This window comes from Alosa pseudoharengus, unplaced genomic scaffold (assembly GCF_046254945.1).
Source record: "Alosa pseudoharengus isolate Yale_2024_CS ecotype anadromous, Long Island Sound unplaced genomic scaffold, YU_APseudo_1.1 YU_APseudo_1.1_scf_5, whole genome shotgun sequence".
Lineage (NCBI taxonomy): Eukaryota > Metazoa > Chordata > Actinopteri > Clupeiformes > Clupeidae > Alosa > Alosa pseudoharengus.
The window spans coordinates 35,013,102-35,085,190 of record NW_027468837.1 but is presented as its reverse complement, the minus strand read 5'-3'; the positions used below and the strand labels follow the sequence as shown (position 1 = coordinate 35,085,190).

At 42.1% G+C, this 72,089-nt stretch overlaps 3 protein-coding genes across 4 annotated transcripts in view; all 3 read right to left on the bottom strand.

Moving 5' to 3' along the window:
• The window catches only part of tex264b (testis expressed 264, ER-phagy receptor b), a 55,675-nt gene extending 30,222 nt beyond the window's left edge, over positions 1–25,453 (bottom strand). Inside the window, exons 1-2 of the mRNA XM_076268414.1 lie at positions 24,819–25,453; positions 14,879–15,100 (exon numbers count right to left, since the gene is read on the bottom strand). Coding sequence (XP_076124529.1) covers positions 14,879–15,100; positions 24,819–25,076 — 480 coding nt within the window. The 5' untranslated portion in view covers positions 25,077–25,453. The remainder of the gene's footprint in view (positions 1–14,878; positions 15,101–24,818) is intronic.
• Positions 25,454–27,553: 2,100 nt separating this feature from the next.
• On the bottom strand, positions 27,554–37,502 carry bin2b (bridging integrator 2b). 2 transcript variants are annotated; one of them, XM_076267849.1, is made up of 13 exons: positions 37,426–37,502; positions 37,065–37,250; positions 36,034–36,114; positions 34,095–34,149; positions 32,699–32,793; positions 32,230–32,325; positions 31,316–31,423; positions 30,975–31,060; positions 30,313–30,388; positions 30,112–30,194; positions 29,006–29,672; positions 28,812–28,907; positions 27,554–28,560 (listed from the first exon to the last, which is right to left on the bottom strand). In XM_076267849.1, the coding sequence occupies exons 1-13, from the start codon at positions 37,426–37,428 to the stop codon at positions 28,447–28,449; spliced, it is 1,746 nt and encodes a 581-aa protein (XP_076123964.1). In that variant the 5' UTR covers positions 37,429–37,502; the 3' UTR covers positions 27,554–28,446. The 2 variants fall into 2 exon arrangements, with proteins under 2 accessions (XP_076123964.1, XP_076123965.1); XM_076267850.1 differs by lacking the exon at positions 37,426–37,502 and having other exon boundaries at positions 37,065–37,349.
• An 8,889-nt stretch (positions 37,503–46,391) lies between these two features.
• LOC143103959 (serine/threonine-protein kinase PDIK1L-like) lies at positions 46,392–59,181 on the bottom strand. The gene is made up of 3 exons (XM_076267847.1): positions 58,511–59,181; positions 55,837–56,658; positions 46,392–50,195 (listed from the first exon to the last, which is right to left on the bottom strand). Exons 1-2 carry the CDS (start codon positions 59,178–59,180, stop codon positions 55,886–55,888), a joined length of 1,443 nt encoding a protein of 480 aa, XP_076123962.1. The 5' UTR covers position 59,181; the 3' UTR covers positions 46,392–50,195; positions 55,837–55,885.
• Between the last annotated feature and the right edge of the window lie 12,908 nt (positions 59,182–72,089).

The following is a 72,089-nucleotide window of genomic DNA, read 5'->3' as shown; positions in this document are numbered from 1 at the left end:
ACCAGATCAATCAACCTTGACAACTGCTGTGGTCATATTAGACGTCCTGTGGAGTTTGTGGACTTCTTTGCCTCCACCGTGTCTAGTATTTTAACGTTGGGACATCTCTCCAGTATTACATTCATAAGCAGCTGTCATAATGTGTTATACCATTTCAACACAGAAAGTGTCATATGAAACAAGATGTTTTATATAAGCAATAAGCATTACTGAGATTTGGTCTTAACTTCTCACTGACATTTTTTGGAAATATTGTTTGTGGCATGCTAACATGTTTATGACATAAAATGTTCAGGGGTTGTTTAGAGCTGATCGATAGCACTACAGTACTTTTGACATACCATGGATGGCTAGTAGGAACAACAGGTGTGTTTAATTGTTCTTAATGTTACCAAATTCTATCTAAATGAATTTGAAGTCTCATATTTTTCTCAAAGTGTATCTACATAGTGTTTATATCCCAAAACTAAGACCTTTAAAATATGTTTCTAACATTCCAATGTTACTTTTTCACCCTTGATTTTCATATTTTTTACACCCTCAAAAATGGCCCATCTTAGAGGCCATGTTTAGACACAACACAGAAAGTATTCCTACAGAGATGGACCTGTCTCTACAGCCATTGGTTTGCTTTTCTCTTCTTCTGTTAAAACCACTGAGAGTAAAAGGAGTAATGTTCTAACTTGAGATCAGAGTTGATGGAGTGGCCCCTTGTGGGGTCACTAGTCCCTAACCAGTTGAGTTGAGCCTTTTTACATTAAAGGCTAATTGTTTATCACCGTTTTTGCAAATAAGGATGACAAGGTAGAATATGTTGCATGAGTTTATGAAAGTGTGATGTATTGCGACATCAAATGCAAGTAAAATTTGTAGTTTCTTATGTATCATTCCATCGAACTACAGATCCACTACCCGATCTGGCAAACTTACTTAGTGCGGTTATAGCCGATAGAGGGCCGCAAAGCGAATGCAGAAGTGCCGTTCTGCCTGTTACGAGTTGATGAACCACTGAAACGATTTTGGACACATTATTTTAAGGTACAAAAAAACTCTTTGGTGTTGTTTTAAACGTTTGTGAATTCAACTGTGGACAATAAAGCAGCAGGTACCTAATAGTAAAGCTCACAGTGAGTGGCTGGTCAACAAAGCCCTGTGCCATCTTTTCACAGGAGCCATTTCATGGCCACCTACCTCCCCTTCTGGCAGATTGCTCATCCAGTGAATGCTCTGGTCAGGGGGCCTGCTTGGAAGCTAAAAAGCCAAGATGGACAGGGAGGGCCCGGGAGGGCTTTATATCTACTCCGATTTGTTTCTTTTACGCTAAAAGGGTGCCAGGGAGGGGTTGCCGGGAGCTTCTCAAATCCCCCAGCGAGCGTTTGTACTTCTCCACTTCACACTTGGCTAGCTGTTAATAACGCAGGAGAATGGCTTTGTCAGACTCCCTATGAGCCATTCATGCTCCTGCATGCTTTTTGGTTGTTGATTGTTAAATTGGGTTTTATCATAGGGAAATGGTATTGCTATTCCGTCAGCCAGTGGAGCGCTGCGATTGGTCCGGTTGAGCTTTGGATGATGGGTCGGCGACAGGTATGAGAGGGGTGTCAAGGACAAAGGCCATGCTGTTGCTACTTTTGGCAGAGCCCGGAGGAGAAGACCTCGTTCGTCAGGTTAATGAATGACATCTCCATTTTTCATGTGGAAATAAACTGATGGACTTAAGCTCTCCCTTGGGAGTTAGCATCAAATCTCCAGCTAGGAGACTCAAAGCAGAACAGTGGCTGCCAGTGTCCCTTGAGACTGTGAATGCAGCTAGAGTATACTTAAGAGTAAAGTATATCAGTGTCCAAGTGAAGGACATCCAAAATGTGTGTGTGTGTGTGTGTGTGGGGGGTTGTCTTTCATGAAACACAAAAAAGCGAGTCATCCCATCACACCATTGTTCTTCTTCAGAGTAACATTTTATAAAAAATGATCGAAGCATCAGGCTTCTCCCAATTGCCCACTTTCACACTGGCACCCGCTCAAGGCGCTGCGCGACTCCTGTGTTAATGCCATACGGACAAGCTGGCTGCTACTTTTCATGTATTAGTTACTATAGGAGCGTCATCAAGGGAGCCGGGCATGATGTAGGAGCACGCTGACTTGCTCGCTCCGGCTTCACTCGAGACTTAACAAGCCCCCGACTAACAGCTTGGTTTCATCAAAGCCCAACAAAGGGGGGGATTCCCGATCCATCCTGCCCCGATCACGCCCCCACATTCCTTGAAGCGCACGACCAGGCAGTGAAGAGATCAGCCCTGAGAGGATTCCAACCACCACACCAGCAGTAAGGCACAGAGGAAAAACACACCTGCTGTGCAATATACTGTACTCCCTACTCAAAAAGGTTGAAAAAACGTACTTTTGGAAGGCTTATTCATCACTGAATGTGACTGCCATTTATGCAGGCAAATTCACACGCTTTCATAGACTCATAGGCTCATACATGGTACAAGGACTTGACCACATTGGCCTTGGGGATTGGCCACTTTTAAACATGCAAAACTATGCTAGTGTAATTACATCACCGATTCAGGAGGTTTCTGCCTGTTGCCTAGGTAACACGGTCTGGGTGGGTTTGCATGGAGATAAGATCCTTTGATATTCTGGAGATTAGGACACAGTTCACAGAAGACTGGAAGAGTGCCGTCACCGTAAGCTTTGACAGCAAAGGCTTGTTTGAAGAGTATGGCTCACACAGACAATGAGTGCATCAAGGCAACCACTCATGCCCCATGTTACCAATCTCTATAGATGTACAATGCACATAATACTGTATTCAGTTGTGTTCTGAGACAGACATCACATAACATACAGATATAAAACATATTTTTTTATATATATATATATATATATATATATATATATATATATATATATATATATATATAATGTAAATAATTTATTAACGTTTTTTTTAAAGATTTATAAGGATTGTGGAAATGTATGCAAGAAAGCTGTATGTAAAACCATAGCTCACTGGAGCCAACAACATCTATTAATTATGAAAAAGTATAAGCATGAAATCAAGTACACACAAGCTTCACTTGGTAGTTAACAGCAGCCAATTTGTTTGCCCTATTGGTGACCAATATTGGAGAGTGCAGTGACATGGGTGGATTGGGTGAAATCCATAGCTGTGCAGACTTCAAAAGGTGTTCATCAGCATTACCACCATAGCATTACTACTGATGAAATAGCTGTCCCATGTGCAATCTCCCAAGGACAGAGATCACTGGGTACTCTCAAACAGGGCTAAATGAAATTGGACACATTGCATCTCTCCCTCTATCTCTCTCACTCTCGCACTTTATAATGACTCCCCCCTGAGCAGAGAGAGAGGAATAATATTTTTAGAATAATTTATGTATGCATGCATAGTATGTGTATGTGAATGCTGTGTTTGCATGGCTGCTCTGAACACTGTATCCCTTTGGGGATAAATAAAGTACAGTACATGTACCGTATCCATATACCCGGTGTGTGATAATGAGGTCATTTAATAACTAACTTTTCTAAAACTAACATCAACTTACTGGCATCTGTCTCTCTAATAATCTAACATTTGGCATTTTCTGTGTATGTGGTGAAGACAACAAAGAGAAATTCTTCTGAGACCTACAGGGCACAAAGCGGGGTGCACTATGTCAGGGCCCGGGGCAAGATGGCCCAGTGGGAGGAGAAAGATGGTAAGCACCATATGAGGAACACTTGGAGTTCATTTTCACATATGAGGTCTAGACCTTGTTAATTTACACCTTCATGACCACACCTGCCAGACTTCTATCATCTACCGCCAGATCTCACACACACACACACACACACACACACGCTTTTACAAGGTGCCAACATATGCCAAATCTACAGACTGATAGATACACGCTACATGGTTATTGTATATTGTAAGTTGGGATGTTTATGAAAAATGCAAATAAAAACATAATGTTATAATCTGCAAATCATGTAAACTCATAGCTGCAAAAAGGACACAGACAGCATAAAAAAATATATGTTAATTTCTAATTTGATAACAACACGTTAAAGGGACACCAGGCAAGCCTGATGCTTTTTTCTCTACGAAACTCCCCATCGCTCGGTCTGAAGCTTTTCCTTTTCTTTGCATCTTCCGTCAAGGGTTTTCGCTGCTTCTTCGCCGGCTCTGCAATTATACACACGTTTGCAACAATCGCTAGCGTTTTGTTAGCCTGCCTGTGCTGTGAATGCAGGATGTAAACTGATCCTGCTTCGGTCGGTGGGTACGATACACTGAACTTGCAAGCGAGATATTCTTTCTACAGGCAGTAGGGGCGGATGAGAGAGTCTTCATTCGCCCTGTAATAAGTCATTTAACCATACACCTACTTACGAAGATGAGTAATTAACACGAAAACGTTGCCTGGTGTCCCTTTAATGAAGTTAGTGTAATGAAAAAGAAAACAAAAGGAGGAATATTTTACAACTATTTTTAGGGAAACTGGCAACATGATTGGGTATGAAACAGAACATCCCAAAGAGGCAGGGTCTCTTAGAAGTAAAGATGTAGGGGTATTCATCACTCTGTGTATACCTGTGTGGACAAATGATGAAACAATATAATTGTAATTCTTCTTAACATGAAATTGCGAAGTATTTGGGGAGTTCATCATCTACTACAGTACATAATATTATTAAAATATCCAGAGAAATCTTTGCAAACAAAGGACAAAGATGGAAAACAAAATGGTGAGATCAATCAACATTTGCCATTCTTGGACTCCTCTGGGTTAAAGAGGAGAGGGCCTGTCCAACTATCCAACTAGTTATAGTGCTCAGTTCAAACCCAGAGCCTATGACGGTGTGGAGGTGCATTAGTGCCTACAGCAACTGGCCAGGCACAATCAATTCTTAATGATACAGGTTTTGAGCAACATAGTAGTTGTAGTCCAAACTCCAGACCTGTCAAATTAGGTGCATCATGGAATGAAAAACATGATTAAGAATACCCCATACTGTTGATCAACATTTCCTATATCAGGCAGGAATAGGACAACGTTCTATATATACATACAAAAGCTGGGTGTAGCTGCACCTCGACATTGCTTGGCAACCATTCTGATAGAGGAAATACATTTCTTGGTGGAAGAATGATTATCTATGAATAAATGTTACATTGCTATGCCTTTATACTATGTAATCTTGCCAGATATACAGTATGTAGTAACTGTTTTAGAAAAAAAAAATAAGCTTCTCGAGTCCGTAGGTTACACTGATTTTAAAACAGCTAACACGTCGTGCCTAACGCCCCTAAAATCAGTGTAACATTCTAAAATCAGTGTAACCTACGGCCTCTCAGGGCTTACACATCTCACTGTCATCACTCACATACATCATACATACAGTACTCTGCTTGCAATAGTAAGTCCCTTCACCATACTTGCAGTACACTGCCCCTCCCCCTCTCCCCTACCTACACAGCACATTATTTCATCAGGAAGCTTCTCCAACACACTCCAAAAAAAATGTGCATCTTGTGAATAACCAATGTTTTAATGCAAGTGTTATATTGCAAATATCAAGTATTTCACGTCATAATTTTTTTAAGCGGCAACACTTACTTTGACGTTTCGTGTCCCTACTGTATCTCTCTCCACTTACCTTCTTTCCCCCCTCTCAGTAACAATGTGAAAAAAAAATGTTGTGTGCGAATAACCAATAATGTTTTAATACAGATATTATTTGAAGGGATTGGACTGGTATGATTTAGCCTAGCCTACTGCATCGTACTGGTATGATTTCAAACATCACAACGTGAAAGTGAGAATTCATGAATTGTTTTAGAGTACATTTCAAAATATCGAGTATATATCGTATATCGTGAAATAGACTAAAAATATTGAGATATAATTTTTTTCACATAATGCCCAGCCCTAACTTCAACTACAGAGAAATGGGCTTGTTACTTGACATTTTGTGTAGGTAACATTTCCCCGGTGCTGTGAATAGAGCTGCAATCTTACACCTAAATGGTCTTGGATTAGTTTGACCACAGGACTGCAGTGGGCCGTTGGGGATGTAGAGCTGGATCATGGAAATAAAATTGCAGGGATCAGATCTAGTCAGTGTCCTATAGGCCAGAGTGAGGGATTTGAATTTAATTCTGGCTGCTAGGACACCAATGCAGAGTAACTAAGAGAGGAGTTACATGTGTCCTCTTTGGCTGATTGAAGACCAGGCATGCAGCAGCATTCTGAATTCTAACTCTAATGGTCTCACTACATAAGCAGGCAGGCCAGCTAACAATGAATTGCAATAGTCCATAGTCAAGAAATTGTGTGGCATCTTGTGTCAGATAAGGTCTGATTTTCCTAATGTTGTAAGAATATGATTTTTATAATTGAGGCTACATGCTCGGAGAAGTTTAGTCGGTCATCAATTATGATGCCTAAGTTACATGCCGATTTAGTTGGGATCAGTGAAGATGACCATAAGGCCATGAATGTGCAATTGACAGTTGTTATGTTGCTATAAAGCCATGACTGCTTGTTCCCTGTATTGAAGAATGCATTTTGATCAGCCATATAAACTTGACCTCTTAATGTTTCTTTTTTTCTTTTTTGTGATTTGCCTACAGTACAGAGTATGGGTGTCAAATGTGAGAAAACAGCTATTCTTGTTATGACATGTTTATAGCATGTCTATAAGTCTACCTTTGTTATGATGCACCCTTCAAGTAAAGTGTTAGACTTCTACTTCTACCAATCGCACTGTGTTGCAGTCTATCAAGTAGCCCATCATCCCTGTAATCACTGTCCAGTGCCAGTTCCATATCAACCATATCATACCATATATCAACATGCTATGTAACAGTTCCAGAGCCTGCAAAGATCCTTCTCAACACTCAACGTTTAATAAAACTGTATCTATTATATGGGAACACAAACTACACCAAACAGTGCTGTGCTGTTTGTTTTTTGGTGATCAATTGGTCACAAAGTTGATTATAACACAATAACACACTGTAATTGGCAATATTTGATGTAGTCTATATCTGTGATTCTGAACTTTTGATTGGGTAGGTTATTTTTAACTTTTTGAGCCGTGGCACACCTCCCCTCCCCTGTCTGTCATCTCTCACTTTCGGTGTGACATTAACACCAGGAATTTGATCAATGGTATTGAAATGTGACATTTACCCCTTGCAAATGTCCCAGGATCCCATGAGTTTCCTGTGGCAGCAAGAAGGAAAGTCAAGTTTGAATACGGAAGTGCAGAGCGATGCCAGCCAAAGCCCCAAGGCCTGAATGCACACAGCAACCATCTGAGCATATAAATGCACATATAAGCACACACACAAACACACAGATACACACATAGACATAGACACACACACACACACACACAGCCCTCTTGTCCGCCATGATCTGTTCTGCTCCAACACACCCTAGCAGCTTGAAGCGCAGCACTAGCCCCACTGCCTTGCTCTAAGTCACGCGCACGGTTGGGAAGCCAAATGGCTCAGAAGAGCTGATGACATCCACCTGAGGGAGCATGGCTCTGGGGCCGAGCTTCAAGCGAGAGACCCACACACATGATGAAATAAGAGCGACAGTGAGAGGGCAACGAAAAAGGCTGTTCAGTGTGGGTCTCGCAGCCCCCCCACACATTCATTTCCTTCCTAAAGTGATTCAAATTTAAATGGACCACGAGTTAAGTGGTTCAAGCGACTCCTATACAAATCAAATAAATCTTCATTTGGTTCATTGATTCTATGGCAATTTAATATGCATGTGTCTGCCGACGCTGCATCTGGTGTGCGCTATTAAAGTCCCAGGTGTTCACACGTAGTATCTCTGGAGCAAACAGGTATTAGTGGACAAATCGCATACATCAGGACTACACTTAGCACAACAGAAGCAATAGGAACAGGACAAATAGTCCATTAACAGCATCGCTGCTGACCACGGTCATGCTATTCATCTTAGTTTAAGAAATACCTAGTCGGTGATACTTCCTTAATTCCAAATTATCTAAGATCAGAAAAGACCCAAATTGCTCAACAAACTTATAAGAAGCAGCAAAGAAATCCCCACCATCAAAGCAGGGTTCATTTTCTGAGTGGTGTTATTGTTTCCTACACTGCAACAGTTGTATTTCGATCCATGCGTGTAGTTACTCAGCGTAGTTTCATCTCCACTCCAATGGGACACATGGAAGCTTGTTCCATCTCTCTAAGGGGGTTTTATTGAATTAAAATCCAATCTTTTCCACAGGGATGATGTGCATGGGCTCATGTTTTGTGGATATGCATTTGTGAATTTATTGTGTGTGTGTGTGTGTGTGTCATAGTACTACTGCTATCCCTCTAGTCCAGATCCGAAAAACCTTTTGCGCCCCCTCCGCATGACCTTTAGATGACCTTTCAGCCTCCTCGGCCCGCCCCAGGAGTGACACACAAGGGCCGCCAGCTGTGCCACCCTCCGTGCGGACGCTGACTTGGCACAGCTGGCATGGCTGCTACACTAGTAGCCCCTCCAGTGGGGCTGATGGTCCTGGTGGCAGCCTGGCTTGTTTAGCAGGATGACATCTCGCAATCTCTCGCTAAACAATTTAGAAATGAATCCTCACACTTTACCTCACACATATGCCACTGACTTTCACACTTCCCTACTCACACTGACTCAATGACAGTGTTACAGAACTGAGTGAATCACTAACTGAATAACCTTTAATCCTGAATATTAAGGTTCACCAAGTAGACTGTAAGTCTCACTTCTAGATGGCGATTTGTGATTAGGGTGACCACCTGCTAATAAGCCCAAGGGGGGACAAGGGGTATGTTTCTGAGGGACAATGTGGGACACTGCCTGGCGCGGCGGTGCCCCCACCTCACGGTCAGACTCACTGATATTGGTTTACCCATTTCTAGCACATACCACCTTACATGGTATATTAATAATGCCCTATTCCCCTAAACATGTGTAATTGCTGATGCATCATGAATAGGCCAACCAATGTGTATTTTGTTTTTCTAAATAAAGATTCATAATACTTTGAACATTCAATGAATTGACAGATGCACTTCCACTTCCACTTCCGATTTACTTTAGCTATTTCATTTTATTTATTTTTCATTATTTATTCACTTTAAATAAATTATAATGTAAAACTGTAGGATTAACAGGAATTGTAGTTGCTCAACACCACAGGAACAGTTAAAAAAAAAAGTCTTAACTCACAACGCCAGAGGTTCACGGAACGAGAAGGGGGAGGAAGGATGGTGGACTTGCATGTTAGTAAAGGCAGGCGCAGGGGGAAAAAAACTGTTCAGTGTTCTGGGTAGCCTAACGTTCACTAATGTTGTATGATAAAGTCACATCTAGGTTTGACTTCCTCCGCAATTACTTTGTTGTATGGAATAAAATAACACTGTATTTGTAAATAACAGACTTTATTTTATTGTAGGCTATATGTGCTTTGGGAATATTTCAGCCACCACTTGGCCTAACGTAGGCTACCGCAGTGGATAACGTTAACGTTAGTGAAGGTAACGGTAACGTTAACACTCTTTCAAGTAGGCCTATGGCTAATGAAATCTCTGATAACAGATCAATCCACAGCAATGAAATGTGCTTTGTGTGGTAATAATAGGTAGATGTTTGGTAGCCTATTTGTAGGCTACTGCTAGGTCCATATGATTTCCAGTGTATACAAACGACTTTCAAGCACTGCTCAAGTAGCCTAGCTAAATTAAATGTGTGTAATCGGTCGCGTATGTAACTCTTCTCGACTTATACTTTGTTAAATTTAACATCCCCACAATTTAAATGAGAAACCCATGTTAACAATTCACCTACGACGGACCTTACACCTAGGGAGAGGGGGGTGTAATTTAAGTCATAACTTGTGTTACCAGAGCCCGTCTACCGATTCTCTGGTGTTACGTTGAAACCAGGGGCGCCTGCAGGAATTAATGCTATGGTACGCACACCCATCACCCCCCCCCCCCCCCAAAAAAAAAAAAATCATGCGTGGACAATATTTGTCCGTTTCCAGGTTTTAGCCCCGTGCATTGTAAAAGTAGCCTACATAGCATAACAACATACATATGCAATAATACAACAACAACGTCTACAATGACCTATTCATTTGGACAACTTGATACAGCCCTATACAGGCGAAAGTTACCTTGTTTTGTTCTAGCGTACCGTGACGTCTGGCTTTAAACAGCTGTAATGCAGTCTAACGTTCTGACAAGCACACCAATTGCCTACCTTGTTCTTAACCCCTCTAGCTTTGCTGCCTCCATACTTTCTGTTTTCGTTGTTTAAACTTGTGATATCCATGATAAGTATTGAGTTAGTGAATTAGCTCAACATTGTGTGCTGATAACCATATAGATAGCCGAGTAAAAGAAAACAAGTAGCCTAGTTGCGTGCCTGCGTGCATATTCTGTCTCCTGCTCAAACAAAATGTGCGCGCGTTAATTTTCATAACGTGTTCACTAAGTCACGTAATAGAAGATTGTAAATAGCCCGATGGCATGCAGCTAATGGGATACTGTGCATAGTTGGGAAGGTATGGTGGGCCAATTTGGTGTGAATACACATTACACACACACACAAGGGAAATTTTATGTCGTTGAGTAGCCTGATGGTACGCACAGTGCGTACGGACGTACACCTGCAGGCGCGCCTGGTTGAAACTATTCAGTTTGGTGCAAACCGATACATTTTAGTAGCTCGTAAACTTCAACGTAGTTTACGTTAGAACTAAGCTAAGATGGAACTTACGTTCAACTGGTGCAACCGGCTGCAGGATATAGAGCACCAACTTTTTTTTGAGCAAGCATTGATTATGCGTGACACAGTCTCAATTTGCGGGACGCATGAATTGGGCTTCAAACGCTGTGCGCGCACGCGCTACGCGGGACGGGTGGTCACCCTATTTGTGATACCTAACCTACTCAATCTAAGAAGAACATTTATTGCTATGCCTGGACCTCTGGAGTTATCAGCTGGAACGATATTGTAGTATAAGAATGTGTAGAAGTGGAGTACAAGTGTGAAGTACAAGTGTGACGAGAGGAATAAATTAAGACTTAGTGCACAGCAAGGCATGTATGCTATCAGAGCCTTAAAATAACCAGGGAGTTTAGCTTGTTCAGAAATTGGATTTTTTTTAGATTATTATCCTGGTACACTATTACACAAGATCTCTGGCAAACTGTGGACAAGCCAACTGACCAACAGCATGGCAGCTTGATAGCTGATCGTGGTGAGTACTTGCCCCTCAGCGCTCGGCGGGGGAGGTCACCACCTGCATCAGTGGCTTTATGCAGGGGGCACACTGGCCTGATGAAACGGTACAGTATGTGCCAAGTGGCAGAGTCACACTGTTCAACTGTCAAACAATGCTAAATAAAAACTCAGATTCACTTACAACAAAGTTAGGTTTGTTGTAAGTGAATCTGTGAATTTGTTGAAAGTGTTACAAATGTTTGTTTGGCCTTTTCTTGTGAGAAAGACACAGCATATTCCAACAACACTATTATTCTAATCTAAAGATATACATCTGATGTTTATTTGTGTGTGGTGTATGCAAGCCAGTTATGGTAGCAAACTAAACTTCCCACAACTGCCCACAAAGTACTGTCTGCTAGCGAAGTACGCATTTTAAAAGGGTACTGAAAATAGATAGTGTACGATCGGATAACCTTGTCATTGTAACCAAAATTATTTCTATGGTGATATGCAAATCTTCTGCCACTGAACTAGGATGTTGTTGCTACCCACAGTTGGCTGTTGAATTACATAGCGATCAACGCATGGGGTGAGTTGACCAATCGCAATCCCGGCAATCTGTGTCACTTCAACACAAAGTTAGGTGCATGTCAGACAATGACGCGGGGCACACGACAATGCAGAGGCTCTTGTGTCGCTCCGACGGAGAACCATAAATTAGGCTTTAGCTCCCTGAGGAAATCTTCAGTGCTCATCAGGCAGTCAGTGACATTGCAATTCCTCAGGAAAGGCTCCATGTGTGTCCTGCCGAGATTGGAGAGAAATCCTAGGCGTTTCGCTCCACAGACGCCAATGCTGGCTGTGCCAACAAGAAGAATCTAATTGTTCCACAGCAGCAGTCCATGAGAGCAGAAAACAACACTGCATATGAAACATTAATTACAGAAAAATACTTCCAGACAACATTAAATATCAAAACAGAAGCACAGGCGATCAGTCTTGCATCAACTAGCCTCCACAAACTTGACATGTCTGCAGGGGTTGCCTGTTATTCTCACTGTTTGTTTGTTCATTTGTTGCTTGGTCTGCATCAATTCCACAGAGCTAAATGTCTCGGTAAAGGTCAGACTACAGACCACAGAGTTTTCTGATCAATAGTGACACCTCAAATATCTGCCACGCTGCCATACATATTCAAAGGCAGCTGATACTTTGGAATCATGGTTTTACACAGAAAGAGAGAAGGAGAGAGAAAGATTGACGGAGAAAGAGCAAGACAGAGAGGGAGAGTTAGAGAGAGAGAGATAAAGAGACAGACAGGGAGAGAGAGAGAAGAGAGAAATGAGAGAAAGAAGGGCGAAAAAAAGGACAGAGAAGAGAGAAAAAAGGACAAAGTAGAGAATGTGTGAAAGAGAGAGAGACAGAGAGGGAGAGAGAGAGAGGGAGAGAGAGAGAGAGTTTGTATTGTGAGGAATTTAAGAAGGATGGTAAGAAGCGTAAGAAACTGATGGACAGATGGAGGCTGGACAGACCCAGGGAGAGGACAGGTGTTTCCAATCCAAGAGTGTCAGGTCAGTGGAGCCACAACAAGGCAGATGGCAGAGCAAGCCCCAGGGGACAGCACATAAACAAACACAAATACACACACACACACACACATGCATGCCTACAGAAACACACACACACACACACACACACACACACACATACACATTATACACACACCTACACTCTTCTGAGGACAGGACAGAAACACACACAAACACACACTTGCACACATACAAGGACATGCCAAGACACATTCAACAGGCACACCTGTTCCCACACCCACCGACACACACACACACACACACACACACAAACAAACAACACCCCCCCCCCCCCCCCCCCCCGCCCCCAGTGATGTGGCACCCAATGGGCCACAAAATTAATCCTGGAACCTGGTCAGCAGCTTACCCCTACGCAACCTCTCAAGGGACATGATATGCCAGAGGCAGTCGGACGGTGAGTTGGCCACGCTCACCTCAACCAACCACCTTTTACATGCCTTGCTCATTTTCTCTCCCAGAAGCCCCTGTCAGGCTACTCTTCCCAGTAAGGCAAGTTTGTTTATATTACATTACATTACATTACATTACATTACATTTAGCAGACACTTCTTGACCAAAGTGACTGACATATGTCAGCTATATTACAAGGGATCACATTGTCCCCGGAGCAACTTGGGGTTAAGTGCCTTGCTCAAGGGCACAACGGTGAAAGCTGGGAATTGAACCGACAACTTTCAGGCTACTGCATGCTAGACCTTAACCACTACACTACCACCACCCATAAGTTATATACCACATTTCATAGACATAAACAAAAGGGAAAAATAATAGTAAATAAAAGCATAAAAGGGCAATAGCTAAAAACAAAAGTTAAAAACAATAGTTAAAAACAACAGTTAAAAACTAAAGTACACCAAATAGAATATTGAAAAACCATAAAAAACAGAAGGTAGAGAAAGTAAAAGACAGATTAAAATTGTGTAACTCCTTAGTCAGACACCCAGTGAACAGCAGCGCTCTTTAAAAATGGAAATTCCTTAAAGTAGCCCCAATTATGTGCGCACACATATATTCCTTTAGGGCCCAAAATGCCCAAATAGAGCCGAATAGTCCAGAGTAAGAGCTTAAAAAAGCCTGAATGGATCTTCCAGGCCCATGGAGTACTGCCCTATATATTTTAGCACTTTCCACATCTTTGTGTGTTTATGTGTACTGGGAACCATTTTTGAGTTGCAGAGGTCTACATGGGTGCATTTATAAGTAAGTATATATACTCTTTTGATCCCGTGAGGGAAATTTGGTCTCTGCATTTTTCCCAATCCGTGAATTAGTGAAACACACTCAGCACACAGTGAACACACACAGTGAGGTGAAGCAAACACACTAATCCCGGTGCTGTGAGCTACCTGCAACAACAGCGGCGCTCTGGGAGCAGTGAGGGGTTAGGTGCCTTGCTCAAGGGCACTTCAGCCGTTCCCATTGGTTGGGGCTCGAACCGGCAACCCTCCAGTTACCGGTCCAGAGCGCCAACCAGTGGGCCACGGCTGCCACATGTGTGTTTGCACGAGTGTGTGCATGGAACTACAAGGAACCACGCGAGTAAGAAACACAAACTTCCCTCTAAGAGACCAATAGTCAAGCCGGGCTTATAATGGGAAGCTATATAGACCCTTTCAACAATAAAAACAATGCTTGAACGTTCTATTTGGGTCCCTTAAGATAACATATGGAATGTTAAAAAGGAAGTCTTGTGGGGCCAACTATGATGCTGATAATGGAACTCTCTTGAAAGGGTCTATAAGACCCTTTCATGGAATTTTCATTATCAGCATCATAGTTGGCCCCACAAGACTTCCTTTTTAACATTCCATATGTTATGTTAATGCAGAGGAAGTAGATTGGGGCCCAAATAGAATGTTCAAGCATTGTTTTTGTTTACCTTGTTGAAAGGGTCCATAGAACATACTGTGGGTAGGTATGCATGGGTCTATCTACAGTAGGGTGCACACCTCTAGGAATCCATAACAATAACTAAGAATGGAAAGCCTCCTGTAATGCGAAGACACATACCTTAATGTAGGCGTCCAGTTGCGGGTAGACGCGCTGGACCCCGAGGAAGATGGAGAGGGAGGTGCGGTGGGGGAAGCTGGCACACACGGCGTGTGTGACCTCGGGGAAGGAGAAGAGACGGAAGCCGGCCACCTCGTAGCGAAGCTGTGTCTCCGCACAGGGGGCACCGACCGCCTCGCTCAAGACACTGCCCACCGCACATCGACACAAGGGCCCAGGCACCTACAACACACACACACACACACACACACACACACACACACACACACACACACACACACACACACACACACACACACACACACACACACACACACACACACACACACACACACACACACACACACACACACACACACACATTATATAAATCATGAGGGATAACAAGCACCGGTTTCAGTTCCATATGTACTTACGGATGTATGCACTGCTGAGGCAATGTAAATGTACGGGGTAAATCAGCATGTTTGTGCCGATTTAACACCTTCAAAATGTTGGCTGCCTTCACCAACTCTTGTTAAACTTTAAAGTTTCTCTGTACAAATGCAAATGAGACAAGGGACCACCATCTTCTTGTGTAGGCACTAATAGTAAACAAAATGTAAGGGACAAAAACAGCTGAGTCATGAGAAAAGGCATTAAGGCCCCTCCCCAACCAACTCAGACTTTTATAGTAGAGACTGGTTATCAGTCTATATTATTAAAATACATATATGTCTTTCATATAAATGAGCAACATTTTTACTGGATTGAGGCAAACATTTATTTAGTATTCACTATTTATTCTGACTCAGCAGATCTACACTTTCTATGGCTTTTTGTGGAGAGTCTACAGCGGCCATCATACTCCAAACGTACCAAATGAACCCTCGCTGTCAGCATTCAGCACTGTGTGTGTGTGTGTGTGTGAGTCCCTCATGGGAGGAGTGCAGATCTGATCAGTCAGCCACAGGAGGCATCATGATGAATGAGGAACAGAGTGGTGGGAAGACTAGACCATGGTGGAATGTAACGAAGTACAAATACTTCTTACTGTACTTAAGTAAATTTTCCACGTATTTGTACTTTACTTAAGTAAAATTTATAGTGCATACTTTTGACTTTTACTTCGTTACATTTTACAGCAATTATCTGTACTTTTACTCCGCTACATTTCTACAACACCATCGTTCCTTTTTACGATACATTTTATGATCAGATTTTTTTGCTCTCTGACAAACACGCTTGTTTTACCAGGGGGGGGGGGGGGTTGCTATAAGATTCTGGAACGCTACGTGCCCAGCTTCTAAATCTTTGAAACATAAGCTTAGTCTTATCTAGACCAGGCAAAGCGTGAGCTTGTAGCCATCTGCATTCGGTAGGCTATATTCACCAGACCATGGCTACACTGGACAATGCAGCTGTGTTCTGTGCCTTTCTCTCTGTTATCTGCAGCGTTAGGGCCTCCTCTCCGATGAGATTGCTATCCGCGGATCAGCGAAGTTACAGGCTATGTCCATGCTTCTGTCACACATCTGATCATTTGCGGCACAAATGAATGGTAGACTATTATAGAACCGCTGGCCGAAAAAAACGTAGCATTTTCCAGATTAGGAAATATTTCTTAATTGTGTGTGATCAAATAAAGAGGCATAGCCTACAATTGGGGGGTAGAAATGTGAGCGCTCATTCAATGTCTATGTGCGTCTGCGCAAGTGAAACTGAACCTAATCATAAAGACACCTTTCTCAGCAACTTTTCTGTTCAATCAGCAGAATTGGCATTATCCACCCGACGTTTCCCTTGTCTACCCCGTTAAACTTCAGGCTCTCGTGTTTTGCTGAATGATATTTTACTCAGCAGATCACCCTAGTAGATAGCCAGAATTACAGTCTCTAGAATTGTAGGTCAGAATGTACAGATGGTAAGCACAATTGCATTAGCTTAAAACTATCTAGTCGAGTATAACCTAAAACTAGCTTAATTAAAATGCCACAGCCCATACTAATTTTTCTTTTAGAATATAGATATTAAGAGAATAAATCATTATGCAAATACATTTACTTTTAATACTTAAAGGACATTTAAAAGCAGGTACTTTTTACTTTTACTTAAGTAGGGTTGTCCTTGTGGTACTTTTCCTTTTACTAAAGTAAATATTTCTCTGTGTATTTGTACTTTTACTTAAGTATGAGATTCAGTACTTCCTCCACCACTGGACTAGACTAAACCAGACTCACCCTCGCCATGTCTATCTGTTCACACAGACATGAGGAAGGGCCAGTCAGATGGATTCTTTTTATCTCTACGCGCTCTCTCTCTTTCTCTCTCTCTCATATTGTGTGGTTGTGTGTGTGTGTGTGTGTGTGTGTGTGTGTGTGTGTGTGTATCATGTGCCTCAGGGAATTATCTATTGTCTTCCCCATCACAGCCGTTAAAGAACATTCTGGCCTTTTCATGGACATGGGATTCACTCACATGAGAAACTTAGCATTCATGCAGCAGAGCTCAATTCTTTTAAAACTCAAAAAAGTTTGAGGTGGTGAATCACGACAATGTGACCTCCATTACTTCCACCTTGCCGAGCAGCAAACTCAATCTCGATCTGTCTCTTTCTACCTTTACATTCCCTCTCAACATGTCTGTCATGTTTCTAATCATTACAGTGTAAACCTGAAGTTGCACTACATCCATCTAAAGGCCTCACAAAGACTCCCTATGCTAGATTCAAGACATCCCTAAGAGTAGGCCTTCAATCAACCAACATCCTCCACGCACGGTTTTTGAGGACACGATTTAAAGATGAATATCCATCGCTAACAATAAAACTATTCTAACACCAACTAACACCAGAGACTCTTTCCAACTTGGCGATACAACACTCACTGCTGGGTCATTCCACGCCAACTCAGTCACCCATGTACATGACACCTCTCAGATTTTGCTGAAAAGCGGTGAATATATGCCTTATGTTACCAAACAAAGGAATCTGAAGTTTCAGGTCAACATCTCAAACGGTTTGCCTGTGGCGTCCATTTGAATTTCGGGTGTGACGGCCCTAATTGACACATTGGAATTTCACATTTCATCTTTTGTCATTTTTGGAAGCAACATCTGTTCTAATAGTGGTAGAGGGCTGGAAACTGGTAGTGGTAGTTGATGATACCCCGATATTGGCTGTTTTCAAATGGAATGACCCTGCTGCTGGTGCTAGCGCTGAAGAGCGCTAGCATCAAATGTCACGTGTATCCCTGGCAAGGCAGACGAGCGAGATACCACGCACTGTTGATGTGTCATCACCAGTGTCAACACGCATCAGTGTCTGACACTGCCTAATCATTATTATCTAAATTAAACTGCGCCAGGCTATCAGAAAAAAAAGAACTGAAAAAAACCCTGATGCACTTAATGCGCAATAACCACCCTCACGCTCACTCATCCTTTCTCTTGCTCACACACGCACAAACAAACACACAAACACACACAAAAGAGTACACACAAGCGCACACATTCATACACACACACACGTGCACACAGACAAACACACACAGTGTTGTTCAAAGAGAGCCTCCTGAAGTGTTCCATCCTTGCCTCACTGTGAGATATCAGGAGCTGCTGAAGGCTGCTCGACGCACTGGCGGAAAACGGAAAAGGGGGGAAAAAACAGAAACAGGGGCGGATCTGCATGCACCCTGCCGCTCAAGTCATTTCCAGCTGGTCTCCTGCTGCACGCTTCTGCTGAGGCCCTCCCTCTCCAGAGGAGACCGTACAGGACTGAGCCCCTCTCTGGAGGTCACGGCCCACCAAATAGTCATGACGGCGCAGCGCACAAAGGGGCCATCTGGGAACAGCTCCAGGGTAGCTCTGGGCACAAAGCCGGCCCAGCTCTTTCGATGAGAAGCCCGCTCCCCTGCACTCTGCTTCTTTTCTTAGCTGTGTCTCTGTGACCCGCTCAGAGACCTTACTATCTAGAGCTGTGCCGGAGTAGGCTAATGAATTAGACCCCCATTAGGAGGCCTCCCTGGATTTCCCACCTGGGCTTGTGATTAGATGTGGGAGGTGGACTGTCCTCCCCGGGGCGAGTCGCTGCTCATCTAGGCTATTTTCCTCAAGGTAGAGATTTCATCACCTCTGATGAAATGAAATGGCCCACTTCAGTGACAGCGTGCATCGCACTCCTCCAACCACACTGTGTGCTCTCCTCCCCAACACTGAGATTGCAAATCAGTACAAATGATAATAACAATATTTTCCTTTCAAATGGATACACAATTTTTCTTTTTCTGACGTGGGAACAGATATCAAGAGTATCCAGACTTTCCATCTAGTCCACACAACAGAAGGTTTAAATATCAGACCTCCATAAAACATATCACAGTCTATACTAAACCAGGTGTTACCACCTTACGAAGAGAAACGCTCATGTATCTAATTTGCCATTTCATAGATACAAAAAGGGCCACTGATTTCAATACAGTCAAACTAACAGCCACTCACACGTTCAATCAGTCCTTCTCCTATACAACCCTGTTGGAAAAGGCCAGTGTACAATACCGCAGATCAGACCAGACCCTATACCCCTGTCACACAATACTAACCAAAGTGAAACCAAATTCCAGCATCTGGAGTCTGGACTACGAGCAAGACCTGGATAATCATGTTAGAGAACCAAGATATGGTGACCCTCTGTTTTGTATAGAAAAGTGAAGCCTACATCGGACCAAAACTCTTACAGTCAGGTGAGTGGACACACAGAAGGATGGATGGACAAACAGATGGAAGCAATTTCAAAATGGGTTTATCCCACGTAGTAGGGAAAAGGCTAAAACAATATGGTCTCCTGTCTATTTCACACTGTAGCTGACTGTTTGGTGAGTGAAGGCCATAACACATCAGAAACCATCCCAACACACGAGCACTGAGGCCTGAGAGGCTGCTGAGGGGAAATCTTCTCATGCCGGGGGGTGCTTGTTGTTTTCAAACCCCACTGAGTCGATGAGAAAAAGCAGTCTCCATGAAAGCTTCTGACCTTGGGACTGCAAGTGACACTGTGGGCTCCTAATGAACTGAGATCATTATGCCAGTTAGCCGTGTTGGATCGCTGAACTTGGCCAGGCTTGTATGCTAAGTGAGTGGGGGCCTGAGCCAGCTACTAATTGGAGGCCTGGGAATAAGAGGAAGGGAGAGACCGGGGGGCAGTTACAAAGATGGCTTTGGACAACTCATACGGGGCATGTCTATCTAGTCACAAACCATCCCAGTACGCCTAACTCACACACGACACTCCAGCTACTTCATACAGGTATGTCTATGGAGTCGCATCATCCTAGCTAAAATACAGGGCACATCTATCAAGTCATACATCATTCCAGCTAACATAAGAAACATCTATAGTCATAGGATACATCATCCCAGATAGCCTAACTACAGTGCATACCGAAAGTATTCACAGCGCTTCACTCTAGACTATTTTTTTCTGTTGGATTACATTAAAAAAATCAATTTAAAAATGTACAAAAATTACGTTTTGAAAATGGATGATAGTTCCAAAATAACTGAGTAATCGTGAGCTCAATATTGAACAAAATAATCGTGGTGATGATTTTTGCCATAATCGAGCAGCCCTACTACAGAATAGAAACAAAAACTATGGACATGGCTGTTTAAGTACACAACTGTGTGATGCTCTGTGTCTTACCATGGCAACAACTGTGTGATGCTCTGTGTCCTATCATGGCACAATGACGACAATAAGAGATTATAGCATGGATTTGTGTGAGATGCAAGGTCCCCAAATTAACCATTAGAATAGGTGGTTGCTTAACCAGCCTTTAAGATGTTCAACTGCTCTTTGTGGACCCTGTGGGTTTTTCAGGCATGTCTCTAGAAGACTACTGCTTCCTGTAAAACAAGGTATACCCAATTTGTCTCAAGGGTTCATAGTCCCTCCACCTTACTGTAGTTTTCGCCTAAAAAGTGAGATTGGATTGGTGAGATTGAAAAAGTTGGATTAGGTAACTCTAATCCAACACACTTTTCGTAAATACTTAATTGCTCCTCGTGGTGGGCCACTGCCTTTTCATTAGCATATAGACCCTTTCAACAATAAAAACAAAAACAATGCTTGAACATTCTATTTGGTTCCCAGTCTACTTCCTCTGCATTAAGATAACATATGGAATGTTAAAACGAAAGCCTTGTGGGGCCAATTATGATGCTGATAATGGAACTATCTTGAAAGGGTCTATAGACCCTTTCAACAATAAAAACAAAAACAATGCTTGAACATTCTATTTGGTTCCCAATCTACTTCCTATGTTAAAAAAGGAAGTCTTGTGGGGCCAACTATGATGCTGATAATGGAACTCTCTTGAAAGGGTCTATACAGGTAGCCTATGCTAAACTTCATCTGCATCGCTAACTTCAGCTAAATATGTTACGTTGGTTAGAGAGGTATTTTTTGTTTTCACTGTTTCCGTAATGTGTAGCTGGGTCATGGTTGGAGAAACATTAAAGCAGCTGCAGGTCAACTAACGTTAGCTAAGTCTTCATTACATCTGGCAACCCAGAAGAGGCTCGCGTCTGGTAGTCTTGAAAACGTTCACCAGTGTTTTGATTTTGGCCTACAGAACGTTCGTTAACAATCCTACAAATCGCACCTTTAACAGGAGCATGAAAGGGAGGGGTGTCATTTTTTTTTTGCTTTTTTTGCAAGATTGCTTTTAACGGCTTTCACTGGAAAGCGTGTGAATGTCTCCTCCAGTCAATGATGGTATATCCTAGGGGTGGGTGTTGACAGATTTCCTGTGTGCATCCTGGTCTGGAGTGATAATTTCCTGTGACCTGATCCATATCACAGACTTGATGATAGCCAAGGCTACAATCAAAGATGTTTTTGTGAAAACAGATGACCCCAGAGGTCATCACATTCAATCACAAACATTATTCCCGCCTTGCAGCATAAATGAGAGGCTAAATACTGCCATTAGAGCAGACAAACACCACACAACTCAGAATAGACAATTCTTTAAAAAAAACGTTTTCACACTGATGCCTCCTTCTTGCCAGGTCAACAGCTTCAGCTTTACTCTCATTTGCTTTCGAAGGATGAGAAACTTTGCACAAACAGTACGGTTGAGTATCCTTTCTTGTCAGATTGAATTCTTGCTTCGCCACATGGCACAGGAGGATTCCTGTGACTCAGAGAAGATCAAGTGTCTGCATAATGGATGAAACCGGCAGGGAGGGAAGTCCTGCTGGTCACATCACAAGGCCTAGGGTCTGAGATCACAACCGAAGAGCGAAGTGCACTGAGGAACAGACAACCACCATCTATTTCATGTGCTATTGGGCTGAGAGGAGGCACCAATCAGACCCAATCACATCAAACATCAGAGCCTCGTGGTCTAGTCAGTCATGATCTCTTGACAACACACAGCCACGCATTACTCCCGTCAATTTCTCTTTTTTCTGTGATGGAAAAGAAGGGGAATCTGAGTGTTGCACTGAACTTAGTGAAACTGTTACTTAGGGTAATAAAAATGAAAGCATTTGACTTCTTCAACAAATACAAACAGAATATGAACTCAACCTTGGACAAAATTATTTATCAAAGATGCAACCAGTGAACATTTAGATGGTGAGGTAACAGTAAAAGTATATTTTAGTTCCATGAGAGCTGAGAATGTGTTTTCAATCAAGTGTTGGTCTTTGGGAACATCCAAATATTAGGGCTAGATGTAGGAAAAATATATGCAATTTTTCTTACAGATATTGGGATCTGATTAGCGATATAATTTCTGAAAGTCAATAACTCAACAATAGGTTTTGCATAGTGCATTTGCTTGATTGTTTGTAAATTAACTCAAAATCCTCAAAAATAATCAATAGTCATGAGCTGAATAATTAATTGCAGCAATGGCAATTTGTTAACTGCATTTGTTGAAATTGTGATTTCAATTAAAAATCGATGAATCAGTCAGCCCTACCAAATATGTTATTTAACACAATTAGTGTTGTGTCGACCAATATACACTCACAATAACATTATCCCGATCTGATATGCCCACATTAACTTGATGTTACAAAAACAAGAACATTCATCATGTCAGGTATAGTTCATTCAATGATGTGAATGTCAATAAATACCCTCATCAATCCCTGTGTACTGAAAAACAGCCTCTTAAACACAACACAACATTTCAGGCTATGACTGACTCAGTAGTTCATCAATACTGGAACTGTCAGAGAGAGAGGGGGGAAAGAGAGAGAGAGAGAGAGAGAGTGAGAGAGAAAAAGAGAGAGAGAGAAAGAGGGAGAGAGAAGTAGCTACATTCATTCAATGGACCAGGACTGGCTTCCAAAGCAGCAAAATGTTTATTATGGGTGACTTTGACCTCAAGGGTCAAACACAGTCCTGTGCCTTATGCCTGTAGTACAGCTGTGCTAACACTCAAGGCCTAACTAGAAAGACCCCCAACAGAGTGCAACCAGATACAGAGAGACAAGCCAAGACAGAAGCACGCCATTAGGCTGAACGAGGGGAAAACACCTTAAAGCCATGTTATCCTACAAACAAGGTAGCCTAATCTCCGATTTCACACAAACCATAGCATTGAAATGTTTCTGGCTAGCATTGTCTCTGTGCTTTGGGGGGGATGGGGGGGGGGGGGGTGGTTTCTGGTACAACTGTACCATTTGATAGACTATAGGCTACAGCAATTCCAAGTTAATATGCAATATTTCACAATATTCTTGTGTGCAAATATTGAGCATATTTGAGGCCAAGGGTGTACACTCAATCATTCAAAACATTGTTTGGATCCTAGAGAAATTGCCAGGGAACACGAAAACCAAGAAATAAAGCTCCAATTGAAGCCACAGCAGTGATGACATCTGTCATGATAACAAGAAACTCATTGTGAAAACACAGGATATCAAGCCTGTGTAAAATTAAATTCTATTTTTCACATCTGATAATGGAGAAAAATGTACAACGTATTCCACCCCCTCACACAAAACCCATCACGCACACTATGGTACACAAAGCAACACTGCTCCCTAGTGGTGGAAAACAGATCTGATTAATCAAGCTTTATCATTGTACCTGGAAAAAACAAAGCATTGCATAGTAGCAGGTAAGGTCAATAATAATGATCTGTCAATGCAGACTTGACAAATGATGGCTTCAGATAAAAGGAACGGTAGCACAACCGACATAGTTATGTTAACCGACTATAACAGCTATATGGGAGGCCTAAACCTCCTGTTTCAGCAAGTCTTTACTTGTACATATCCCACTACCAAAACAAAAAAGTGTCCACATTACATTAAATAACATAGTTGCTTTCTAATATGTCATTCTACTATCGGTGGAAAGTGCATTAAGATATTATGAATGAAACAAACTTTGAACTCTATCTGGCTATACAATCATGATTAGGCCTACTAGTGTGTCTTGGGATACATGGTAACTGGATTTGAATGTTTTTTTTTATCACATTGAAATGGCATAATTTACTGACTAGCTTACAACTATTCTTCTATTTTTCTCTAATGGTCATAATACACCGTACGTTTTCTTAATGGCTTGTGTTTCTGTGTTCTTTTATCGGCTCATTTGGATAACACCAAATGTCACACATGACATTACATTCAAATGAGGACAATTGTATGGTCTGTGGTGCTGGATAGCCTACTACTGGATAGACACAGGTCAAGCTAACTGTTGGTGTCCAATCCCTCCCCACTCTGGCAATATGACTTACATCAGACCTGAAATACATTTCTGATCACCTCCATTGGCTAAGAACCTCAGCAAACACAGAACAGAATAATCTAATGAGTTAATTTTATGATTGACTGTACAATTCTATTTTTTAAGTTATCAGATGTGTATAGGCACTTATTATTATAATTCACCCACCAAGAACACCCTGTAGTCATCCTAACTGACCCTCACCTTTTTTGGATCATCGTAGAAAACCCCAATGGTGGAGAGCTTCGGACCAAGTTTACTACACTCTGTAAAGAGCGCTCCACAGTCTTTGTAAGGTCCTTGCTTAAACTTGTAGGCAATTGTGATATTTCTCATTGGAGGTGACCCGGTCCGGATAATAATTTCGGAAAAAAGGCCCGAGTACATCACGTACCCGACGGCCATCAACAGCAGACTTAATATTAAGATGCCGACAACTCCGAGGACCTGCCATCCAGACATGTCTATCAATGGCAATAGACTCTGTGGAGATCATTTAGGAACAGCCGCGCCTTGCTCTAACCTACTAACCTCAATCTCAGTAAAACCAGACGAATTAGCCGATGTTACATGTTACAATTTACCTGTTAGGTAGCTAGCTAGCAGGTTATCGTAGAGTTGTTGGCTAACTAACGTTAGTGTCTTTAAGGCATACAGCTGACTAAAGAACGTGTAAAATTCGTTTTTAAAACGTGGTGACTTGGAGTTGGAAGAGACTCGGCGATGTGCTTTTCTGTAATCTGGTAGAAACATTTACCCTCTCTGACAGACCGAGAGGCTGCTGAACTTGAATTCCATTCAAACATTACTTTTCGTTCAGCCAGAAGGGCTCTGGTTCAGCTGTGAGTGAAAGGAACGCTCTCGAGTTCAGTGCTTTCACTTCCGGGTTGTCACTTTTCCATAACAGAGAAATTTAAACGGGCTTTGTCCATAATGAGAGTAATGTAAAAAAATGTATCCGTTTATTGACCCTTGTTAAAATAACTAACTGATAATCTTATGTTAAATAAACCCACGAATGCACTCAATCCAAGATCCAAGCAGCATATGATAAATAGAAAAATCCCCCTTTTCATAATAGCCTGATGGTCTCTACATAAGTGCAGTCAAGATCCTCTGGTAACCAATTGTTTATTGTTTGTTAGTTTGCTTTTTTTAATTCTTGGTTCAATTTTAAATAAACAAATGCATGCTTGCTTTTAAAACCAGACCAACACTTTAAATTAGTTTGGTTGTTGTTTCCTATTCCAACAGGACTTGGCGCCTAGGCCTACCCACAGTGCCAAAAGTGGTTTGCTGACCATGGTATTCCTGTGCTTGATTGGCCAGCCAACTCACCTGACCTGAACCCCATAGAAAATGTTTGAGGTATTGTCAAAAGGAAAATAAAACACACCATACCCAACAACACAGACAAGCTGAAGGCTGTTACAAAAAGCAACCTGGGCTTCAATAACGCCCCAGCAGTGCCACAGGCTGATTGCCTTCATGTCAAGCCGCATTGATGCAGTAATTCGTTCGAGCCCCAACCAAGTATTGAGTGCATAAACTGACTTATTATAACCTATCGACATTTCTGTTTTATGAACTTTTTATCTAATATTTTCAGATAGCCGATTTAGTTTTTTCATGAGCTGTAAGCCATAATCATCAAAATTAAAACAAAGAAGGCTTGACATAGTTTACTTTAATGAATATATGAAGTGAAAATTGGGGGGTAAAAATGAACTTTTTCATTGAGACCCAGACTCACATTGAACAGGACCTTCCCTGACAAAAACTCAACTTTGAAGGTCATCAATTCAGTATAGCCTCAGTAAATAGGCTACATAGCCTAAAATACCCAACAATAAACAATGCATCAAATACACAACCTCGTAGAGTCAGCTCAACAATGTGACTGCCTGTGAAAATAAACTAGTAAGAGTGATTTGATGTGGTGTCATATTTGGACTGCTATATGACCTAGCTTGCTGATTAAGTTGTGCAAGATTGTCTACATTCACAACTGCAGAACGAGACCAGATTAAACGAAATACAAAGTATCTGTAGCCTAGAAATCTAGACGCGCCAAAATTACATTTGCTGCCAGGGCTAGTCTAGCAACTCTCCGTTGGCTTGTGAGCTCCAGAAATCGGAACTTAATCAGGACATTGAAATCGTGTATAGAGTCGTTTGGTGGGCTTAACATAATGATTGATGGCAGAGTTGCAACGGTTTGGCTTGAATTCCCTGCTACTTGAAAACAAATATCCTATTGCGTCCTATTGCGTGCAGAGGGAATTTGAAAGACAACTGATTATCCCGCCCCTCGGACTGAGCACTGCGAACGGTGAGTGCCCAGACCCTACATTTTAATGTGGGTTTGGCTCGCCAGGCTAAAGTATCTGCCTTTCTGGGAAGAAATTCCAGACCTTGAGGGTTTACAGGGCCTGACATATCAAATTGCCACTGCTATTCCACTGTAAAGAAGTGGATGTATAGCCTGATAGGCCCATCACTTTGTGAAAAAAGTCTGGTACTGTAAACTGGGAACTGGGAAACAGGGCCAGGCTAGTGGAGGTCCCCTTATTTTCATTTTTTGCTCTAAGGACAATAACATGCAATTAACCTTTTTAATTCGATATTTAACCTTATGCTTTAACACGATTGAAAAACTAATCCAAACTCACAGCAGTTGTCTCTAATTTCCTCAAATTAGTTGATGGTCAGCTCAAACTGCCTCCATTAACTCTGATTCATGACATTTTTCTTCATTTTCATTTGTCCAGCAGAGGGCGACAACCAAATAAGATTGCGTCTCCTGGTGCTAGTTTGTGTTGTGCCATTTCCCAGGTTGAAATATCAGCTAAAAGTTTTCTACAATCTGTAATAAATAATCAATATAAATTGTTGTAGATTGCAGATTATTCAGAGTCAATACAAAGCAACGGGCCTGATAAAGGTCAAAGTAACTTTATTGTATAGAAAACATTAATTGTAACAGAATGAAAGTATACAATTACATTGGTTTACATTTTTTGTACATAACATTTAGGCAAAAATACATTCAAGACATACCCACAAAAATGCAATATCATTCACAGTTTAAAAAAGAAACACATTTAAAAATGAAACAAATAATATTACCTCATTTTGGAAGAGATTCTGTAGCCTAAGTAAGAGCTATGATGAAGCTGTTATAAATTGAGTTCAGTCATAAGCAGGGACAGACATGGTCTTGAGTGGAATGTAGAAGCCCGTCATGAACTGGTTCATTGTTTGCAGCATGAATAGTAATTTGGAAAACACTGGCTGCAAGAACATGGATTAGTTCTTAGTCTGGCTCAGTTAAGTCAGAGTAAGTTGTAAACCTCTTAATCAAAGAGCCCTTTGGCTTTTTCCTGCAGTGAGAAAGAAGCCATGGGGCTCTTCTATTTGTAGGTTTACCACATACTTCAACTGAAATTCGCCAGGAAAGAAGGAAGGAACTAATCCATGTTCTTGGACCCCCCCCCCCCCCCCCCACACACACACACTTTAACAGGGGTGAACATCTCTGGCTATAGAGATTAGAAAAAAAGGCACAATACTGAATAAGAAATCACTAACAGAGTGTGTACTGGAGAGTGGACACTGCAGCAATGCTGGGCAAAGTTTGTTGTTCGTGCAAAGAGCTGAAGCTGACCAGAGCTCCGTCTTGTGACCGCTTGCAACACTGGTGACGTCCTCCGGTTGTTATGGGCGAGGTCTTACTGCCACTGAGCCAGGGAGCACATGGGACGCAGCACATTGGGGTAAAGAGGTCAGAGGTTAAGACCTGGGTATGGGGTGGTGAGGGGGTCGTTGGCCTTCAGTCAGCGTCAAGGCGCTGGATCAGGTTCTCCATAACAGTCCCTGAGAGCAGCACCAGATCCGGGAGCTTGATCCAGTCCTCCTCCCTCACGCCCCACACAGAGCCCTCGGGCTGGGATGGTGACACATAATGAGAGGAAAATATTACATGGAGAGACAGCGACTGCCAACAGCACACAAAATTCACAATTTGATGAGCAGCCAAAATGCACGTCATTACAGTACATCATTTATGACCAGGGGTGGGGATTTCCACAGAGGCTACATGTTGCAATCACAACATTTAGGCCACAATACAATACTATTGCATGTATCAAAAACATCACAATGTAAACATCTTGATAAGTCTCAAAACAAACTAACCTTCTCCTCATAGTCGTGAAACACGAGGATAATGTCATCTTTGTCAAACACCAGCAGCATGTCATCGTCAGACTTCTGAGTCTCTAGGGCCTTGGCCTGGACACAAGATTGAAATAAAGCATTCACTCTAGGGCATTAGGACTACAGCATGACTTCATTTAAACCACAAACAAGGCTGAACTCCTGGAGCTTACCCTGTAGAGAAAGTGAGGGGGTTTGGAGCTGTCCGAGTCAGGGGCTGAGAATGGAGCGGACACCTCTGTTTGTTCACTCGACCTCTCGTCCGCTCTGCTCTCCTCTGTGGCTGCTGCCGCCGTTGCCGTTTCTGCACTGTCTGCTGTTTCGGTGGTGTCTGGAGTTTCGGCAGGTTGGGCCATGCCCTCGGAGGGGGTCAAGGAGAGGCGCGGGACAGGGAGAGGTGGTCGCCTGGGCTTATCTGCTCCTGGTGACTTCGGCGCTTCACTTTCAGCCTCAACCACTTGCACGTCGGACGCGTCCATGTAGCGCTCTACGTTTTCTTGCTGCTTGTTCGAGCCATCCTCTGATTGGGCCGCTTCCACGTTCTGGTGCCCGTTCTCTGGCGATGCCGCCGTCCTGGGGATCTCCCCCTCCGATGACATGGAGAGTCTGTGGGTTGAAGGGGTGTCGCTGTCAGTCAGGCTGACGGACTCCAAGTCCGAGTTGCTGTCCCCGTGACCCACGGTCTCGTTGGGGGCTGTATCCGTGGTAACGCTGCAGTCTTCTGAAGTGCTCGTCCGTTGTGGGGTGGACAGGGCAGAGCTCTGGTGGTTGGAGGGAAAGGCCGTGTTGCAGGGGATTGGAGCAGAAATGGCCAGGGACTTCCTCTTCTTAGACTTGGCACTGCACAGGAAAAGGACCCATACCAAGAGGATGGCAGTTACATGTACCATTGTGTATGAGAAAAGAACAAAAAACAAGAAATGACCAATAAAAAGACGCAAACAAAGGGAACCAACAATGGCATATCTGGAATGTCAGACTGTCATAATTCTGATGCCTTTGACTAAAGTGTTGCTTCATCTGCTGCACTGAATTATGTCAGTCTGACATAACTGAAAACCACTCAGCTATTAAAACATTACACAATGACTTGTTGACAGCAACCCAAGGTTATTTCAGCAGGCAAAAATGAACTTGCTAGCTTGACATCAAGGTTTACAAATGCTCCCTACATCAAATCATGTTTTAATCTGCATACATAAATGTTTATGCTTATTTCAATTCTCAAATGAACCATTTCCATGAGCTCTTACAGATAACCTTAACTTGTATGACTTACCTTGAGAGTCCCTTAATAATGAAGGTACTGCCCGAGTGTTGAGTGTCCAGTTTCTTCATCACATTGTAGAGGTCATGATTCAGCTTAAACACAGACACACACAGACACACACAATATCATTCTACATCTATTGCAAGTTTTGAATGTAGCACTCCCAGCAGAAAAGGATTTTGTTAAACAAATACTACTAGAGAGACCTACCACACTCATCTCCTTATAGAACACATCTCTGAGGTTGGAGAGGTTCTGGAACACGGTCACATAGCATCCAATTCGGCTACAGACACAGAGGAGCAGAACAAAAAAACAGATGAAGAGGTCACTATATCAATGGGTCTTTGGGGACAAACAAAACAATGTGCAATATTGCTGTAGACAGCTTTCTAATGCAGAATGAAGTTTCCCTACCCCAATTATAAAACTCCAGACAGCAGTAAAAGCAGCCAGATTTGGACTGCAAATATGACATGACTAGTTGACAGCAGTTTAGAAGTTGTGCAAAACCATACCAAACAACTCCAGCAGATGACTGTATACAATGCTTACTATTGTTTGAATGCCTTGGTAATTAGCTACCCATGAGTAACGTGAAATCTCTGAGAAGTTAAATTCCATTCCAAGACTTAAACCAGCCACTCAATGTGTGTATGACTGATGCTCCTACAAGTTTCCCCCATCATACTGAACATGCAATAAAGCTGTTGGTACACAACTTTTTGAGCAATGTTGCTGGGAAACACTCCTGAGTGTTGTTGTTTGGGCGTGCTCCCACTGACATTGGGCAACATTTTCCTTTTCGGAGGAACCTTTATCAACAGTACGCAAGAAAAGGGTGTATTTAGAATGTGTGTCAGTGTGTCTACCTTTGATAGAGCTGAGGCAGTTCTTCCCTGAGCTCCTTGTTTATCTCCTCGAAGATGCTCTGCGCTGAATTAAACTCTTCCTCTGCCTGGCGACAGACAGGGAGGAATGACATGAGGCAGATCAAAGAGGAGAGAGGGAAAGGAAGACGGGTAATGAGAAGGTCCTAAACACTAACGCGCACGCACACACACACACACACACACACACACACACACACACACACACACACACACACACACACACACACACACACACACACACACACACACACACACACACACACACACACACACACACACACACACACACACACACACGAGATCAGCCACTGTTGCGACACCTTGGTTATCTTGGCTTCATCTCTCTTCTTGGCACTCTGTAATGCCTCCAGCTGGTGACGGGCTGAGTCGTAGTCCACCAGCTTCCTGCCTCTCTTGGCCACCCGCTCCTGGGGGGGGGAAGCGGAGGAAAGCACATTGCAACTTCAATTCAGTTCCAATAATATCAGTGTAAGGCGGGGATCACATCAGCCAGCAGCAAGCGGCAGCGGCAAACGTAACGCAACACTCAGACCATAATAAGTTTTATCTCGTTCCTAAGCAACATAAACAGTTTGTCAATTGAATACGCTCGCGTTGCGCTTTGAAAGTTGAACCAAGTTCAACATTCAGCTTGTCCAACGCTAGCGTTACGCCACAACAATAGGAAACCTGCCGCTTGCCGCTGGCTAATGTGATCCCCGCCTAATACTTTGTAACAAGAGTGAAGGCTTTGGATCAGATGGTAAAATAGCCTGCCAGGGTGATGGGTAACCAATGCACTAAGCCTATTGGTTCTATTCTGATATGCTAGTAGAAAACTGGCATTAAAAAGAAGGGATTAACAATACTGATATGGTCCACTGAATATATAAAATGATGCTTCATATGTAGCTATGCATTTCGGACTTGAGTACATTTGACTGGACAGAGGAAACAAATGGGCTCTGTGGCATTGTTCCTTGGAAAGAATACTTGTGCAATATTTACGCAACAGTCTGCTGAGTCTGTTCACTTAGGAATGTGGAGTTTATGCATTAGCTCCTTCAGCTGAAAACCCACAACTGAACCAAATGGCAGGTGTGGGTCTTAATGAAAGTGCAGAGTCTGGGCTTTTCTTCCTCTGTGAGTGTGACGGGATGTGATGTGGCGAGAGAGAGAGAGAGAGAGAGAGAGAGAGAGAGAGAGAGAGAGAGAGAGAGAGAGATACACCCACTCTGACTTCAGGAAATTGACTGGTGTAGTTCTCCATGGTGCGCATGATCTGATCGTTCAACTTCTCCTCATAGTCATTCCAAAGAAGATCCTCACTCTAAAATAGAGATGGGCAGAGTGACCACAAGACAATACAAGGGAAAGAGATTTAAATTTTCAGATTTAGAGTTCTTTCTAGTCATGAAGGCAGCGCCAATATTTATTCAGTATTCTACACTGACTTCACTATACAAATGAGCCAAATGATGAGTCATGTACAGTATGCATTGCGTAACCACAAACACATTACTAACTATCTCAACCAGTCTGCAAACAAAGCTGTAGAGGGAATCATCAATGATGCATTGGACACATGTTGGCACTGTACAAATTGATAAATCAAGGATAGATACTACACTATATATTCACACACACACACACACACACACACACACACACACACACACACACACACACACACACACACACACCTCAATAATGACTGGTATATCTTCCTGTCCTTCCCAGTCAGACTCATAGACACTCTGGAGCGTCTGGGAGAGCTTTTTAGATGTCTCGTGGATAACTGAGGGAAATAGGAAAAAGATATCCATCACATCAGGTAATGAACAATACTTCTACCTACATTATTTATGTAGTCAAAAAAATAGGACATGTTAGGAAAGTACAAATCCAACTAAAATCTTGAAGAAGTATCGGGCTGTCTCTTGTTTTAAGTGCAATCGTATATTTTTAGAAAATATGAAATCCATATAGTTCCCAAAGCTGTTCTTGAGTTGCCCCCCACCCAAGCACCAGACAACAGTGGCCTCCTCCTGAAAACTAAACTAGCTTACAAACAGAGAGAGGACAGGAAACACTTAACACTGACTCTGCTTCTTCGTGCATTTACTGGAATCTGCAAACCCCATTCCAAAATTGTTTTGGTGTGGTTAAGCTGATCTTAGATAGTGTTACAAGTATCAACAGCAATTTTTTCTCTGGTTCTTCGGTTATTGTCCTGTAAGCATTCGTATGGTCTGGACATCTGGTACTGCAAAGCTGAAGAGCATTTGGACTGGATGGCTGCTTGAATGTGGTATTTAGTCAGAGTCGAGCTACACCTCCACCTCGAACATGTAAACAATGGTGGTTTCCTGCGAGGTTGCCGTGGCCCCGAATAGTTCAGTGAAAGCAATTATTTCTCCTCTCTGCCTTGCCATTCAATTGAACACCAGCAGAGGAGGTGACGCCTTGCTGACCAGTGCATAATATAGGTGGCATTTCATCTTAAAGCCACGTAGACAGTATTGCCCAACTCACACAAACACCCACAGACACACGCACACACACAGACAGACGAGAAACTCCAGTGTTCTAATTATAAATGACATTCACTTCTTGCTTTTCTTTTTCCACAAAATGAGATCTGAAAGTATGCCCTTCCTAGCTATCATCACTGTGCTATTTCCGAGTCTAATCTTCACAAATCAACACCTTGGTCTTTGGTGGACTGCATACAAATCTGCTACTGATCGCAAGTCCTGGGTACACACTGTAGTGTATCACCCAACTTCAAACCAGCTGAATGCACACATCACTAGACCAAAGACATGGTTGTCATTTTTTTAGTAGCCCAGTAAAAACAACCATATTTCAAAATTAGTTGTTAGGAAGTCATGCAAGATAAAAAACTGGGCAAACCCACATTCAAGTTGGTATCTACAAGTAAACCAAAATGTTTTAATGATGTGAGAAGTGCGTACAAGCTGACACTCTTAATTCTTTTGATTTGACTATGAAAACTAAATCAACAGCCATGCTCACAAACTGGTGGGCTGCTTTTCAAACTGCAGGACTTGAGAAACAGTGAGCAGGCTACAGTACCTTTGACAGCGTTGTAGTAGGCCTTGACGTCCTTGAAAAGCCTCGCTCCATCAGTCTGAAGAGAGAAGGAAATGCAGACAACACTTGAGAGGGAGTCCTACAGTTCACTAGTGACAATTGCTAGACTACAAATTTCTTCTACCTACATATATAAAAAAAAAATACGATCTGCTTAGTGGACTAGTGACTGGTATTTAAGTAAAGGAACCGTATGTAAGAAATGTATTTCAATTAATCATAAAATGGCCCTGATATGTCACTAGACATTAAGTAATCATGTTAATTTCAAATACTTATATCACTGACAACAGTAGTCCGGCCAGGATATTGTCATTTAAAAAGTGAAGTTGCAGCCCTCAACTGATGTTGATGTTGTGTTTTGTCATGTCATGTCATGTTGTGTTTTGGCTTAATGCGCCACCCTCCACCTATCTACTAATCACAAAGTCAGTAGTGTTTCGGCATCCAGGTTGGCAACCTCGAGTCGGGGGAGGGGGAGGGGATACACCGCACTACAGTAATTTGAAAGTGATTGCAGTACCAGTTTTGGCCACAATCTTACATATGGTTCCTTTAAGTAAGTATAAGTATAAGTGTAAGTATATATACTCTTTTGATCCCGTGAGGGAAATTTGGTCTCTGCATTTATCCCAATCCGTGAATTAGTGAAACACACACACAGTGAACCCACAGTGAGGTGAAGCACACACTAATCCCGGCACAGTGAGCTGCCTGCAACAACAGCGGCGCTCGGGGAGCAGTGAGGGGTTAGGCGCCTTGCTCAAGGGCACTTCAGCCGTGCCTACTGGTCAGGATTCGAACCGGCAACCCTCCGGTCACAAGTCCGAAGCGCTAACCAGTAGGCCACAGCTGCCCCATTTAGTATTTTAACACAGGAGTAAACAGTCACCCCATTGACAACCAGCTACTACAATGATTGAAACTGTCAACAAACCCAGAGTGGCACGCAGACCAGCTGTATTGCAGCATGAGGCTTTGTCACACTGTTTGACCAAGTAGTTGTTCATCCTTTACACATGTACTCTTACTGGGTGGACAATGAGTCAGTCCATGTTACGTAACATTTCTACATCACTTCGGTATGAATACTGTATGTCTTAATGTTATGTTTGTCAAGTACAAAATACTATGGCACATTGGGCTACACAGGGGCAACCACAGTGAGTATCAGTGAACAACAAATGCCTGGTTGTCAGGGTGGAGTGACTTCCTGTGATAGAGTTAAGATACATGTGTGCATAGTATTTCCTTCAGGTGCTACTCTCATGCACATGATCTTCAACACAGACATAGAGTCGGCCTACATCTAATATACTGAAATATAGAATACAGTGTTTCCCACAGAATTGAATTCTATTTGTGGTGGTAGGTTTGCAGAATTAACTTGAATGCAACAGTTTTTAACAAATTAGCGCAGTGTGGTTATAATGCTATCCAGATTTAAGCACAATTTAGTACAACCTGGAAAATCTTTGTGTGGTGGTCAATGTTGATGGTGTGGTGGGCCGCCACAAATAAGTCAATGTATGGGAAACTCTGGAATGAACCTCAGGACAGAATGCATGTGGATGGAAAGACTAATTATATACACGTGACACTTTGTATTTCAAAACATTTGAATGTACCATATACTACGCTATGCCATGTTTTAAGATGCCCAACAAATTTCATGTGACACTATGAGTTTTGGAGCAAGGGCAACAGTAAACACAGAGACGACGTGCTTTGTTAATGGACTGACTATTATCCCATTTTGAGAATTATGCCCCCCGCCCAATGTTTACCAAACGCAGGAGCTCTCTGGAGTCCCACAGATTGGTTTTCATGCATTTGCTTTTAGTCTGACAATCCCTGTGCTGCAAACCCAGGGTTAGGGGCCTGAGGGTACAGAGGAGCTTTGCTGTTCCCAGTGCCTTACCTGCTGTTTATTGAGATTCAGAGAGCACTCTTCAAACTGCTGATCTCTGGTCTCAATACTCTTCCCAAGCTTTTGCCAAACCTGTCAAAACACAAGACAATAATCATTACAAACTATTCAGAGCTCATACATCACCACAGGGACCGTTTAAATAAGTATACACGTACTTGAAGACAGATCCCTATACAAATCAACGCTAATACTTTCCTGCATCATTAGTGTGTTTTCAGTGAACTTTTTATGGGGACAGCATTTTTAACATCCTAAGCTAACTAACAGTAACAGCAAATGCACTCTCCAATCCATGAAGCCACTCTCTCCCACTTGTTACATGACCATGAACTAGTTCAGGGCCAACGGGGCAGGAATGCAGTATTTTAGCTACAGAACTAGACCCGAAAAACAGAAAACCACTGAGTAACAAGTGGATAAGAGTGAGGGGAAGTGCACTGAGAGGCAGGAAGTGGCAAGCTTTGTGTCCACACAGCTGCAATATGAATATGCTGCTAAGCATTCACACCACTGAGTGAAAATCAACAGTGAATTCTATGTGTTAAACAATAAAATACCTGAGAGCAAGAGTCCGTTGACAAATGAAATTGTAGGCTATGTAAGTTTCTAAATACTGTGCATCTCATGTGTGCGGTCAACACTACAACGATTCGTTTATTATCTCAATACAGTTTTTCTCAGAACATACAGGCCACACACCATGAAGTGCCTCATGTTCTCAACAATAACATTACTGTCCAAATCCATCACAGGGCAAATTGATGCACATCTGAATTGTAAATTCAGGATCTGATCTGTACCTAATTCTCAGTCATATTGTATGAGTCCTGCCCCCCACCCATCCCAACTGGGAAATCAACTTTCTATAATCTACATCTTTGAATACAGCCATGAAACAATTCAAGACATAGGGGCTCTTCAAAACTATCACAAACTGTTCTGATTAACTATATATTGATGTCTTTCGTATGCAGTTTGTTAAACATAGGCTATAGGCTACAAACCAATCTACAGCTTACCTTTTCCTGCGCTCTGTTGAATGATTTGTGGACGCGTTTGGCAAATATACCAGCTCCAGCCCCTATGTTGCCACCAAGATTAGCAGCTTTCTTGTTCTCTGCCATCTTGTCTTCTCTTTTCTTCTCACTTTCAACTCTCTTACGGAGTTTCCTGCTGCAGACAACTGTCTTCGATTTTATGGCTTCCTTGAAAGTCAAAAAAGAGGGGCGGGGAAGAAAAGGAGAAGGGTGTCACTTAACGGATTCCCTACCTACTCTGTGTCATACTTTCGATTGTGATCTACATAGGCTACAATAAATAACTTTCACAAAAAATCAGCGTTTTTGTTTGAATTAAGAAATCCATCTTGACACTACAAACCATCAGAGTCGTATACGATCAATGCACTTCCAGTTGGCTTGCGTTCAGGTCTGCGTTGCCCAGACCGCACACAGCAGTTTACCCACTCACTTTAGGGATGCGTTAGGACAGGTAGAGACAGGTAAGAGAATGTATTTTGCGTAACGTTAGTTGTTTAGCGGTTAGTCAAGTATTGTGAGAACTTAAGATGATGTAAGATTAGATAAGATAAGATGACGTAGCTGCACTTGGCTGAAATATTTTTTGTTTACGAGAACATCCTAAATTTAACTCACCTGTTAAGGTAAGTTTTCGATAAACCTAGGGTTATCTAGCCCTAGCTGCATTAATTAGGCCACTGTTAAAAGTCAGCACCGCAGTAACCCGCAAATGTTTCACAACACTACCCCGTCAGGCCTATCGTCTGAGACCAGCACAGCTGAAACCTGTTGAGATTATAATTAAGGCCGTTTTTTTTTTTATCCCTCCTTTAGTTAGTCAAGTGAAAACCCAGAGTAGCCTAAACTATTTTTGAGGAACCACGTGCCAAAAGATATCATTCACTTTGGTAAATGCTCCCACCCAGTGGTAGTTTGGTAGTAGTGAAACTGGGAGAAAGTCTTGGAAGTCTGAACATGCTCTGAAAATGATTCTATTCAAATTAAAATGCTCGAGTTGGCAGATGTCAGAAACATTTGTTAAATCAACCACTTTTGTTTAATACATGGTTAGATTATGGCATGATTTGGTTTGTGTATAGGCTATGCATCGCAGGTACTTAGGCCTTTTTGGCCTCCTGGTTAACAAGGTTATTTTAATTGATTAAAAGTATTATTATTATTATTTTACAAAAAAATAATGACCATATCTTCACAAACGTTTAGGCAGCACTGTAGATCATAATGGTAAAATGATATGTCTTGGAGTATTGTTTCTCAACAAAATTAGGTCCGTGCTTTTGCAGAAGTAGGCCTAGGCTAGTTAGTTAGTTCTATGTTCAGATGTGTGTATTATGTTAAGTTATGTTATTATATGTAATATTCTTCCAGGTAGTTTATGTATAATTAGCACATGTCTCATAGCAAGAGTTTCAGAGTTTCCATCCATTCACTTTAATCCCGTCAATACAGTGACAGCCGTATTACATAAGGTGCATGTTAAACTTAATCCCTGAGTTGATATGAACTAATCTCCATCTATCTCTCTCCACCAGTTGATGTGCACTCTCATACATACTAAATTCATTATATTGTTTGAGTGTTTGCATTAAATAATGTTTGTGAAGTGTTATTTTTGGAAAACATAGGTCTGAAAATGTGAAAGTCTGAATAAAATCTAAACATGTACTGCCACTGTGCCATCTACCTTTGCAACAGTGACTCATTATGATTAAATTATAGTATCATTTGAAATAAAAAATAAATTATAGTATAATTAGTAAGTTATTAAATAAATTGGGCAATAGATTTTTAAAAATGTGCTGGAAAATCTCTCTATGTATGTATGTATTTATTTATTTATTTTATGAGTTCTCTTTAGCAGCATGGATGAATTTGGACTTGTATTATATAAGATATGTATTATGTAATGATCTTGTCATGCTCATATCTCGGTGCTTGTGTTGGCAGGTTTTTTTTTTAACTGGTCCATCATTTTATCATATATCATATATCCCTCATTTGTGCCTGTGACATATATTCTGTGAGGTTTATAACCCCTATCACAGGTTTTTTTTCTCTCCAATGCATGTTATACACAACAAAAATGTAAGCATGTTCATCACACTGTCCACTAGGTGGAGGCATTTAAGTTATATTTTAAGCCGACAGTAGACTTCATTCATACCATTGTCATGCTTGCTACTCTATATCGTTTCTCTATACGTTACATTTTAAATATGTAAGACCAAATCAGAATTGAATTACAGAACACAAGGGAGTATCAACAAAGAGTTGACCAATTGGATTGTCATCGTTCAGGAGGTGTCTATGACATAAGCCAGTTATTTAAAGCCCTTTAAGTCAGCCATGATGAATATCTAACCTAACCTTTTTTGTCTTTACTGTACTGACGCACTAAACGCACTAACTGTACTGACGCACTAAAGTGACCTAATTCCACTCAGGAAACACATGTGACACAGCAAGACCAAGGCCACTTCAGAGCATTATTCTGCAGTGATCACTATTAAGTCCAAGTGCAACACTCCAAGGGATGGAGAAGAGCACAAACATTAATATCTGGTCATTGACCAGATGTTATAAATTACTTTGGTAAAGCACTGGATATGATTATGTGCTATGTATGCCATATGAGGTAATTCAGCCAAATTGGACATGGAGCGTTTATCCACTATCCTTGGTTTTAAATGCTCCTATGGTCATTATTTTACAAAATGAAATATAAGATGCATCTGTCTATCTAAAGCTGTGTCTATAACATACTGTCATGTATGTAGAAAAGCGGGAAAGGTGTAGCAATTACCTTAAGCACATCCATTTAGACCAAGTTAATTTCTGGGCTGCCCTGACATCGGTCTATTTATAACTGCAGCAAAGAGTACATTCACCAATTCACCCACTGGTTAATCCACACCAGGTCAAACGTTGCACTCCTAATGGAGATTAAACATAGATAGCTACTGCCCAGAAGGCCTGTTAAATCGAGAGTCTGGGGTATGGGGAGAGTGTGTAGACTAGGGTTGTCCGGGTAACACAATAGCAAATAATAGCAATAGCATCATATGCCGTGGGTTTTTTTCATTCACTGAAAGAGACAGCCAATGACATGACATGATTCTAATGAGATGCATCATACATATCTTCTCAAAGTGGTACAAAGAGGACAGGAGAGGTCAGGGCTCAAGGCCAAGGCCAGGTACAAGAACAAGATTGAGGAGAAGATCACCAGTGGAGATGTGAGGGATGCCTGGATAAGTCTGAACACCATGGTGGGCAGAACTCATAATGCTGCCAAGGTACAATGCCCAGACCCTGTTGCCTTTGCTGAAGAACTGAACACCTATGCCAGATTCAACAGAACTGATTCTGCGGAGGACTGGGTCACATACAGCTATCCCTCTGAATCCATCTGTGTAGAGGAGAAGGTTGTTGTTTCTAGCTTTACCAGTCTGCATTCTATGAAAGCTCCTGGACCAGACAAGCTGAAGGGATGGATATTGAAGGAATGTGCAGCTCAGGTGGTAAACTCTTCCAGCTATTTCTGGGTGCCAGCTTTGTTCCCAGGGCATGGACGGAGACTACCAACATTCCTGTTCCCAAAAGGCCTCATGCCAAAGCCCTGAACGATTTCAGACCTGTGGCACTCATCTCTATTCTCTGCCAGTGCATGGAGAGAGTTGTTGCAGAAGAACTGGATCCGCTGCAGTTCGCTTACAAACCAAGACGGGGTGTGGAGGATGCCAATCTAACTCTCCTGGACACTGTGACAAGGCAGCTTGAATCTCAACACTCCTTTGTCAGGATTTTACTCATTGACTTTTCATCAGCCTTTGATACAGCAACACTTTTGCATTGTCTCCAGCAGCTACAAGTCAACCCAACTCTGATGCTCTGGATTAAGGAGTTTTTAAAGCATAGACCCCAGCATGTGAGAGTGCATGGTTTTAAATCTACCAACACTATTTTAGTTGCTGGACTGCGCAGGGCTGTGTCTTTACATCCATTCTTTTTTCCATCTATATGAATGAGATCACCTGCAACAGCAATGGACTGAACCTTTTTTAAATATGCTGACGACATGGCCCTGGTGGTCAACCTGACAGATGAGCACATCCTGTCCACTTACAGGCAGTATGTCAATACAATGGCCCTGTGGTTCAAGAAGAGCTCATTGGAATTAAACATAAGAAAGACTAAGGAACTGTGTTGCCATGGGTGCCAGGCGCCTGAAACTCCACATCCACTCTCCACTCCTTTAAGACTGAAGGGGCAAGTAGTGGAACAGGTTGAGTACTTTAAGTACCTTGGTACTCAGATTGACCACCGCCTGTCCTTCGCTCAGCATGTAGATGGAGTTTAAAAGCACAACAATGCATGTGTCTCCTGAGGAAGCTCAAAGGATTTGATGTCAGACAGGACATTTTATTATTATTTATTAAAGCATATCAGACACTGATAGAATCTGGCATCTCCTTCAACGTCACATGCAGCTTCCTAACAAACAGAGGAAAGGGAAATATGGCTAGAATAGTCAAGCAGGTGGGCAAGATCATCAGCATCCCTCAGAAACAGCAGGCAGATCTGTACATTCAGGCAGTGGAAAGGAAATCAAATTCCATTCTCCCACAACTCCACCGATGTTTTGAGATGCTTCCATCAGGCAGAAGATACAGAGTGCCTCTGGCTCTGTCACTATACACAAAATCCTTCATACTCAAGGCAATACACACACACAATTAGAACAGAACAGACATTGCCTTCAATCAAGGAAAGAAGATCAATTAAAATGTTCTAACATGGCAGCAAACAAGACTGACAAATACCCTTTGCGCCCTTGGCCTCCTTTTCACCATGGTTCAATTCTCAGCATCGCAGGTCCTCTACAGCCCTGTTGAAAAATAAACATAACACACACTGGAACACTCCCTTGTTGGGTTTTGGGATCAGACTGGTAGATGTAAAGTAAACAAGCACCTCAGGGCCGTAGTCACCATAGACATTGAGGGGGACGTGTCCCCCCCAATATTCAAATATGACCAAAATGTCCCCCCCAATATTCGGACATAGAAAAATAAAGAAAGAATAAAGCGCTATACTAGGCCTACAGGAAACCAACACGTATCTGAAATGTAATCAAACGTAAATAACGCACAAATTAGTGACCTATGGTTCCAGAGTAGCCTACACCCCTGAGTGGTTTGTCCTGGGGATTTTCCGTTTTTCGTTAGTGGCGTGCGCTATCAAAAGCTTCCATTTACTGCACCCTACTGCGGTGAGGTAGGGCTGTCAACAATATCGCAAAAGCTACCGGAACAATTTTCACAAAACTTCTTGGAAAGGTGTAGCACAGGCTAAAGAAATCCCATACATGTTTGGAGCCGATTAGACTGAAAGGGAACATTTTCCATATTGTAGCCTATTCTCGCAATGATAGCGAAAGTGAAACGTTTTATTTTAAATGATGAATTTGTGCAAGCCTGTGTCATTTCTTTCACGTCTTTCAACATCAATAATGCATTCATATGCTAGTAGTAATGCCAGAAATTACCGTGTAGGCCTCTTAGAAATGATTGTTGCATCTTGCATATTATTTAGATGTGCACTCAATCGCGCATCCATGCAGGCAAAACGTGATCAAATGTGGCGACGTTTACAATACGTGATAGTTAATGTGAATCGCGGGCAATAACCAAAGAAAGAAATTTGCACCTCCATTCACCAATTAAAGGCTGTAGTAGGCCTAGTGTTTCTACATGTTGGCACAAAACGTCATTTCTGTCAGAAGCCAGTCTATAATGCATACAGGGGTAACATGAGGTGAGTCAGACAGAAGAGGGGCCTGTCTTAGTAGCCTATTCCTGAATCCTGTCCCTTTCAAACTACGTTAAAATTGTGTGATTAGCCGCCAGCATAATAAAATCTAAATTAAAAGACAAAATCTTATTAGGCTCCAAACCTATGAGTCTAAGCCTTAGTTTAAAAAAATCTTCAGGTGTAAATAATAAGTCAAAGAACCACATTCTGTGTAATATAGAGGTTATCAAAAGATACTCTAGTTTGTAATTTCTTTTAAAGTATACATTTTGAACACAAATGGAGTCACAGGTCCATGGATGGACCAGTGAAGTTGCTTCTTCTCCACCCTTCTCTTTTCACAAAACTCATGGGGGGGGGGGGGGGGGCGCATTCTGTTTGGGGGTCCCTCAGACCCCAACACAGATTTGGTCCCCCCCAATGTTGACATCATGACTACGGCCTTGAAGCACCTAATAATATGGAACATTAAAGAGTGACAATTCAATGAAACACAGAGCTGCAATATTTATTTGCAGTTCATTCAATGAGCGCAATTTCCCACAATTGTTTAATGTGAGCCACACATCTGTAGGTCCGTTACAGGCAGTAGATCCTAGCACCACCCTACCTGCAGACCTGATTAGATTGGTGAGATTAGGATTAAAGTTGTGTGGTGACCCTAACAGAACAGAGAACGGAAACACGGTACATCCAGTCAAACAATAGAACAAGGACTTGAGCAGGACGTCAATACCCCAGGCTCAGCATACAATAGCAGGCTTGTCAGGCATCTGTCAAAACATGACACCAGACAAAGGAGTGTTATTGCACCAGACGGGGTCAGGCTTAATGGTCTCCAGGGTGGGTTTTGTCCACCAGAGAGTGGTAATATGCAAAATGGGGCCAACACATGCACATAGATAGATAGATAGATAGATACTTTATTGATCCCCAGGGGAAATTCAAGTGCACATGCATATTTTGCTCTGGTGTTCTGGTGTTTTGACTATGTTTGTGCAGATATACCCATACAGCTTACAGTATGACTTAAAGGAAGCTGATTCCATCAACAAGCTAAATGAGTTGAGGAAGAGACAGTGAAACCCCTGTGGCTTTATTGGCCTGTTCAATTGGAAGATTTACCACCTACTGTAAATCCCTTTACTCAGGTTTATCTCTAAACCACTATTCAGAAAATTCCCCTAAACAAATTGATTGGTTGTCTGTGTTTATTGTGGAGGCATGTTTAGTATGATACAAAATGATCAATTCCCTTGCTATATACAGTAACATATACAATGGCCTTGTCAAGTCTCCCAGCAGAGACATTTCGGTTTTACTCTTGGGGTTAACCAGGAAGTGAAAGAGTGTAGATGTTTTTTCCCCTCTAAAGTTAACCCTTGCCTCCTACTGACATGACTTTCAGTAGTGTGAGTTAACCCAGAGTAACCGATTAGGAAATGAGGCCATGCTGATTCCACAACTCCCCACTCCCCACAAAATGTGGTTTTCTTTAGGAGCACTGGCTAGAATTGTCCGTGTGTATTCAGTCATAATGTAAACATGAATTGAACTGTCTGGAGAGGAACAAACATAGTACTAAGTGAGTTTGCAGTCATATCCTGAGAACAGGAAAATCAGGGCATGGATGTAGATGTCTAATCTACCCATCTCATGCAGTTTTGTCTGTGTGTGCAGTCTGTGTGTGTCTGTGTTCTTTACCAGATGTTTCCACGTGGCAAACTTTACTTCTTATCTGTGCCTTGTTTTCACAGATTAGATCAGTGGACCTCCACTCACAGGACATATTTGTCTATAGGAAGGTGGAGCAAGAGACAGACATTGGGGAGTAATCTATTTGTCCACCAAACTGCAAATGCTGCACATGTAAAACCAAGGGGATCGGATGAGGCTGGAACTCCTTTGTCTTAGATACCCCCCCCCCCCAAACACACACACACACACACACACACACACACACACATTCAGCCCAATTTTTAGCAAAACACCATGCTTTGTCATATTGATATATTTATGAGGTAATGCTTGTAAGATGTTTGCAGATGTCAACATTCTTTTTGAAATAGCAGATGTTCCATGCACACCAAACAGAACATTTTCTATAGTAAGTGCATGTGTTTGTGACCTACATATATGTCTATACATTCACAGTGAGAGAGGTTAACGGGTGCATGCAGCCACCCTCCCTCTCACGGACAGCTAGCAGCTGACGTAACAGACCTCCATTGCGGATCTGTGTTTTGCCTCGTTCCTTGAGGTCAGAGAGTAAGGCTCACCCATCCCCCATCCTCACACACATACAACGCATGCACACACATCCCCTCCCTCCTGCACCATTTCCATACATTGGACTCAGTCCTGGCTCTCCATAGTCAGTGGATTTCTCAGTGAATGTCTGGTCTGCTGTTTACCTTACAGTGTTCAACCCCCCAAGAAGGCCTCTATAGGCACCCTGTTGATAGAGCAGTAGGCATTGCCAGGGGATGACATCAACATGTGTTTGGAGAGAATGAGCTTATGATGACAAAACAATTCTTGTGTTTGGTAACGGGTGGATATGATACTTAATTGTTGTGTAAGGTTCACAGAAGACTCAAGTGTCTGGTAGCATACTGAAAGCTTCACTAAACACCTTGTTCCTTGTTGAGAACACAGTGCGTCACTTGCACATAACACCTGGGCTTTAAAGAGCTCTTCCGAGCCCGAGGTCTTCACAATTCAGTGCTGACTCCACCTCTCCTTAAACACACACATCTTGTTACACACCCATCTGAAGACGCTGTTACGTGACATGACAGTAGTGCATTGCCTGAAGTGTTGAACTTCATGTATGCTATACAGACCTGAAGATTACCTGAGCTGCGGATCTGTCAGGCCATAGGGGTCACATTTTACAGCAGGATTACATGGGAAGTGACCCCCATTGTTTAGCAAAGAGGGCTGCTGAGGTTTACAAGCGTGTAGAACACTGTGAAGCATATTGGTTTTATTGGCGGCCATTACTATGGGGACTTCTCAATGGATGAATGAGGAAGTAAAACTCTTGTTCCCACCCACTGAAGTGACTATTTGCAAATCACATGTGTTTGTATTCAAAACCTCATGGACTGCTACTCCTGAAAACCAGGCAGGGTGTTTTTAAAGCTTGGCTCATGAGCAAGGAACATTATGTTCCATTCTGTAGTAGTTGGAGGTACCCTCCGGCTAGTTTTGTTGTTTTCAAAAGGGATGATCCTGTCCAAACCAATAACCATGACATGCCAACTGGTGCTAGAGCGGTACTGGGCCAAATAAAACAAGTAGAGACAGTGGCTCGCTGGACAGTGCCAGTCCACACTGAGAGAATGAAATTGGTCGCAGCAGGCTTATCCCTGTTTACACAGAGGCATCCTCCAACGAAGCATTTCTCTTCCATTCTCATCACATTAGCCCATGTGAGAGATTCATTCATCTCTGCCAGTGTTGTACACACACAGACGAGGCCAGCGATCATGATTTCAGAGGAGTTTATTGAAAGAAAAAAAAACAAAAAACAAAAAGTTATCCATTGCTTACAATAACGGGCGACAAAATTCACTGAAGGGTCTATCAGCTCAGTGAACTCTATGACATAACTGTACATGTCATTGGGAACAGGATATATTCACATTACTCAAAGCCACAGCCTCCCTCTCCGTGCCCAATCCAGTACAGAAGAAAAGAACAAGAGGGCATGTTCTTAACAGTGAAATGCAGAAGTAGAGAAGGACTGCCTGGCCTGGTGTACAGAGAAGGTAGGGTTGCATAGAGAAAAGGTTGGTTACAAGTGTTCAAGTGGAGTGCTATTGTTTTGTAACAACCCATTGCCAAAATGGCAGAACTCTGCCCAGAACGAAATGATTCACAGATCAAATAAAGTCACAGACGAGTCTTTCCTCTAGTTGTACTGAAGAGATTATCAAAGAGAAATAATGAACAATGTCTACCTTTAAGTCATTCATTACTGAACTGCAGTAGCACATTCACAGAGACACCCCCCTGACAATATTCACAATCTCGTCTCACACTTAACTTAAGTGTTTTCAACAGATCCTGTTACGTTCCTTCTTAATATGTGAAAGATGGGGTACATTTAGTTTTGTTGTGGTGGTGCACATTATGCAGTAATGGTGAGCATATTGTGTTGTAAACTGTGAGGAATTGATTACCAGGCTATTCATAGGGCTCACAACTAAAACATATGTCAAACTACAACGTGTGTCAAAAAATAAAAACACAAAATCTTAAAATATTACTAAGCCACTATGCCTTACAGGGTTGACGAGTGGTTTAGATTCCAAGGTAGCTAAGACAAATTGGATTTCACTTAGCAAGAACATATAAAATACTGGGATTAAAAAACGTTTAAAAAATATTTTAATACAAAATAAACGTTCCACATGCATCATCCATGAAAAACCACTATCCATGAAACACGCATAAAGCTTGTTTTTTTGACCATGTCCATCTGCATCACATTTCAAAAGCTTAACCCCCAAATTAAAAAAAAAAAAAAAAATTAATATGAAGCCCATAATTTCCACACACAAGAACTAAAATAATGGTCCCTTCAGCTCCCAGAAACAATGGAATCGCAAGTTGAGCGAACATGTAACTTGTTTCAAAGGCTCACCGCAAACAGAATGAAAACAGGTGAAACATGAGGTACTTACAGTGTATTTGCAGCTTACTCAAAATCAACATGACCCAGGGGAAAAAAAACAATCACAAGAATGTTAGAACTACATAATTATATTACATTTAAATAAAACACTAAAAGTGCTTCAACTGAAGTGTTATTGTTTTAAAATGTTCAACTAACCGGAACTCTCACTATTTCGGTCTATCCTGATCACAAACAAATCTTTAAAAATGGTGGTCAAGAACAAGAACCGTTTTGAAATCACCATGGTCTATGGTAAAACAAAAACACACTTTCAGCATTGGTCGACCTGGGTGAGGTTCACAGGTAAACATAACCCTAAATATAGTTCTTAACCAAAGAAAAAAAAACACTGGTGTAAAGCAGAACAACAGAGCCTTCCCCAAAGAAAAGTAAGACTACTAAAACCTTGTGAAATTCATTATGCAACATGTTAGGTAGTATTTTACACACAAAAGGAATACTGAAGCAAAGTCAACCCATTCCCTTTCCAAAGTTGTTCTGGTCCATTTCAAACACATCTACCCATCTGGTTCCAAGAACAAATGTTCACCAAACCACACATGGTCACGTGCAAGTAGATCAGGGGAGCATTCCAAAATGTGGTTTAGTAAAAACCCTGGCTAAATTAACTCTGTAAGTGGTAAACCTTCTAATACCAGAACACTGACTGTGAGTTAACTTTTTCACTAAACAAAATACTTAAAATACCCCCCTGAAGTTTATGGAGACAGCAAGCAAAAACACTGAGGTAGAACTACAACTAAAACTGATTCCAGACACAGGCACTGGTTATGATTAGTGACTTACACTGATGACAATCTGCACAATGGAATTATGACAACTGTACAAACACTTCACACTCATTTGACATGTGCACATGTTTTTGTAGAGAATATCCATCTTTGTAGTTGCAACCGTCAACACTAATTTGAGGTATCTATAATGGAACCTTGATGCACTAGGGCCAGAGCAAGAGTGAAAGAAATGAGACTGTAGATGTGGTTGTAGAAATTCTACTGGTCTACGCTAATAGCCATGGGGTAATTCTGTGCCTCATACATCTGTGTTCACACCAACAGGCAAATGATCTGTGGCAATTCATCAGATCTAGGATGTGAAGTGAAATGTTCCCATTCAAAACCTAAACTGAAAAATAACAAATATCTTAACATTGTGGGATGAAAGGAAATTTCTTTGAGACATGATTGTAGACATTTTAGACTAACATTAGGGAGATCATTATCTGGCCATCATAATCTTTGGCACTATCTTTGAAACTAATAGATAAGACAACTTCCCAGGACATCTGCTCAAAAATACAAAAAAGATGGAGTCTCATGAAATTTACTAAACATTGATTTGTGTGCAGTTAACTGATTATTCACTATGCCCTGTAACAATAAACACCAGAGCCAACTGATTAAATCAGTCTTGAATGACATCTGATTTCAATTGGAGAACTTTCTCATTTGGTGTTGACCACTGATTCTGATAATCTCTTTCAGAGCTAATCACAATGACTCAATCAGCAGGATACAGAATGGGTGCTGGGCTAGGCATACTTCAAAAAAACAAAAAGGATCTTAACTCATTTACAATCCTTTTTAAAAAAAAAAAAAAATCTCTTTGACATTTTAATATAAGGTCAACTGGCATCATTCAAAAGGATATTTCTTTGGGTGCTGAGATCAACCATGAGGGTCTCTCAGAATAATCTCATGATATCAGCTGTGGCAACCTTTGACTAACTGCATCTTAAACATAAATGGTGTCTGGGAGTAACAAAAATTTTAATTTTTACTGCAAGAAGTTATCTGATTGGAGAAATGAATCAATACGGTTAATTCACTTCCAAAACAAAGTTAAAATGCAAGGCACTCAGGCTAAGAAAAACGGGAGAATTATGTTTTAATGTTGGGCGCTGATAACAAAATGTTCTTGGACCGCAATTTTTGTCTTTACTGAATTTACGGGAGGAAGGAAGATAACGAATCTCATGCTTCCTCTGATGGATCAACAGTCAAAACATAAACCATAAAAGGCTAATAATCAATTATGTCTGAATTAAAAAAGGAGCTATTTTAATGTATGTATGTTTGTGTGTGTGTGTGTGTGTGTGTGTGTTGGGGGTGAGGTGAGATTCGTAAAGCTGTTAATAGAACAACAGCAGGGTGTGAGTTCTAAGCAAGGAAGCAGGTTTGACTACACAGAACGCCGCTGGCAAAACAGCCCAACCTGACATGCACCTGGCACTTTCCTCTGTATTCCACCACCAAACACAGCAGCAGGTCACAAACGATCAAAATGAAATGGAAATGAACAAACAGCCTCCGCAAAGCATTCACTGACTGTCAGAAAAAAATAAAACAAAGCAAAAACAACAAACTAAAACATTCCTCGAGTCAAAGAAAGATAACAAAAAATCTGATAGCTTAACAATAAAGGATATGAGGAATAAATAAAAGGAAAAAGAAGATCCGTGAAATCGCTCATTTCAGAGGATGCTGAACCTCTTTTCTTCACATTATATAGATGGTGGTGATGGGGCTTCACAGTTTCAAAACAATAATAGCAGTCCCTTTGAAGAACAGGGCTCAGACAGGGAGGATCTATGGAGAGAAACAGAGAGAGAGGGAGAGGAAAACATGAGCATACCAGTCACTTAAAGCAAACAGTACACAAAATGACTTGGCAAAAGTTGGATTGTATTCCCAAACATATTGGGTTGGAGGCACTGTAAACAAAAGACTTCAACAAAACTCTTGGCATTTTTACTCATGGATAATGCTTAGGTTTAGAAACATTGCTGAATTATATATTTTATAGGTTATGATTGTTCCTTTCAACTGTTATTTCACATGGCTTTTTCAATAAACCATAGGGCTGTAACGATACGCAAACCAAAACAGTAATCGTGATACAAACCCTTGAGCTCTCAGTGAAACCAAACTTCTTTTTTCAATTCAGTATTCACATCATAACGCATGTAAATCACAAAGTTATTGTTTTTATTTCACCGTATCCCCTTTCGTGGACGGACGGACAGACAGACAGACACTTTATTGATCCCCACGCCGAACCGTGGCTCAAAAATGAAACTGAAGTGTGGGTTTGGTGTATCGTCATGTCAAAAAACATTGTGAAGTAGTCTGCCTCACTTCGGTAAACCACACAAATCTGTCTTCCAAATAGAAGTGTCTCACTCTAGGGCGCAGCCACTGCAGGGGCAAACTAGCAAACGTGAGCAGTGTGAGTGTGTGAGAGAAAGAGAATGTATGGCCTCCACCATTTTGTGTGCCTGGTTGTGCCAGTTCCTCCTGATTTTCAGTGGCTGTGTTTTGGGAGGCTAGCGGGAGGGGGAGGGAGGGAGGCTAAATAAAGAGTGCACTGATGCAGGCATGGCGTGTGAGTGCGAGTCCTGCTCCCCATTGCATAACCCAGGCCATTGCGGCTGTGTGTGGCTTAGGCTCAAATGGGTCACTTTGAGATATGACGATGACGACCAAACACACCAGCAGAGGAGCCTGGGTAATATAAACAGCGACCCGGTGTGAGGACAAGGCTGACAAGTAAACAAACAAATAAGCCACCGCTGTGGAGCTGCATGACGTAATGCTGAAACTGCAGCACTGAGAGCAGCACCTCAGCCTGATGCCCACAGCAGCCCCATCATGCATCTGCAGAGAGCGATGAGCGCTGGCCAGGAGAGGAGAGGAATGAGCCAAAACACAGCGCGCTGATCTCTCCCACATGACATTTTTAAAACACTTCAAGTATGTGCTGAGTAAGATGCAGTAAAACTCTCCACTGCAGTCTATTTACAGTCAGCAGCTGCCTGCTCCACCCCCTAAAAGGGACATAAACACAAACACACTGGCACAAACTCCCTGCAGCGAAAGCAGCAGCCCAGAGTGAAACCACAGAGCGCACCCCCACCCCTGTGCCGAGAGCCTCAGGCCCTAATGGCAGCTCCCTCCTCAGACTGCACTACTGAGGGAAAGTCCTGCAGATACCTCCACTGCTGCCCTGGGAGTCAACACACTGATGATCTGCTTATGTGAAAGGGCACATCATTACGTGTGACGCAGCAAACATTAGAGGGGTCAGGGAGTTCAGACGTTCCCCCCCCTGCGGTGCCATCATACAACATATCCCCCTGGCACACACACACAGTGGATGTAGCATTCAGGCCCACATATGCACCCAGACAGTCAGTTTCAACATTTTTATTCTTTTCACACACACATCGATGAGGTAATGCTTTTAAATGGAAAACACAAGTGGGGGGTCAATGGGTTCAGCTGTCCACTGATCTGCTTAAGCCTCTAGCATACATGTACATTCTTGCCTCTTCCACACGCACATTACAGACACACCCACACCTCACTCTGTATTTGCCCAAGCCACAGTAGTAGTAGTCGTAATTTTGGTTTGATGCTCTATCAGCATACATGGCCCAGGGCATACACGTCCTGCCACACCCAGCACTGATCCTGTGGAACACTCTGTGCTGAGTAGCTGCACATTGACCTCCCTCATGTGCTGACCCTGTTCTAAGGACCTCCTTTGTTGTTGTCCCCTGAGGATGTGTCCGTTTCTGGATCATTCCCCAACCTACATTCTCTCGGCCCTTTAACGGGAGCTGCACCATCCTTCTCTGTGCACTTTTCCACCTGTTTTTTTTTGCCTTTTCAGGGCAGGATCTAGAGAGCAGTGTTATGGTGTGTGTTACATTATGAAGAATATGCAGGTTCACGGTCCTCTGTTATGAGTAAATGTTTATACAATCAGCTAAAGCAACTTCTTCTTTGACACTGAACTTCACCAATGTGTGAGAAGACAGTGTGCGGAAGGCTACTTCAGATGAGTATGCTGTGGCTTTATTGCTCATTTCCGAATTGGATAAATATCAAGTTTCATATCTAAAATCTAAAAAAACACATTTTCATGCATGTTCCTCAATGATCCACAGAAAAAAATGGCACTTGGCTTTTCCTAAGAAACCCCAAAAAAGAAACTGTCTTTGTGTTTGTCAGACAAGTCTGACGACGCCAGACAAGCAGACAGAAGCAGAGTTGGGGAAGGACAGAGACAGACACAGAGAGCAAGCGAACGATCGAGCGCCTCGCCTGAGCCTGCGAGTGGGAGAAAAGGGGGGATGGTTGTGGAGTACGTGAATAGCGATTTGGAGGAGCAGGCTTCAGACAGCTGTAATGTCCTCATTAGGAGAGAGCTGCTACCCCACCCCCCCGTCAGACAAAGGCATTCCTCAAGAAAGGCCTTTCTTTCTCCCTCTCTCCAGTCAAACACTGACCTATGCAGGCACACCTATATGTGGACAAACCACACTTTCTGGGGGTTATACCATGAAGCTGCAGTCAGAAGTGCATTCAAATTCATGAAACAGGCAAACATGTGTAGCAACTGCCTTATTGCTTGCCATTTGTGTTTACAGTTTTAACGCAAATAATTTGAAATGTCATAGAAGACACAAGCTCAGCACAAATGTTCACCTCAGTTTGATACATCTCAATGCCTCACCGGCTTTGCACTCAACATACCACTAACTTAACTTAATCCTGGACTTTGTACAAACCAATATTTCAGAGGAATTCAGATCACACAGCTGCTAAAAAAACGATCCTCTTGATGTCAAGCAAAGGCTGATTCATGGGATCCCACTCCATTAAATCTCTCTGTCCAGGTGGATGACCTAACAATAAGGGATTCCCACTGAGCCACAGAGACATCATGGTGAGGTTTGACTGCCTATGAAACACCCTGCCAAGACCCTGCCATGTGGCAGACCATGCACTCTGATTATCCCAAAGGTTGCAGGGAACCGAGCAAGGGAAGAAGCTGGGGGGAACGGCGGGGGAGGGGGAGGGCAACGAGTGCAGTTGTGTAACAGCTTTCCCAGCATGCAATGGGGTAAACAAAAGGACCTCAGCTCAGGCAGTCACGCACACAGACAAGATAAATGAAGGAACCCTAAATTTGTGTGAAGCTTTCCTTATATCCGAACATTGGTTTTACAGTTCACCTTAGAATAATGACTCTTACAAACAATTTTGTACCGAATGAAAAATAATTTTCGTAGCGTATGCCGTACCTGACCTGAACTGGCCTGCATGCGCAAAACAAAACACACGCACAGATGCAGCTAGCCGGACTGATTGACTGACTGCCTTCTTAGCGCTCTTAGATTTCCACCGAGTGATGCTCCCAAATTCTCTGATGCTCAAGTAAAATGTTTAGAATAATGTTTAGAATAATTCTGTTAATAATAACAGAATGTTTAGAATAGCTTAATAATAACCACAAGTGCAAAATTCAGGTCAGATTTCATGTTACTTCCACTGTTCACACCATTTTGACAACATCAGATATGTGTCACATCGGACTTTGGCCTGGTAGTATGACCCTGGCCTAATGGTTGTCAGTAAGCTAGATAGTTCCACAGTTTCAAACACACAAACAAATCTAAAATCAAATGTCTCTGACAGAGCATTGTATGTAGTCACACCAACAATACTGACCAATACCAACACTAACATACAGACTTGTCTGAATGCGGCTGACCTCGGCAATAAATGCTACCAATAAATGAATACACAATCCCATAACTAAGTTCACAGCACTACTAACTGTCAAAACAGTACTATCTGCTGTTCAATTGCAGATAAAGAAACAAGGATGGCACACAAATCAGTCACACCAGTATTACATCACCTGACTTACGCAAGTTAACAGCATGATCCACTCCACAGAGTACAGACCACTCTTACCTCTGATTGACAAGCCCCAACACATATCCCTTTTCCCTCTGACTGACAAGCCCTAGCACATATTTGACTTGGGAGTTCCAGGTGGATGCTATACAACACAAACTTTTGACACTAAGTTTTAGTGCAACATGCACATCATTTGAAGCGATATCATAGTTTTGATTGTGTATGCACCTCCTGTCAAAACAGACAGGAGACTTTCCTTCATTACACATTCAAGTGGTTCAATATCTACTAAGACACCTGGTCATAAATGAAGCACCATTGTATCTTTTCTTTAAGGATGGAAGCAGGCTCCAATTTGTCTTTTTTCGCTATTTTCAGAGTGCTGGACTGAACTTATGAGTCAGTAACAAGTGGAAAAACAAGACAAGGGCAAAACAAATCTGCGCAAAAATATGTTATAATAAAGGACATACAAGAACATTTGGAAAGCGCTGCATTTCTTTGTTTTTCTCTTTCTAAGCCACGTAGCTGACCACAAGGACTAGCCAGGCAACAAAGAGCACATTTAGACTTTTGGACACATCACCATGGTTAGTGTACGTACCTGAAAGAGTCTTGGTGAAGAGGCAACTGCCTTTGTGTTTCAAACACACAAACAAATCTAAAATCAAATGTCTCTGACAGAGCATTGTATGTAGTCACACCAACAATACTGACAAATACCAACACTAACATACAGACTTGTCTGAATGCGGCTGACCTCGGCAATAAATGCTACCAATAAATGAATACACAATCCCATAACTAAGTTCACAGCACTACTAACTGTCAAAACAGTACTATCTGCTGTTCAATTGCAGATAAAGAAACAAGGATGGCACACAAATCAGTCACACCAGTATTACATCACCTGACTTACGCAAGTTAACAGCATGATCCACTCCACAGAGGACAGACCACTCTTACCTCTGATTGACAAGCCCCAACACATATCCCTCTTCCCTCTGACTGACAAGACCTAGCACATATTTGACTTGGGAGTTCCAGGTGGATGCTATACAACACAAACTTTTGACACTAAGTTTTAGTGCAACATGCATATCATTTGAAGCGATATCATAGTTTTGATTGTGTATGCACCTCCTGTCAAAACAGACAGGAGACTTTCCTTCATTACACATTCAAGTGGTTCAATATCTACTAAGACACCTGGTCATAAATGAAGCACCATTGTATCTTTTCTTTAAGGATGGAAGCAGGCTCCAATTAGTCTTTTTTCGCTATTTTCAGAGTGCTGGACTGAACTTATGAGTCAGTAACAAGTGGAAAAACAAGACAAGGGCAAAACAAATCTGCGCAAAAATATGTTATAATAAAGGACATAAAAGAACATTTGGAAAGCGCTGCATTTCTTTGTTTTTCTCTTTCTAAGCCACGTAGCTGACCACAAGCACTAGCCAGGCAACAAAGAGCACATTTAGACTTTTGGACACATCACCATGGTTAGTGTACGTACCTGAAAGAGTCTTGGTGAAAAGGCTGCGTAGCTGGGCAGGGGTCAGAGGTCAAGCTGCGCAGGTGACCTGCCCCACGCGGCTGTGCAGCTCGAGTGCGTCGGGCCGGTCCTGCGGGTTGACGGCGAGCATGTCGCGCAGCAGCTGCCGCACGCCGTCAGACATGTGCGAGCGCCGGCGCTGTGGGATGCTCAGCACCATCTTCGGGTTGCCCAGCAGGGCCTCACCCACGGGCACGATCTCGCTGCCCTGCCGCACGTACGTGCCCAGCAGCTCGCGCTTGGACTCGGCGTCGATGAACGTGATGCGCTCGATCATGGCCCAGATGATGATGCCCAGCGCGAAGATGTCCGCCTTGGCCGTGTAGTGGCCCTCCCACACCTCGGGCGCCATGTAGAAGTCGGAGCCGCACGCCGACGACAGCCAGCACTTGTTGACGTTCACGCCGCTCTTGTTGACGCAGGCGGCGGCCGTGCCCTGCTCGCGGCCGCCGCCCGCAGCGTCCCTCTCGCGCCCTGCCGCCGTGCCCTGTCCAGCGGCGGTCAGCCCCGCGCACACCTTGCTGAGGCCAAAGTCGGCCACCTTGAGCACGGGCGTGCCCGAGCGCTCGGAGATGAGGATGTTGTCCGGCTTGAGGTCGCGGTGCACGATGCTGTTCTGGTGAAGGAAGGCCACGGCGCTGCTCAGCTGACGCATGAAGCTGGAGTTGGTGTGCGGGTCGGGCCTCCGCGACAAGATGAACTGATTCAGGTCGCCGCCTTCACAAAACTCCATCACGAACCATAGGTAACAGGGCTCCTCTGGGTAGCCCAAGACCCGCTCCCCTGTGGAAAAGGAGGTGAATGTTTTTAAATACATTGATTGATCTATTAAACAGTTATTTCTTAAACAGTGACCCAAGTAACATTCTATATGCATTCCTGTAGACCTCCACACAGAATATCATAGAATATATTTCACTTCACTGAAGCAAACACTGAGATTTCACAGATATACTGTACGATGAACAGACACAATGACTGCCATAATACCAAATCCACACACAGTCTTTCACTCAGATAAGCAGTCAGAAGAACAGTTAAGAGTGAAGAACTAAATAAACCCTGTGGTTTCACAGAGCAGTGGTGATGACAAAATACACATTCATCTGAGCCACAGAACAGCAAACAGCAACAGAAAGTGAACAGGAATAAGTTGAGAGAACTATTTCCAAGAAAGTGCTCAGCAATGTTCTCTATACTTGGTCATGAACCTATTTTTCCTAGATGCATGCATGCCATTTTCTGAACAGCCCCAGGGAGATTTTGGTGCAAAACCTGTTTGAGGCTGAGCTCAACATGTTTTCAGATGGTGCTCTCATTCCAAACAGTAGTCCATGATGAATAGCAACCCTGCGGAAACATATCTTTGCACCATTCCAAATCCCTGTACCTTCAGACATGAACAGAGTCATGACAGTGTGACAACAAATAAACGTGCCTGGTTAGACCACTGGTCAAAAAGCTAGTCTACCATGGATACAATAGCTCAGATAACTAGTTCAGAAGTTCAGATAACTAACAAAACCTGGGCACATCCAAATAAACAATAAATGTAAAACAAATGTGCAAACATGTTTGTCACTTGTTTCACAAACTCCAACTGCAAGTGCATACACCGAGGTCAATGAGACCAAGATGATCAGAGCATCCATATTGACATTAAATCATGGCTTAGTGTTACAAGACTCATGATACACATCATTGTAGTGATGTATATGTTGAGCACAATTTCAAGTTTTCAAAGACGACACTGTCTGGAAAACAGACCACTGAAACAATGCATAACAATTATGCTATTAGCTTAAATACCATATACATACACTTGGAGACAACTTTCCATGTTAACATGATCGACAGGTCACTGTCACAGGAAAAATGCTGAGCTCATCAAATGCTGATCATGACAAGGGAATGATTATAGCTAATTCAACAACTCCCAACGTTTGTGTCGTTTCGGAAAAAACAGCAAAAAGAGGTTCTTCATTGTGTTTAAGCGACCTGAATACCCATTTTTACATAAAAACGTGTAAGAGGGTCAGACAGCCATTTTAGGCAGAGAAAACCCCTCATCTCACATACCGCCGACTATGCGTCCATCTTAACATGTCTAAATTGCACCTACAGAAAAGGCCCTGCCAACACCCGCATCCACAACTTGTTTAGTTTTGTAAAACGCAGAGCAAAAAAAGAGAGGGAGTTTTAGGACACGTTAACGATATTCGTTGGTTATATGCATGGCTACAAAATAGCAGACATACAGTGTCTGACTATACATAAATGCGAAATTTCAACAAAGAAATGTCTTCAGACAACAAAGTAGCTATTCGACCATAACAATGCGTGCATTGGTATCAAAAAGACTCAGTATCCTACACAAACAGATATCACATAATGCATGCAATACAATTAGCAATGGATAAACAACAGAGGCTCAGTTTCCAGCTATTTGGACGAAATCCTGATGAATAGTTTCGCTAAGCTCACTGTTCCTTTAGCCTGACGTCAGATGCAGCTAGGACATTCCATTTTGTGAATCTTTATTAAATCAAATACTAAACTACATTTAGTAGCCTATAGCAATATAGTGTATATAATCATAGATCGCATGTATTATTGTATTAGAATAGGCCCTTGCCTTTTAATGAAGTCTCCACCAGCCGCAAATATTGCTTGGAATGCTTGTTCCCATGACTCATCTTTTGGGCCATGCCATTCCTCTGAAGTACACATTCTTCCAACTGGACCACATTCTCGTGTCGTTTTTCCAAACTTGTCAGCGCCCAAAATTCGGCCAATGCAAGCTCAACATTTTCTGGGGCATCACAACGAAGTTTCTTGATCGCTACTCTTGTACCAGACCTTCTGGCTACGGCCTCATACACAACGCCATAACTTCCCCGTCCAACCTCACGGAGTAAGCTATAGCGCGGGGACATGACTCTTCGCTCCAAGTTCCCATTTTTCAGATGTTCCAGATCTTCACCCATTACATCGTTGTCATTTATATTTCCAACACTCAACGACCGAAGCACGCTGGCGCTTTCCCTTTTCATTGTTGCATCTTGGGAACCAGTTCTTTTGCAGGCTCTCCGCGTTCGCCTGGGCGCATTGTCAAATGTATCCATGATGACTGCCTTTACGTTATGAACGACGGCTTTGAAAAACCTTCTCGCTCTGCTTTCATAACTCTTCGGTGGAGTGAAGCTTTGCCTTTGCACTGTGCCTTTCCCACAATCTATAGTCCTATATTTCTTCGAGTTTGATGGACAAACGCCCGCACTGATCGTTTTAGGCCTGAAGCGCATGAAGATACTGCTCTCTGAGTAAACACTGAATGAAGGAAAGCTCGGCTACGACGAATCCATTTGTGAAAGCAGGGGGTGCTAGCATTTTACAAGGTTTACATAAGGCATACATTAGATAGATAGATAGATAGATAGATACTTTATTAATCCCCAGGGGAAATTCAAGGTCTCAGTAGCATACAGACATCACACACACATTCACTGAACAGCAGAAAAAAGTAATTAAAAGTATATAATATAAAAAACACAACTAAGCAATAAGGACAGCAGAAGATAAAGAATATACTAAATATACTAAAATACAAATTATACTAAATAACACTTCAAAAATCAATTCTAAAAACAGTATCCACATAGTGGGTGATTAATCAATCAAGAGGCGCTTGCAATGACTGAGGCATACAACAACCAACCAACCAACCACAATTCAACCATACATTTGTTTACATTTCAAGACCCTTAAAAGACCCCAAGCGCCTAGAAGAACATCAGGTAAGGTTATGGTTAGGGATACTCATTTCACTGAGAAATACACACTGTCTACAGAGTGGTAGCCTACCAAGATGTACTCATGTTAAACATGCAATGGATTTGAAATGTTGCTAAAAACAGAATAAACAAATAACATAATGGGGTATTTTATATAATTTGTATTTTTATATATTTCTAGGTTATTTTGATTATTTTAATGTTTATGACAACACACATGGAATTGATGTACATAAACAAACTAAAACCAAGTTGGCAACCACACTTCACTGACAGAGATAAACCCCCTCCTAGTTATTTCGAATGGTTTGTCCAGTTCAGCATGGGTATTCACGTGAGCGCGGTGCTCGTCGGTGCACGTGGAAGAGCACGAAGTCATTGCTGGAGCACAGTGTACACTGACTTGAGAGGATAAATTAAGTCTTGTCAGCCTACAGCCACAATAATAAAATGAAATAAAATAATGATGGCATAACAAAAGTTCTGTCTGTCTGTCACTGTTGTCTTGAAGTGGCAATATTATATATATATATATATATATATATATATATATATATATATATATATATATATATATATATTCATATTCATAGCTGTTGCAAACACTTTGTCCATAGTATGCTAGGCCATGAGAAATTAAATAAGGTAACTTATCACCTAGTAACTGACATTGTGAATCTGTTTTACTTTTTGAGGCAACAAAAACACTAGGGAGAGAGTGGTAAGATGAGCCATATCCTGTTTCTAGGAAACGGTAAACACATTTAATCATGTGACAGCATTCTAAGGTGGAGGGGACCCTTTTCTAACATCTGTGGAGATGGGCACATGGGAATTTGGTAAGAAAGATATTTGGAATAATGTGTTTTTTGCTCTAAAAGTGAGTTCCATGTGTGTCCAGAATTAAGATGATTTAGAGAAAACAAGAATAGAACAATATTTAGACACATTATATCTGAGTTGGTGCCTATATAAGCACTGTGTGGAGTTCCTCTGGGAATGCTGAAGGGAGGGTTGAGCTACCTCTCTGGTGTGTTTTGTTTGGTCCTTGGTTAAAATATAATGTACGGTGTAAGAAATGTAAATATAAACATACACATAAAAAAATGCAACATCATGCACAATCGCTGACTGCACAGAAAACTTTGTTTTGATGGTCTACCAGCTCACTGATGCAGAAATTTGTCCCAGAAGGCCATTCACTACTAAATATCGCACAGCTATTATCTGGACAGCTATAGCTTTACAGTAACTACAGGCAGGGGAGTAGCACAAGATCCTGCATAGGCAGTCCTGATGGGCCCCCATGTTATGAAATTGAATTAGGAAATGATAATATCTAGGTAAAATAAAATATATTACAGACTTTTCAAGGGCCCTCTCCCCTTGGGCCCCTATAATCAGTAGGGGTTTTACCCCCAGTCCGACACCCCTGACTACAGGTGACATGTGATCCAGCATTAGGCCTACACTTGTTCTTTGTTAAAATAATCTGTAAGAGAAGCAATAGAAATCAATAATGTAGCCTCTGGACAGCTGAAAAAGACCCTGTCTGTTTATATCTTCAGCAGGCCTAACTCATAGCGACTGCCTATTAATAGCAAGGAATTAAAATGTATTAGAATGATTAACATCTGCTGGCATTATCCCTAAACAACAACTACTGCCAAATCATGAATATCTTAAAACCTCATTGGTGCCTACACTTCATGTCTCCTCTTCCACTACTGAGTTTTTGTTTAAGAGTGCCATGGAAATAATCAGACAACAACTTTATGTTGCTGTAGGCCTGTTCAATGGAAACAGGTACGATTTCATTAGACACATATTAAGGGAAGAACTCCACTTGCTCCCTCTAGTGGTAATTGTACAGAATTTGTTGTTTCACACTGGTAGCACACAGCTGGGGTGCTGTTGACAGTTGTGTATTTGTGCTTGTGTATATGATTAAATCAAATTACACCAGAATAAGTTATTAAAGGTTGTATCCAAGGCCGTAGTCATGATGTCAACATTGGGGGGGGGACCAAATCTGTGTTGGGGTCTGAGGGACCCCCAAACAGAATGCCCCCCCCCCCCCCCCCCCCCATGAGTTTTGTGAAAAGAGAAGGGTGGAGAAGAAGCAACTTCACTGGTCCATCCATGGACCTGTCACTCCATTTGTGTTCAAAATGTATACTTTAAAAGAAATTACAAACTAGAGTATCTTTTGATAACCTCTATATTACACAGAATGTGGTTCTTTGACTTATTATTTACACCTGAAGATTTTTTTAAACTAAGGCTTAGACTCATAGGTTTGGAGCCTAATAAGATTTTGTCTTTTAATTTAGATTTTATTATGCTGGCGGCTAATCACACAATTTTAACGTAGTTTGAAAGGGACAGGATTCAGGAATAGGCTACTAAGACAGGCCCCTCTTCTGTCTGACTCACCTCATGTTACCCCTGTATGCATTATAGACTGGCTTCTGACAGAAATGACGTTTTGTGCCAACATGTAGAAACACTAGGCCTACTACAGCCTTTAATTGGTGAATGGAGGTGCAAATTTCTTTCTTTGGTTATTGCCCGCGATTCACATTAACTATCACGTATTGTAAACGTCGCCACATTTGATCACGTTATGCCTGCATGGATGCGCGATTGAGTGCACATCTAAATAATATGCAAGATGCAACAATCATTTCTAAGAGGCCTATACACGGTAATTTCTGGCATTACTACTAGCATATGAATGCATTATTGATGTTGAAAGACGTGAAAGAAATGACACAGGCTTGCACAAATTCATCATTTAAAATAAAACGTTTCACTTTCGCTATCATTGCGAGAATAGGCTACAATATGGAAAATGTTCCCTTTCAGTCTAATCGGCTCCAAACATGTATGGGATTTCTTTAGCCTGTGCTACACCTTTCCAAGAAGTTTTGTGAAAATTGTTCCGGTAGCTTTTGCGATATTGTTGACAGCCCTACCTCACCGCAGTAGGGTGCAGTAAATGGAAGCTTTTGATAGCGCACGCCACTAACGAAAAACGGAAAATCACCAGGACAAACCACTCAGGGGTGTAGGCTACTCTGGAACCATAGGTCACTAATTTGTGCGTTATTTACGTTTGATTACATTTCAGATACGTGTTGGTTTCCTGTAGGCCTAGTATAGCGCTTTATTCTTTCTTTATTTTTCTATGTCCGAATTTGGGGGGGACATTTTGGTCATATTTGAATATTGGGGGGGACACGTCCCCCTCAATGTCTATGGTGACTACGGCCCTGGGGGTCGTTTCTAGAAAAGTTAGCAACGACGTTGCTCAACCACCATGGTACGACGCAACTTGCGACCAAACAACGACACTGTTACACCTGTTTCCAGAAAGCATCGTACCTGTGTCGCAATTCGCTACCTCCGACGTTCGAACACCATAGTTCCAACAACGTTGTTGATGATGCGGCGATACATATCATTGGTGGAAACAGTGGCAACGTGTAATACCACACCCCCTAGAAATGTTCTGTCACGACCTATGTCGACATGTTTCTAATCTAAACCGAGTGATTAATGCTGGTATTGCCATCAGCCAAAACCTAAACCTATTGCAAGCATATAAAACAGTTAACTTAAGCATAAGTCATTATTTGTGTTAAATATGTATATGTTGGAAAAAATATATAGCCTGGACAAATACCTGGATATCCCATTGGTTAACAACTGTCTCCTGGCTTAACGGCAGCGCGTTGTAGGCCTGTCAAACTCGATTCCTTTTAAGGATCCGGGTTATTCTGAGTCACTCACTAAACTGATCCGGGTTGAACGAGTCACTTGAGTCACTTAGGTCAGTATTGCTAAATCGCAAAGAAATTCAGTCCTACGTTCAAGCAGTGCAGTGGGGTGCTTCATTTCGTTAAGTGCCTTCTCATGTTGGATGTGGATCCTCCATGATTTGAAACCAGGTTTTTGCAGTACTTGCATTTAGCCTAAGAGTTTTGCTCTTCTGGTCAAAGTGCATCCACACATTGTTCATCTTTTTGGTGCTCATGTTCAGAAACTTTGATCTTATTGACAGAGAGGGTAGCCTATATTATAATAATTAATTATTTGTTGTTGTTTTGTTAACAATAGAAAATTTGCCTAGGTCTAATGCTACTCTGCTACAATGTTTATTACCACTACTATACTAATAGTAGGCTACTAGGAATCTATTCTAATAGGTATTATATGCAGCTAATACTAGGCAACTAATATTATTAGCCTATTAATCATAGCTATATATATATATATATATATATATCATGTTAGGTAGCCTAATATAATATCATATAATATAATATAAAATAGCCTAATATAGCATCAAAACCTCCACCCACTCACGGGAAGGAAAGCAGTTTGAGCCAGACTGTTTATTTATTGTCTTAACCTAGCCTAAGCAATTGACTTTCAATGTAGACATAGAAACAGGAACGTAGAAATGCCCTGCAGTGAATAAATTATTATTATTGTTATTATTATTATTATTATTACTACTACTACTAGCCTACTATTCTCATTAGGCCTATATTATTATCACCTTGACACGAGTAGAAACTAGGCTACTTGCTCGTCTACAGATCCACTCATGACAATGTAGCCGGCTGATTCGACTGACTCGCACTCATAACAACATAATGTAACCGGTCCGCTCGGCTGATCCAAATCACCCAGGTAGGCTAGCCTACTCAAGCAACTCCATACAGAGCTTGCAATGTTTCGGACTGTCTTCGCGACCTAATTGCATTTTAAAGTAGGCTATGCGTGCAGAATATATGTTATTTCAGAAGTGAAAGCATGGCTTTTGTTGTGGATTTTCTTTTAACCTTGACGAGGAGTTACTCGCTCCTCTAAAGATCCACTCATGACAACATAGCCGGCTGATTCGGCTGACTCGCACTCATAACAACAACGTAACCGGCCCGCTTGGCTTATCCGACTGGCTACTCTCCTAGCTTGCAATGTTTCGGACTATCTTCGCGACCTAATTGCATTTTAAAGTAGGCTATGCGTGCAGAATATATGTTATTTCATAAGTGAAAGCATGGCTTTTGTTGTGGATTTTCTTTTAACCTTGACGAGGAGTTACTCGTACAAACGTAGCCGGCTGATTCGGCTGACTAGCACTCATAACAACCTAACCGGCCCGCCCAGCTGATTCGACTGACCCGGGTAGATAGGCTACTCAAGCAGCTCCATGAGCGTGCAGTGCACGACCTAATTGCATTTTAATATACTACATCTATACACCAAATCGAATTATGTCTAGGCTACATGCAGAACATTGAATGTTATTTCAGAAGTGAAAGAAATGGCTTTTGTCGTGGAATTGCTTTTCACCTCGAGGAGGAGCTACTCGCTCTCGCAGATCCACTCATGACAACGTAGCCGGCTGATTCGACTGACTCGTACTCAACGTAGCCTAACCGGCCGGCTGATCCGACTAACCCGGATTGCTACTCAGCCGCTCCAATCTGAGTCCCATGGTCTGTGAGTCTGCAATGTTTCCGGCTCTGCGGGAAGTTAACCAGTTATCTCGGACTGCCTGCTCACTCAGTTGCAGTTGATTTGTGGAGTTGTGGTTGCCTACGAAATTGTTAAATTTTTGGCAGACGATGGCTAGGGCTAGGAGGCTAGCTAATGTTGCAAGAGGTTTGTGTGGCCCTGTTTATCGTTTTAGATTGAATTGTAGTAGGACTCAACTGATCCGAGTTAATGATACTAGAGACTCGCGACTCATGGGTTAATTTAAAGACACGGGTGAAAGATCCGAGTGAGTCACGACTCGAACACCTTTAGCGCGTTGGTGCACTGCGCGCTCGGCCGGAGTTCGCATCCTATCTCTTCTTTTCATCTCTGAGTAAGAATAGGCCTACGAGACACAACAATAGGTTTTGACCATACATATTTATGTATATAGTTACTCTACATCGAGAGACCATAGGTACAATACATCAGTCAAAAACAATTGAATCTACGTATCACACTACAGTAGTTCACCTGCAGGTAGCGAGAAGCAAGAGGACAATCTCACATCATAAGAAAATCGAACTTACAACGTTGGGATAATAAGTCATCTGCTTTAGCCACTACTCCATTTAACACTGCTGTTGTTAGGGACCGTGAAGATTATAATACTAAAATCAAGGCAATATTTTAATTAACATAAATAGCAAGAATGAGCCAAGTAGGGGAGCAGTGTCTTAATCAAAACTAAGCTACATGATAGATCAATCATTGAGTCATGAGATAAACATCCACTTCGCAAATTTTGGTTAGGTGGTTGTGATTTTTGGTTAGGCGCTCCGGACACCAACAGGAACTACCAAGGAACGACACAAGTGCGACTGCCTAGGGGCAGTAGTTCAAACGACCAAACTTTGCGTCCTTGTTTGCGATTGAGAGTTCGAACTACCCTTTCTAGAAACACTAAATCCAAGAACGATGGAGCGTACTACCAAGGTTGCGACGCAAGTTAGCAAACGACGCTTTCTAGAAACGACCCCCTGGTTGTATCAGCGTTTGCAGGTAACGTCACTTATGTTGACGTTCACAAAACAGAGAGCTAGCTCGCTGCTCCCTCCCCCTCCCTGTTGTGCATTTGAGTAGGGCGGTACAGTAATCTAACATGGAGGTGATGAAAGCATGAGTGAGTCTCAGCAGCAGATGGGGTGAGAGGGAAAGGTTCAGAAATGTGAATCTGTTAATGTTCCAATGATTGGACACTTAATGTTGTAACACCATGCCGATACCAACACTTCATTTACATGCAAGGTTACAAAACAGGTAAAACAGGGGTTGTTCTTTCCAGGTGTGGCTTGATTAGAATGACATTTGTTGTCAAAACTAATGTCATAACCTATCCCCTTTTACAATTGGCCATGGGTGTTTCTGGAAATCCAATAATCAAACTTTTGTGCTCTAAGTGCATTCCTTTTGTCTGTGAGGCTCACAGAGATCACACTGCATTTACCCTTCCTTTCTGCCTGATATATTGACACATTAATTAGCACAACCTGTAGAGACCACAGCCTGACAGAGACTGTCTGAATAAAGATGGAACTAGGAAGAAGGGGATAACAACATACACTTGAATTAATTTCAAATGAATACCATTTTTACCATTACACAATGTATAAATACAATAATGGATGGATTACCTTCTTCATGAACATGACCTAAAATAGCCTTATTATCAAATAACATCAGACATATCATTCAAAAGTTTAACACGAGAGAGAGAGAGAAATAAACATGGAGTTTTATAATGCAAGAGGGAGATGACAGAGAGAAGGGACATCACAACAGGTGAAGAAAATAAGAGAGTTTGGGCTCTTCCCATGTAAGAGACAGTGAAGTTAGTTGTGAGACAGATAGTAGGTCCTTATAAATGCTCTGCAGGTGACCCTGCACATCTACAGTAAAGATAATTTATCCATGGGCTCTCCTTTCAGTATAGTCTACTTATAGTCTACTTACTTCTTCTCTCTTTCTTTCTCTCTGAAAAAATAAACATGTTTCAGTCAAAAATAAACAGCGCAATAATTGTGCAGCTTAAAAAGGATGCAATAACACCACCAACAACCAAAACCCAATCATTGTCAAAATGTTAACTATATGCAATATTTTATTGCAAATTAACATCCTTCCTGTTAATGCTAACATGTCATCATGAAGATGCAATTTAAAAACAGTGCGAAGGCAGGCTCTATAGGCAGGAGCCAGTTGTGCAAGTGCAGTGTGCAGTCTCAAACTCAGCTTGGATCAGTGGCGATTGCTGCTCTTTGGAACAGGGGAAGCTCTGATAAAACTGGTCAATTATTAAATTAATATTATTAAGGTGCTATATTGTTCTTTGAGGTCAAAAATTATCCCAAAACCCAGAATAGGCCAAACAGTAGGCTATAGAGTTGGCATGGCATCATCATGCAGCCTACACCGTTATATAGCATGCTACCTAACTTAGCCTAAATACACAACTGAAACAAAAGCAAGTCACAAACTCTGTAACTCCACATTACGGTTTTATTTACAGTATGCTATTTACAAAGACAAATAGAAACCGACTGTATTGCTCCCAAATTATGAGAATTTGAGCTGCAACTTGCCTTGCCTCTTGACTTCACCTGTCAACACTAACGTTAACGCATCCCTTGAACTTGAACCACTTCCTGTCAGATCGCGACATATGCTGTCAATCAAAAAGAGTCCAGCCTCTATGACGGTTCCTCCAATCATCATACAGAAGCTCGGCGTCCAGGCTATCCCACTGTCCCATTCACTCCCAGAGACGCCGGGCTTCCCTGGAAATGACGATTTTGTGGCGCTTGTCCAATAAACGTGTAGCTTTTCTGCACTGAGATCAGCCCACTCTGTAAGTGCCATTAGGCTTGTTTGACTTCGGCTGAGTCTGACTTGGTCTGGCTTACTACTAGTGGGGGGCCTTAAGCACATAAATAGGTTGTTTCGCGCAATTTCTTCTAAAAGCGCCAAATTTGGCACAGATGTGGCTCAAGTTATACTGAAATTATTTAGCTAGGGCGCCGCAGCCAGCGACCCTTGGGGCTAAGATGGCAGCCAAATCCAATATGGCCGCTGCCCGAAAAGGGTTCCGACTATAACTTTTGAACCACATGAGCTGCAAATACAAACTTGATGTCTTTTTCAGCTTAATTGATCATGGGAAACACATATAAATGTTTATATGTATGACCCAGTATATCTGGACCCCTTAATCCTCCAATTCCAATATGGCCTTACACCCCATTGTTTTCGCCAATTTATCTACAAGCACAAAATTTGGCATGGATGCAGCTGAGGGCATACTGAAATTATTTAGCGAGGATGCCGGAGCCAGTGGCCCCTGGGACCAAGATGGCTGCCAAATCCAATATGGCCGCCACCTGAAAAGGGATTACTGTAGGCTGCATATTTTGAACCAGATGAGATACAAATGTAAAATTAATAAATATTTCACCTTTTCTGGCTATGGGAAACACAAAATATATATATTTATGATTGGGTATATGTGGACCCTCAAAGTCCCCAAATGCAATCTGGTGACTGTCCAAAAAAGGGTTTTGACTACAACTTTTGAACCGAATAAGCTACAGATGAAAACTATTTTTTTTTACCATGACCACACATTAAATGACCTAAGCTTTCTCAAAAAATAGAGTCTGCTCTGACCCTTCTTTGGGGCAGCCGTGGCCTACTGGTTAGCGCTTCAGACTTGTAACCGGAGGGTTGCAGGTTCGAACACCGACCAGTAGGAACAGCTGAAGTGCCCTTGAGCGAGGCACCTAACTCCTCACTGTTCCCCGAGCGCCGCTGTAGCAGGCAGCTCACTGCATCGGGATTAGTCTGTGCTTCACCTCACTGTGTGTTCACTTTGTGCTGAGTGTGTTTCACTAATTCACGGATTGGGTTAAATGCAGAGTCAAATTTCCCTCACGGGATCAAAAGAGTATACTTATGTATACAGCCTCAGTAGCCTGGAAAATCCAGACCCTGATAATCTAGAAAGATTAAGGGTCTGGCAAAGAGCAATGTAATGGCCCAACTCGAGGGGCGGCAACAAGCATGCATTTAAAAATCTCACTGCACGCAATTGGATAAAACTAGACCATGTTTACTCTGAATGATTTCGGACTTCGACGCAATCGGATAACAATGCGACCAATGTGTACTGTCCACCAACGTTGCAGAGCTGTCTTCATCCGTTTAGCTGGTTCCCCGGAATGTTGGGGTAAAAGTAACGTGCATCATTGCTCTTTGCCAGAGTGTCTCGCAGAGACAATTCCATTCCAGGGTATGTATACAGCCTCAGTGTACCTCCAATCCAGTTTATTGTCTATAAGAACCCTCACATATTTGTAGTTCTCAACAACTTCCTCACCCAGTATTGAAATGGTATTTAGCTCAGGCCTGGCCTTACGAAAGTCCACCACCATTTCCCTTGTCTTAGCCACATTCAAGACAAGGTGGTTGTTTCTGCACCATGTCACAAAGAGGTCCACCAGTTGCCTGTACTCCGTCTCCTCACCATCACTGACACACCCCACAACTGCAGTCTGTGAACTGTCTGAGAACTTCTGCAGGTGACATGACTCAGAGTTGTACTGGAAGTCTGAGGTGTACAGTGTGAAGAAAAAAGGAGACTCCTATGCGACTGACTATCTGTTCAGACACACACCCTTTTATTCTCACAACCTGTGGTCTGTCAGTCAGGTAATCAGTAATCCATGAAGTTGTGGAGGTGTCTACTTGCATCCTTCAAAGGTTGTCACGTAGCAGCATAGGCTGTATGGTGTTAAAAGCACTTTGAAAAATCAAAGAACATGATCCTCACAATACTGCCAGCCCCTGTCCATGTGAGAGTGTGTTCTATCAGGTAGCAGGTAGATTAAGGCATCCTCCACACCCACCTCTGGACGGTATGCAAATTGTAATGGGTCCATGTAGTGGTCACCTGTGGTCTCAGAAGATGACCAACAACAGTGTTTAGCCAACTACTTCCTTTCCTACCAACTTCCTTCCTAACCAGGTGTACTTTTTTCTATAAGTGTTTTGTTCTTATGACTACAATTGTGAGAGAGACCATGAGAATGAGAATTCATGAGAGAGCAAACAGTTATTGTGTGCACATCCCACCTTCTGGCAGGTGCAGGACAAATTAAAACTTATTCAATTGAAAAAATATAATGTCCGCAACACTGCTTTTGACTCCCATATGTTTGCACAACAGGCAACATTTCGACCCTGCTGGGTCTTCTTCAGGCAAAAATTCATGAGAGAGACCATGAGAATTCACTGTTGTTGTTTTTATGTTATTGCTGTTTTTTTGATATGCTAAGCAAACCTTTGAAGAGTTTTGGACAAATTGACTATATTATTCTTTTAACAATTTGACATACTATAAATATTGCCTTGCAATAATAATTGTGTCTTATTCTTTCTTATATGATTACATTTTGAAATGTATTCACCTGTGGTATACTAAAATCATTTCACTTCACTTTCACAAATTAATACACATTGAGAATAACCTTCAAAGTTGTGGTAAAAAAAGATTTTCAACCAAAGTCTTGAAAAGAATAAAGGTTCCAGACTTACCCAAGCATACATATAAATATGCCAAAGGACTTCCTGTGGTCAATAAACTAAAAATAGACACAACATCCTCATTTGTAGCGCATTTGGTTCAAAATTTGAAGCCAAAACCCTTTTTCGGACAGCAGCCATATTGAATTTAGGGAATTTGGGGGGTCCTGATATACCCAATCATAAATGTAAGTATTCCTATGGGTTTCCCATCATTAAAAAAGGTAAAATAGACATCAAGTTTGTATTTGTATCTCATCTGGCTCCAAAGCTATAGCCGAATCCCTTTCAGGCGACAACCATTTTGGATTTGGCTGCCATGTTGGTCTCAGGGACCATTGGCTCGGGCGGCCTGGCTAAATCATTTCATTATGCCCACAGCTGCATCCGTGCCAAATTTTGTGCTTGTAGATTAATTTGCACAAACAATGGGGTGTAAGGCCCCATACTCCAGCCAAAACTGCTTTTTTGGACAGCGGCCATATTAGAATTGGAGGAATAAGGGGTCTAGATGTCCCAGGTCCTAAATATTAACATTCCTATGTATCCCCCATGATTAATTAAGCTGAAAAAGATATCAAGTTTGTATTTGTAACCCATGTAGTTCAAAAGTTATAGCCGGAACCCTTTTCGCGCAGCGGCCATATTGGATTTGGCCACCATCTTGGCCCCAAGGGTCGCTGACTCCGGCGCCCTAGCTAAATCATTTCAGTATGACCTGAGCTACATCTGTGGCAAATTTGGCGCTTTTAGATGAATTTGCGCGAAAATGTGCTTAAGGCCCCCCACTATACGTAAACGTGATCTTCAGAGCCTAGCCGGGAGGAGCTACAACAGAGGGCAGCTCATCCCGGACAGAAAGGCTACAGTCTGCCTGACGTGACTCGCGGGAGACATCGCGGGAGATATCGCGGAATGTTGTTTGCAATAAACACAGCAGAACTTTCATTCTTACTCATTAAAATGAGCATGATGACTGACGAAATAAATTCTTATGATGTAGTTTAAATAAACCACTGTTGTCATACAGTTAACAGGCCTGCATTGTAGCACATAAATTCAATATCAAGTGTTTTCCCTATATGTGTGTCTATCTATTTAGCCAACAGCAGAAAATAACAGAATATCCAAACGTTTTCAGTAGGCTAGCCTACCATTGTTGCAGAAATCACGTATAAGAATGTATCCCTTCGATTTCTGTTTATTTTCGCATATTCCAACATAAGGAAGCAGCATGAGCCTCTAGTCATAATCGTCATGAGGAAAATCCTCCCAAATGGCCCTATCACG

Coding starts and splice junctions, on each gene's coding strand:
- bin2b (XM_076267849.1), bottom strand. Junction 36,115..37,064: donor TCAACAGAGCGCAGGAAAAG/GTAAGCTGTAGA, acceptor GTGTTTTGACAG/GTTTGGCAAAAGCTTGGGAA. Junction 32,326..32,698: donor ATATACCAGTCATTATTGAG/GTGTGTGTGTGT, acceptor TCTCTATTTTAG/AGTGAGGATCTTCTTTGGAA.
- LOC143103959 (XM_076267847.1), bottom strand. CDS start 59,180: ATGCGCTTCAGGCCTAAAACGATCAGTGCGGGCGTTTGTCCATCAAAC. Junction 56,659..58,510: donor GGTGGAGACTTCATTAAAAG/GCAAGGGCCTAT, acceptor CCTTTTCCACAG/GGGAGCGGGTCTTGGGCTAC.